Consider the following 72,089-nt stretch of genomic DNA (forward strand, 5'->3'; position numbering starts at 1 on the left):
AATTGCTCCAGAGTAATACCAATTTTATCACTTGTTTAAACATTATTTGTGTACTTTTAAAAAAATAAATATTTGACAATAACCCCAGGTTCCCTCCAGATAACCTCTGGATAGAGGTCAAGTAATCTACATTCTCTTTGTTCTTAAAACAATAATAATGAAATTTATTTAAAAGTACTTCTCACTGTAGGAAATATGGTAAACATATAAATGTAAAAATAGGAGCAAATGATTATTATCCACCCTTTAGAATAATCACTTTAACATTTTAACATACTTTAGTTTTCTTTCAATTGTTATACACAAAAGATATTGTATATGATAAGTACACAATTTCATATCATGAGTAATATTATATAAGCATTCTCCATTAAAAACTTAAAAGCATAATTTGTTTTTTAATATTTTCAGCACAAAAATCATGATTTACTTAAAAATGTCCTTCTTATTGGATATTTTGGTGGTTTTCAAAAACATATCTGGGACTGGCAGTGTTGCTCAGTGGTACAGCACTTACCTGGTTTGTATGAGATCCTGAGTTTGATCCTCGGCACTCTGAAAAAACACACAAACACAAGTACTAGAAATATATTTGTGAAAAACACACTTAGGGTGATTTTCAAAAGACTTATTATGCTGAACTGGATTCCCAGCAGTTACAGACTAGGGTTCTTGCTAACATTGAATACTTTCGTTTATTTTAAGTACTGCTTAATTTGATTGTTAAAATGGTTGTCTTTATTTTGTCAATCAATTACAACCATAAATTGTTGGATCATCAATTGGGGTTTTAGTAGTTTTAGAATTTATTTTTAGTGAGTTTTCAATATGCTTATTAACCCTTTGTTTTTGTTGTTGTTTTTGTTTTGCTGATAATGTTTTAGTTCTCATTTTTATTTTGATAATTTTTTTGTTTATAATTTTTTTGCAAAATTAAATCTATTTTTTGTATGTGATACAGTTCACTGCTTTTAGACTTTCTTTCTGTTCTCTTATCATTTTATGCTGTGGATTTACCTAACTATTTGCAATATGGAGAGAATTTTAATTATTGATGTAGGGTTGGTGGTGCAGTTTAGTGGTAGAGTGCATACTTAGTATACAAGAAGCTCTGGATTCACTCCCCAGCACCATACACCAACAATTATTATTTTTTTTATCTCAACAAAGGTCTAACACCTGTAAAATTATATTCTCTGGTAATTTGGTATGCCAATGTTTAAAATTATACAATTCTTGCTAGGTGTGGTATAGTCCCAGTGACTTGAGAGGCTGAGGCAGGAGAATTGCAAGTTCAAAGCCAGCCTCAGCAACTTAGCAAGGCCCTAAGCAACCTAGTGAGACCCTATCTTAAAATAAAAAAATGAAAAGGGCTGGGCATGTGGTTCAGTAATTAAGCTCCCCTGGGTTCAATCTCTGGTACCAAAAACAAAACAAAACAATTCTTATGTGGAAGTTGGTCTTTTTCTGGAATAATTATTTTAATACATTGATCTGTTTGTTCATTAATCTGACTGATTTTTGTGCCTCAACCATACTTATTGTAGCTTTATAAAGTATTTTCAAATCTGATAGGGTGAATTGCTTTTTACCTGTTTGTTTTCAAATATTTATTTGAAATTTTAATGAATGTATTTTCATATATTCATTTCATAAATTTCACCTTGTTGAAATTTCTGGCTATTCACTTTAATCAGGCTTTTTAAATTGCCAGGAATAAAGATTCACCTGGAGTTGGGCATGGTGGTACATTCCTATTGTTCCAAACTGCTTAGGAAGCTGAAACAAGAGGATCCCAAGTTCAAGGCCAGCTGTGACAATTTAGCAAGACCCTGTATCAAAATAAAAAACAAAAAGGGCTGGGAGTGAAGCTCAGTGGTAGAACACCCCTGGGTTCAATTCTGAGTACTGGAAAAAAAAAATAGGGCTGGGGATGTAGCTTAGTGGTAGAGCTCTTGCCTCCTCAGTGCGAACCCCTGGGTTCCATCCCAGTACTGGGGGAAAAAAAAAGAAAAAAGATTCACTTGGGCAATCTCTAGTCCTGAGATGAATTATGAGATTAGATTGAGCTCCAAGATGGCTGCATAGCTGAGCCTTGTTGAAATTCACATGTCCTGGGACCTAGCAGGATCTACTTCCAGTTGTACAGACTTGACTTTTCTGATTTTCATCTTAAATGCAGAGGTTTCTCAATCCTCTGTCACACATCATCTCCCTATCTAGTTTAATTGCAGTTAGACCCCAGCTCACCTCTCACCAGCGACAAGTGCTGACAAGATAACTGGGTTCAAGAGAGCTGGCTGAAACATTAAGCTAAGAAAACAGCGAAAAAGCACAGGACACAGAAGTAATTTTCATATGGAAGGCGGGACTGCTCTGTGACCTCAAGGGTCCTCTTCCACTCAGGGAGGCAAGAGAGCGTGCACCAGAGTCTCTATTTTATAGGGGGACACCCAAAGGAGTTTCAATAGAATGTTCTTCACCAAATAAGGTAGGGGATAAGATTTCAAGGGGGTTGTCCAATCCCATTGGGTAACACCCAAGTCCAGGGCTAAAACAAACTTCTTTGCCAGTGAAGGTGGAGGCCACCTGTATTGCACAGCATAAGGCGAGCAATGCCAGACCAACACCCCCTTATTCAAGGCTGAGAGAGGATGCTTAGCTTATGGCTGGGCGGCCTCCCACACTCACCCTCCATTCTGTTTAATCATCTCTCTACCTCTTGCTTTGGCTTACTCAAAAGAGACTGGCCTCCCCTTCACTTCATGGTCTATTTTAGCCTTGCGTGCCTTGTAGCCCCTGAAAACACCCGAAACAGAACACAAAAAGAAAAAGAAAATGGAGGCCGACCTCAATGGACCAGTCATGCTTTATTAAGCAACAGAAGGGCACATTTCAAGAAGGAAAAATGGCAACAAGCTACAATAAGGGTCTGAGTTTATAGGGTTTAGAGGGGCTGAGTCTTGGCAGGAAACGTGTTGGTTACAACTGAAGGGAGACCTTGGGCAGTCAGGGGAACAGCTGTAGATAAGGAAAATTGCAACAAGTTCAGAGCCCATTACTCTCCCTTTTTCCTTGGGGGTTGCTATTTCCCATGTCCTTCAAAGGGTGTGGATAGAGATCACGGGTGCTCAGTACTGGGGATAGCCAGTTCAGCGATAGGTGGGGGCCAGGTGTGATTTCCTACTGTGCTCTTCCCATTTTCCCTTCTGCCTACCCTCCAGCTGAGGCCTGGGCTTCCATTTTATCCTGCTGCAATGACCAAAGCACCAATTTACTACAGATATCTCCCCACACACATGGCAGGAGGGCAGGTAGGGGAACAGTTGTTGATAAGGGAAGTTCCCTGCGCCTGTTTTTCCATATCCTTCAGTTACTCTTGGATTATGAATTCAAATTTGGTTTCTTTTTTACAATTCTTTAGATCTGGGTGTGGTTAAGGATCCTGGTTACTGCTGGCCCAGTGTGCTACACCATCCTTTGTTAATATCCTTTCACTTTGCCAATGCCTTTACAAGTGGTTCAGTGCATTGCAAGGTGGTGCATGCCTGGGTTAGCCTCTGCCCCAGGCCTGGCCTACTCAGGTTGTAGCTTGGCTTCAGAATCCATATAATCTTGGAGGTGGGAGGTATAATTTCTTGACTGTTCTATCTTGTGGCCCTCTCTGAGAAACAGAAGTGGAGTTAGTTTAATAACATCAGAGAAAAATATACTCTTCATTTAAAATTATAAGCTTTTTATTTATTTATTTATTTTTGGTACCAGAGATTGAACCCAGGGGTGCTTAACCACTGAGCCACATCCCCAGCCCTATTTTATATTTTATTTAGAGACAGGATCTCATTGATTTGCTTAGCACCTCACTTTTGCTGAGACTGTTTTAAATTTACAATCCTCCTGCCTCAGTCTCCAGAGCTGCTGGGATTATAGGTGTGAGCCACCATGCCCTGCTAGCTTTTTACTTTTTTAAAAATTACAAAATGTTCCTAATAATAAAAGTACACAAAAATTTTTAAAGGTATACAATTTAAAGTTAATAAAAAGCATAAAATTAACAAGTGGTGAAAACAAACAACCATATGCTCATTATCTAGTTTCATTACCACATGTAGAAGTATAGAGAATGGTGCCCAGCCATCAGCTGAATGGCACATCCATGCACCAGATATCTGTGTTACATCTGCAAAAGTTCGCTCATTTTTATTTTTTCTAAGCAAGTTGAGGAACTGGACTCTCAAGATCAGGTTCTGTGATGTTTAGTTGGCTTAAGATGATCCAGACAGTGGATGTAAGGAACAATTAAAGAGCAAATATATTTGCTATGGTCTGAATGTTTGCGCCCTACTCCCATTCATATGTGGAAATCCTAAACCTTAAGGTGATGGGATTAGGAAATAGGTCCATTGGAAGAAGATTGAGGGTGGAGTCCTCATGAATGGAATTAGTGCCCTTATAAAATAGGCCCAAGGAAGCTCATTCATCCCTTCCACATTTGAAGACACAGCTAGAAGGCTATATCCTAATCCTATCACTTTAACCAGCATGTGGCCCTCACCAGACACTGAATCTGCTGGCTGCTTGGTATTGGACTCCCTAGCTTCCAGAATTGTGAGATATAAAGTTGTTCATAAGCTACTTAGACTATGGTATTTTGTTATAGTATCATGAATGGACTAGAACAATATTGAACTTTTATATGATTTGAATAGCTTCCCACTCTTGTTTAGGAAGGGAAGGAAGTGCCTATGGGGGAAGTGGCTACTTCCCTAACCCTAACCTTAACCCTAACCCTAAGTATGCCTAAGTACGGCTTGACCTAATCATAACTTCTTTTATATATGTTTTTAAATTACTCTGGGGTTCTGAATACTTCTGGGTTCTGTTGACAGCTTTTTCTTTGAACAACTCTTCACTTGTGCCTTGCTCTCAGTTCCTGAATGTCTTCCTATGTCTCACATTCAAGCTCTTGAGAAGCAAAGAATTCATGTGGCCCATTGGGGATGTTATCACTGTGAGGCAGAGGTATCAGCTAGGTGGCCTCCCCCAATGCCACCTCCTTGGTTCCTGAATGACTGGGGACTTGCTTGGTGGGCTCAGCCAAAGTCTAAGCTTGGGTGCAGTCAGCTGTGACAGGATATTGTAGTTTCATGATCAGTTTCCCAGAAGAGGCTATGAGTTTGGCAAGCCTTTGGAACATGATCAACTTCTCTTCAAGTTAGTGATCATGTCCCTGTTTTGTTTTCTGGTATGAATAAATGCCTTTCTCTTTGAGTTTTTTCACTTGGGCTCTGAATCTCCCTCTTTCACTTCCCTTCTTTCTTTTGCATTTTAGTTTTCCTTTATCAAACATATTGAATCCGTCCTCTTCTTGACAGGGATTATTGTCTCTTCTATTTATCCAAGTTGAGTGCTTTTCCATCTCGTTGAATCCTTACTTTATGAAGTAGGTGTTATTATCATCTACACTTTTCCTTAGAGGAGGCAATGAAGACTTTGAGAGGCAAAGCTGCTTCCCCAAGGTCATTCCAGAGCTGGAAGTAGCAAAGGAGGGATTTCTGACTGCTACATTGGCCTTTGAATGCTTGGTCAGTGTACTTTCCACAATAAATTCCAAGGTCAATGTGTAGTTCTTCTGTCTAGAAAGAAACCAGTGGTAAGTCAGCCCATGTGGCTTGGGAGACAGTTTAGGCTGTATGTAGCTCAGTTATTCTATTTCTAGCTCCAGGAGATCTTCTAGAAGGTCTTACATAGTCTTGTCCCTTGCTCAATGGGTTGGAATTTTCATAAGCCTTTAGGAACCTTTATTATTAGTTGGAGTTTTTAGGTTTTGGTTGCATATGTGATCAAAATTAAAATTTAGAGTATGAATCAATGTTTATGGAAGACTCTGTATCCTTAGGTGCTCTGCAAGCTGCTGGCTTTTGGTTAAGTTCAGCAATTGGCACACAATGCTCGTGGCCTCGAGTTTTCGAATGTGTGTCCAGATTCCTGTGTGTGATCTGGAGTCTCTGATTCTGTGACCCTTGAGAGGTGACATTGGACCTGAGATGATGCTGTTACTATAAAGTTGTGGCCCTAGAATGAGGGCATCACATGCTTGTTGCTCTGAAGTTCCTAGGTTTGGGGGCATCAGCCTACTATGGAGTCTTTTAAAGACTTGCAAAGGCTATGGTTCCTTCCTAGCACCTTTGCCTCCCAGCATATCTTTAATGGTAAACTTTCATAGAACTATGACACTTGGGCACCACTCTGTTCCTTGCAGCCCCAACCAGCCTGACTAGCCCACTCACAGATCATATTGGTAAAAAAAAAAAAAAAAAAACAACAACAACAAAAAAAAAACACTAAAGAGCAGAACATCCCATAAAGCCATCTGGTCTCCTGCAGAGATTTAGTTCAGATCCTCCTCTCTGGTAGGACCCACTCTCCCTGAGAGTGTCTTCCTTTCCCCTTTCCTATCCCTTCTAGCAAACTCATGTCTGTTATTCTGAAACAAACAAACAAAACAAAACAAAAACTTTCAGAAACTTAGTTCAGCAAAGAGGACACTCAGATTACAACTTCAGGAAATCAAATGTGTGAAATTATCACAAAGAAGATTAAGCCATCCTCAGTGATTACAGGTAGTTAATATTCTCAATATAATTATTGGTACTTTCTTCACTCTTGCAGCTAAGGATTGCTTTAGCTATTCTGGGTCTCTTATTTTTCCAGATGAATTTCATGATTGCTTTTTCTATTTCTATGAGGAAGGTCATTGGAATTTTGATTGGAATTGCATTAAATCTGTATAGTGCTTTTGGAAGTATGGTCATTTTGATAATATTAATTCTGCCTATCAATGAACAAGGTGATCTTTCCATCTTCTGGAATGTGATGATCATTATATCCAAAGTACATATATGAAGATATGAATTCATGTGAATATACTATTATACAACCAGATATGAAAAATTGTTCTCTATATATGTAATAAGAATTGTAATGCATTCTGATGTCATACATAAATAAAAAATTTACATAAAAAATAATTATTGGTACTTTCTCTCTTGTATCCCCTCCCCACAATAGAAAGATAGCCAAGTTCTTTAGACTGCTTTACCTTGAGAATTTTTGCAGGCAAGACAGAAAGAAGCCATCTGACATCAACAGCTTTTCTTGCCTTTTGCAAAATCCCTTATTGCACCACAAACACAGCAGGAAGGTGGTGAGTGAAGGCTTTTGGGGTCCAGGAGAAAGAGGAAAGAAGAGCTACTCTCCTAAACTGGGAAAGGGTCAGAAAGTTCTGTGGGTCTTGTTGGCAGTGAAGACATGTGCTTTGTTTGGTCTGTAGAACTTCGGGCTTGGTGACATAATAGAGAGGTCAATCCTGGGGGGCCTGGAGGAATCAGAGTTCCCAACTTTAGTCAAGACTCTACCATCTGCCAGTTCTACTGTTGTAAGACTAAGATGGAAGTTTTCACTAATCCAGGGAAAGGGAATTGAAATTGGAATTGGAAAAAAGAAAAAAAAATTAAACACAATAAAGAACATAAAACCTTCTCCAGAAATTTTGCTCCTAAGTATTCACACAAGAGAAATGAAAATAAATGTTCACAGAAATAAAAGACTTGTACAATAATGTTTATAGTTAATTTCTCTGTAATAGATCCAAATGTTCAAAAGTTGGAGAATAGATAAACAAATTGTGATGTATTCATACGCTGGAATATTTCAGAGAAATAGGCATAAACTACTAATAACAACAATATGGATAAATCTCAGAAATATACTACTCAATGAAATACACCAGATATGAAAGGACATACCGCATAATTTTTATGATGCTACTCTAGGAAAGAAAAATGTTGTCTATAATGACAGCGAGTACATTAGTGGTTGCCTTGCAGTGTGGGTTGGGAAAGACCAGGGTGTAACTTTTCTGGGGTGTTGTAAATGTTGAACATTTTGATTGTGGGTGGTTGTCTGAGTCTATAATTTTATATAAACTCATTAACTGTACCTTCAGTCTGAGTACATTTTGTTTTATGTAAATCATAATAAGATTGATTTAAAAATGAATGAACTATAGATACATGTAGCAAGATGGAGGAATCTCAAAGAGAAACCTCAGAACATTAGGCAGACAGAAAAAAAAAAAAAAAAGCAGCTAGAACCAAAGGATACAAATCAAATGATTACATTTAGTGAAGTTCAAAAACATGGAGAATCTGTTCTCTGCTGAAGACTGGGGAGGGGACATTGTGGGGTGATGGCAATATTCTCTACCTTGCGTGGGGAGGAGTCTTCACATGGGTATGTGCATGTGTTGGTATTGAAACTCCTTAAATTGTACACTTGCTAAGATATGCTTTTCACCATCCTTAAACTGTCCATTTATGTGACTTTATGAAAAAGAGCGCATATAAAAAAATAAGAACATCAAGGTGGCATATTCTTGTATATGGGAGATTGTTGACTCAGTAATTTCTATGCACTATTTCCTTCATAATGAGTGTGTAACAGCCCTTCCGAGGGGAAAGGCCAAGTTGATTCACACTAATACTGAGAAACCACACCCTGCTGGACAGTTCTATGGTTTCCATTTTTTGTTTGTTTGTTTGTTTTGGTAGTTGGAATTGAACTTAGGGGCGCTTAACCACTGAGCCACATCCCTGTCTCTTTGTTATGTTTTTTTTAGAGGCAGGGTCTTGCTTTGTTGCTTAGGGCCTCACTAAGTTGCCAAAGCCGACTTTGAACTCACAACCCTCCTGCCTCAGCCTCCCAAACTCCTGGGATTACAGGCTTGTGCCACTGCACCTGGCTATGCGTGCCACTTGAATGCAGTCTTAGCCTGATGTTTTAGACATGTATTTAGTGAACAGAAAATAGCGGGGTACAGTGGCTCACACCTGTATTCTCAGCATGGGAAGCTGAAGCAGGAGGATCACAAGTTCAATGTAAGCCTCAGCAACTTAGTGAAACCCTGTCTCAAAATAAAAAATAAAAAGAGCCTGGCATGGTGGTACATGCCTGTAACCCCAGGGGCCTGGGAGGCTGAGGCAGGAGGATCATGAATTCAAATCCAGCCTCAGCAATTTAATGAAGTCCTACGCAACTCAGTGAGATCCTGTCTTTGAATAAAATACAAAAAAGGGCTGGAGATGTGGCTCAGTGTTTAAGCACCCCTGGATTTACTCCCCATTACCAAAAAATAAAGAAAGAAAAAAAAAGAACGACAGAGATTGTCAGTTCAGCACACACTGAAAGCAAATGAGAGTCATATATCATATTCTATTATACTCTGGAGGGATTAAGGCTACCTTTCCCAAGACCTTCTCTGAGCATATAGCATGAGGGTCATGAACCCTTAAGAAAACTCTAATCTCTATGAATACGGAAGAGTGGGGTGGATTTAGGGACAACTCATACTTTCTGTTATCCATCCCATTCTTGCCAGCTTCTTAGCTTTTCTTTACAAGGCTTAGTCATAGGCACATAATCTACATCCATAAGCCACCCACAAACATTCCTAATCCAGACAGTTTCTTCCCCAAATACGTAAACCTCTTTTGGAAGAGTAGGAATTGCTGGTCATAATTTTTTTTGTGTGCTCAGAGTTCTTTCCTCTTGGAAATGCCTTATTCAAGGCAAGGGTTCAGATCCTCCCAAAGCACTGTGGGCTCTTCATAATATTTATAACTGGGATGACTTGTAGCCTTCTACTTCTGTGGGAGTCCTGAGTTGATTGAAGGTCATTCAACCAGCATGGGGCTTTCCAGCATGGGGCTTTCCTTTTTATGTTACCACCTGTCTTTAAGTATCCTATGCCCCACTATCAACTGGCAGCCCTTAACTGATACCTACAGGGCGCCAAGGGAAACCAAAAGAAAAAATTGATCTGAGCTTCCAAGTGACTCCCTGGAATCTGGCAAAGTAGTGCTTGTTCCCCTAGAGGCTGGAGATGTTTTAAACTCACATTCTCCTAACTACTTAGTACTTCCCTTCCCCTTTCTTCAATGCTGGCTTTCTTTATCTAGTCTGGGGGGCTGGAACATTTCTCAGGTGTATATTTGAACTTTCTTTGGTCTTTTCTTAGACTAGATGCTTTGCTTGGGGCTTTATTACTCAGGTCTCCAGGGCCTGATTTGTGTTTAGGTGTCCAAGTTGGGGGCATGGTCAGTAAGAGCTGTGGAGATAAACTGCTAGAATGACAATTTAAACAAAGGAATTTGAGGGAAGGAAGGGAAAAAGAGAGAAGAAAGAAGGTAAGGGAAGGGGCTGGGGTTGTGGCTCAGAGGTAAAGCACTCGCCTAGCATGCATGAGGCACTGGGTTAGATCCTCAGCACATAAAAATAAAATAAAGATACGGTGTCCACCTAGAGCTAAAAAGTAAATATTAAAAAAAGAAGGCAAGGGAAAAGGAGTATATAAGATCAATCTTTTTTTTTTTTTTTTTTTTGCAATATCATTTAACCCTATCCATATATACTGGTAGAAGCAGGATTGTAAAAGTACTCCCACAGACTGAAAGAATTAATGCAAATTCCAAAGAATTCTGGGACTTGGCCGGGTGTGGTGGCACATGCCTATAATCCCAGTAAATTGGGAGGCTGAGACAGGAGGATTACAAATTCAAGGCTAGCCTCAGCAACTTAGTGAGACCCTCACCAACACAGTGAGACCATGTCTCAAAATAAAAAATAAAAAAGGGCTGAGGGTACTTCAGTGGTAAAGTGCCCCTGGGTTAGATCCCTGGTATACACACACACACACACACACACTCACACACACTCACACACACTCCTTTCTCTCACCATAAATTTAATTAATCAAGTCCTGCTGAGCTTGTCTCTCAAATACTATCAAATATGTTCACTCATTTTTGGGCTTAGCTTCCACTGTTTTTAGTTCAGATTCACAGCAACTTTTGCTTGGACAATTGCTGTGAGCCCACTTCTGATGGACCATTACTCAGGGTCACCATGTACAACCAAACAATTTGCTATCAAACTGTATCCTGCACACAGGTGTCTGGCCAAGGAAGTTAGTGGGGTTGAAGCATAGCCTACATTTCTCTTCTCTGGTTTGGACCTCTATCTATCTGGAGAAAGTACCTTTACAATTTGCACAAAGATTCCATTTAATCCTGGTGGTATAGACGTACCCTGTCCAGTACAATAGACACTAGCTGGATGTGGCTTTCAAATCTTTTTTTTTTTTTTTTGAATTTTTAATATTTATTTTTTAGTTATCGGCGGACACAACATCTTTGTATGTGGTGCTGAGGATCGAACCTGGGCCGCACGCATGCCAGGCGAGCGCGCTACCGCTTGAGCCACATCCCCAGCCCCCGTCAAATCTTTAATTAAATTAAATAATGTAAAATTTAAAATTTCAATTTTACTGACTACTGATTGGACAGGACTGGTATAGCAAATTTTCAACACTGCAGAAAATTCTATTATTGGACAATACAGGGTAGACCCATCTTCTAAACCATTCTATACAGTTTATTATGTGAGCAATATTTAATGCAAATCTAAACATGCCGGTCTCTTGCCTGTCAAGGTCTTCCACTTCCATTACTAGCAATCAGTGGATGGTGAATCAATATTATGGGTTACCACCAAAATTAAAAACAAAATAGAAAAAAAGGAAGTACTTATAGGCTCTTTAGTACTGTTTTGTGAAATTTTTGTTTTGGTTCTGTTTATATTTATTTGTCTCTATACCAAGATGTCCATCTCTCTGAAATGTGATGTGTTTATGATGTCACTAGGTTGCAATGAAAGAAATCTTTCTAATTGTGTGTGATGAACAAAAAATGTTTCAAAAACTTGGGCTTAGGGAATATGAATCTTAGCTTCCTAGCCAGTTATTTACCATTCTCTATAAACTGATCTTCGATTAACTCTTTTCTAACTCTTAACTCTCTATCTTGCAATAATGTTGACTAATACAGAAATGCTTCTGGTTTCACCTAAAACACCTAACTTTTGTTCTTCCTTTTCTTTTTTTTAATCTCTGTGTCTTTGCTCATTGGGAACTTTTTCCTTGCCTTGCCAATTCTACCATCTCTTTGCTTGAATGACGACTACTCATCGTGTAAGTCTGGGATTAGGAAATACTTTTAACCTAAAAGCTCCACGGTGGGCTGGGAGCCCTTCTTAGACCTTTGGTAGCATCCCACAGAGATCTCTTTACGGTTTTCAATACAATCATTATTTATTTAGTTGTTCATTTCCGGTACTAAACTGAGTTCTTTCGATACAAGTAGTATCTTATTCATTTTTGTATCTCAAGGATAAACACAGTACAAATCAGCAAACTAGACACTCATTCAATAAAGATTTATTAAAAAACACATTGGAGAATGAAGGACAAATCAATCAACTGTGTGGACGACCCAGGTGCGACGCAGACTCCGGCCATCAGAGGGCGCAGGCGCGACTGGAAAGGTGCGCAGGCGCGCTGGGAAGGCGGGCGCCGCGGTAGCGGCGGCGGTCGTGGCTGCGGCCGGGGGAAGTGAATGGTTTTACCCAGAGGGCCCTGCGCCGCCTTTCTCCGCTGGCACCGGCGCCGCTGCCAGCTCCTCCTTCCCGGCCATGGCGTTCACGTTCGCGGCCTTCTGCTACATGCTGGCGCTGCTGCTCACCGCCGCGCTCATCTTCTTCGCCATCTGGCACGTGAGTAGCTGGGGTCGGGGGAAAGAAGGCGAGGCGGTGGCGCAGCTTCCTGTAGCTTCGGGCCCGCGGTCCCGGCAGTGCCGGTTCCCCGAGGTCCGCGCACCGGGGATGGGGCAGGGCGGCTAGGGCCCCGAGTGCGGGGTTTGCGCGCGCTCTCCTGCGGGCGGGGGCTGCGGCTTCAGGAGAGCCCCGGCATGCGGCCGGGAGTGGATGTGCCGGCGGTATTAGGGGCGCAGGCCGCGCCCCGCTACTCCTCTCAGGCTGGGTGGGGCAACCTCGGTGCCTAGGGGCCCTCGGGACAGCGCCGGGCTCGCAGGACCCCCTGCCGGCCCGCTTTCCCGCATCCCGGGAGGATGTCAGGTGCGCACAGAGTACTTAACGTCAAGTTTTCTGAATTTTTATTCTTGTGTAGATTGTCTTTCTAGGGTTTCCGCAGGAGCATTGGCCAAATGATGGGATAGTTTATAACCTATTTTTAGATGAATTTCCAACTCTACTTTTCAGCACTTGGTGGGTGCCTTTCAAGCAGAAATCATCATTTTTCGGAACCCTATTTCCTGGTGAACTTTGGTGCCGGTTGGATCGATTGCTTTGTTAATTGCATCTCCTTGAGCTTTCCCACTAAATAGTACTTGATCCGCGAGAGTTTCTGAAGAGACAGTCTTCCAAACCACCCCTGTATTCAGGGGAGCTTGATTTAGTAGAGGGAATTTTAATTAGATTTTGAAAATGCTCAGAAACCTTAAGCTTCTCAAGAACAGTTTTATTTCTGTTACTTGCATCATGTTGCACATCTTTACTGGGCCCTATAAGGAACAAGTCTTAAGTTCACTGTGACATAGTTCTACAAGAAGACTTTTTAAAACGATTTCTGTTTTTCTAGCATAAAATTAGCATTGAGAACTTTCTGGAAATCAGCATGCGTAAAAAATTGTTTCATGTTTGCTTTTGTCTTCCCCCATGTTCTAGTACCTTCTGGGATATTCGTATTAATTTGAATGATTGAGCATGTTCACTCAGGTTTCATGACAACCATGCTTGTGAGACTTGGACAGAATGATTAAATTGCTTCAGTATCATATGCAAAAAAAAAAAAAAAAAAAGCCTCAAAAGTAGAGGGCTATCACATCCATCACCTTTTGCTAAAAGTGTGTTTCTACTTATTTAAAACCTCCTGCTTATGTACCACATGCATAGGTTGTTCACGTGTCAGAAGTAACTGCTATCTAAAAATCTTGTCATTAGAAACCAAAAGCTTAAAGAGCATCTTAAGTTTCACTGAGAGGCTGAGGCAGGAGTATCTCAAGGTAGAAGCCAGCCTCAGCAATTTAGGAAGGCCCTCAGCAACTTATTAACAACCTGTCTCAAAATATAGAAAGGGCTGGGGATGTAGCTCAGTGGTAAAGCGCCTGTGGGTTCAGTCCTCAGGACCAAAAACAATATAAAGTGAGATGCCAACTAGCCCTGCCTTAGCCTCTGATGAAACTAAGATGTGTGGTTCTCTTCCATCTACAGACATGGCTTTAAATCACTTTCTGCTTGATGGGTGTTCTTTTTTTCTAGGATGATGGAGAGTCATAGAAGAGAGCTATGGATAACCTTTTTCATGTTTTCACATTTTTAAACCAGGTTGTATTTGACTTATGGAAAACCTGACCTGCACTTTTTAAAAAAATGGGTGATTTACTTTCAACTTTGAAAGGAATGTGTGTCTGGATGAAGTTGATAATTTTAAGTCCTATTAATAGAATTTTTAAAATTTGTATCACAGAATAGTGGAGAACTTTTATGCTTAGGAATTTCTTAGTTCAGAGAATTATTTCATCCTTTTGAAAACAATTTAAAATAAATACTTAAAATTTTTCTATTTCCCATATAACCTTATTTTTTAAGATAGTTTAAATATCCGTCGGTGTAGTACAGAGTTGGAGGTCTAGGTGGTTCAAAAGCCCAAAATGCAGAAGTCATTCCTTCAGGGCTTTTATCAAATTTGAAGATACCTTGAATTGTGTGCTTTGGCATCTTTAAAGGTTTATCTGTTTTATTGCTTTTACACTTCTGTGAAATATTTTGTGAATGTTTTTGTTCAGTTGCACAGCTGCAAAAGGTTTAAAAGTTGCTAGTTTTAAAAATATTTTCAGAAGAATTTTGAAAACTCTTTTAGCATACAGCACTCAAATAGGAATCTATTCAGCAACGTACTCAAAAGACCTTAAAATCACCAGAAGAAAGTGTCCAATCAGAAAAGTTAATTTTAAAAATAAGTTTTGTATTCATTTTGCTATTAAGTTGAATATTGTTTTAAGCAAGTAATTGCATTTGTTGCAATTATAGTCTTCATTTTGAACTTTTATTAGTAAAGTACATTGGGGATATATCATAGCTAATAGCATGTAGCTGACCAATATTCATAACTAATCAGAAATTGTTTTCTTCTAATTACACATTTATACATTTAACTTTTATCTGTGTTAGTAGTCATTAGCAAAGGAAAATTCCACTGAGAGAGGTGGCATGTACCTGTAATCCCTCGGACTCAGGAGATTGAGGCAGGAAGATTGCAAGTTCAAGGCCAGCCTCAACAACTTAGTGAGGCCCTAAACAACTTAGTGAAACCCTGTCTCAAAATAAAATGTGTTGGGGGTATACCTCAGTGGCAATCTCCAGTACCTTAAAAAAAAAAGAAAGAAAGAAAAGAAAAAAAATCCCTTTTGGTGAGTTCTGTACTTTTTCATATAATTATCCTAGTTTTTTTTTTCCTTCACTTTTTTATCCCCTGCCATTCAACAAATGAACATTTAACACTTAAATGTGTGTGAATGAATGAATTTTTTGAACACTTAAATATGTGCACTATAAAACAGGCCTATAAAATATAGGTATTATATTATATTTTAGGTCATGGGACATAGTAGTAGAGAGTCTTTGCTCTCCTGGAGATTACTTTTTTTTAAAAATTTTTTTTGAGGGGCTCGGGATGTGGCTCAAGCGGTAGCGCGCTTGCCTGGCATGCGTGTGGCCCGGGTTCTATCCTCAGCACCACATACAAAAACAAAGATGTTGTGTCCGCCAAGAGCTAAAAAATAAATATTAAAATTCTCTCTCTCTCTCTTTAAAAAAAAATTTTTTTTGTAGTTGTATATGGACAAAATGCCTTTATTTTATTTGTTATGTGTACTAAGGGTTGAACCCAGTGCCTCATATGTGCTAGGCAAGCACTCTGCCACTGAGCCACATTCTCAACCCCTGAAGATTACATTTTAATGTTTAATTGTTTTCCTTCTATTCTTATTTGGTTGGATTTTTTTTTTAAGTTGTAGATGGACGTAATCTTTATTTACTTATTTTTTGTCGTGCTGAGGATCGAACCCAGTGCCTCACATATGTGGCACTGGGTTCCAACCACTGAGCTACTACTGTCCCAGCCCCTGGTTGGAGTTTTTATTACAGCAGATTGATGAATTTTATAAAATTCTACTAGAGATTTAAAAAATCTTTTTTTTTAAAACAAAACTAAGAACTTTAGGGAAATAAACATATTAAAAGCTAGAAATGTTATAACTCTTCATCACTGATAATGTTGAGTAATACTATATAACATCTATAGATACTATTCCTAAACCACCAGGGGGAAGTAGGTTAAGTAGGTTAGGTTCCGTGTCCTGTGGGTGACCTGTGGCAGCAACTTAAAACAGCTCCCTCATACACCTGCTGCTTTGGTTTCTTTAACACCTGAATTAAGGCGACAGAGTGGTATAAAGCCTCTATTGGTACATTTTGACTTTGAAGTTCTGTGTTTTAGTAACCCTTAATGTTAAAGCCATATTATTCCATAGTATGGACGAACGTATTCTTAGAAATTTATGTGTTTGGACACAAATGGGAATACACTGAAGTGTTTGTGTCCATCTCAAGTGTTTCTCTAAACACTGTGATTGGGGGGGACAGGGTCATGTACAGATATTTTTAAATGATACTCCTTTTTGTTAAGTGGGATGAACAAACCTATACTATTCTTTATTGTGAGAAATGCCATATTGATAGCCTTATCAACATGGAGTTGTAGTCAGGGATGCAGTTATTTCTATGCAAGGGAGTTAGGAAAACTTTCAGAGAGGGGGTCCATACAGGAAGAGGGGTTTTTAGGATAAAGAGGAGTTTGTATTAATAGTTGTGTAGGAGAGGGAAAGTTCATTTTAAATTAAAAAACAAACAAAAAAAACCTTGAACAGAGACATTGAAGAAATTGAAAATTAAAGAATGATCACAGTGATATCAGATCTTTATATTAATATTATTATCTTTTTTTTTGTGTGTGGGGGGGAGTGCTGGGTATTTAACCCAGGGTGCTCTACCACTGAGCTACATCCCAGTCCTTTAAAAAAAATTAATTTTTTTTTTTTTTTTTTTTTTTAGGTAGGGTCTTACTAAGTTGCAGAGGTTGAGATCCTCCTGCTCTGCCTCCTGAATAGCATACATATGTCACCGTGCTCAGCTACTTATCAGATCATTTCAATAGTCATGACATAAAAGTATTACAAGTTCTTTAAATCCAATTCTGATACATCTGACTATTATTTAGCATATATTGAAGTTACTGTAAATTTGGTACCTGTAAATGCACCTTTGCTTTATTTATTCAGTAATTATTTGATGATGGGGCAGGTTTGTTCCTGCTTTTATTGAAATGAGTGGTTCTAACTTTTTAAATTTTATTTTAGATTATAGCATTTGATGAGCTGAAGACTGATTACAAGAATCCTATAGACCAGTGTAATACCCTGAATCCTGTAAGTTGTAATATAGGATGTATCTTTAGATTATTAAAATGTATTTGCTTTTTACTTGATATATTTTGAAAATGGCCAATATTCTCAGTAGCATGATATATTTGTATGTTTTGAAGTAGGCAGAATTTGAAAAATATTCTTTTCCTGTCATGCTTGACTGTTCTGACAATTATTAATCTACTGATGATCTTATCAGCTGTCATACTAACATTCTTCCAATCTGCTTTTTACATTGTCGGCCAAAGACAGTTGAAAAGGTCAAAAAGATTAAAAGAGTCAAAATTGCACTAAAGGTGTGTACTGCTTTTTAGTTTAATGTTTTAATGCTGCATTCATTTCATGGGGAGGGTTAGGGCATTTGTATTTGTACTGTTCTGTTCAGTGTGCTCATTCATATGCCTGTTGAGGTTTATTATTTCATGAAACTTTATGTTTTATGCAAATGTTTGCTTGCTGGCCCAGTCAAGTAGGGAAAGCTGTTAAATGCTTATGCATTTTTTTTTTGTTTTGTTATGGCCATAGGCACATCTATATTAAATTATTTGGTGCTGTATTTGGAAGTTGGTTAACATAAAATGACTAAATAGATTGTGAGTTTATTCTTGGTTTGTGACTTATGAAGTAGTATGCAAATGTAGTATAGATTCACCGGCCATATCTAGTTTTATCTGTAATTATGTATGTTTTTGAATAAACTAGTTTGGTCTTTCAACTGATGTTTATTTAGAGACTTTTAGGTAGATAGCTCTGTTCTGGAATCTTGTAATGCTATCCTTTGGACTCTATAGATGCCTGAATTTTAAAGATAACAATTCATATTCTAAATGTTTACATAGTTATTTCTAGTGTATTCTATCTACTCTAAATTTTTTATCCTAAGTTCTGAGCTATGGATTTAGTAATATTGTGGCTGTTATTGTTAGGGGCTTTATATACATATATTTTGCTTCATTTAGGAGGAGTTGTCTTTAATTTCTAGGTTTGATTTTGCTTGATTGGTCAGAAACTGAAAAGTTTTTAGTGGGTATATCTTCAAGTAATAGAAAACAGTAATTCATCTTTAAAAATTTCTTACTGAAGGTTAGAATTTGTGTAGACTGTAGTTGTGTCAAACTCTAATGCTCTAGCATAGTAGAGGGTCTTATTTGGAAAAGCACCTATAAACTCAGTTGGCTACTTTCTTATAAATGTGAATGATGGAATAGATTTCTACTTTGTTCTTACGGCCCTGTTATAGTATACAGTTTTGATGTAGGAACAGTTAAAAGTTTTAACTTACTAGCTGCTTCTCTGCTCTTAGGAAGCAAAACATGAGATGATGACTCTCCTGATTGGAAAGTACTGTGTATTGTAAAACATTTTTACTTTAGTAATTGAAACTAATTGCTACCAAGAAATTAAGAAACTGAAATTTCTCCTTTTGCTTAATAGCATTGTATGACCTTTGACTTTGCATTACTTGAAATAACCAATTGATGATGAGCATATTAAATAGCTGAAATCAGCCTGCTGGGTGCCAGGCTCTGTGCTCATATGCACGTTCTCTGGATTTCTTTTCTCATTCAGTTTTCATGACAATCTTAATAGGTAGGTGTATTGTTATTTTCATGATTAGGACCCTTAACTGAGGTGTTTTGTGAGATTGAAGCATGTTGCTGAAGGTTACACAGCTAAGGTAGACACCAGAATTTGAATCCAGACAGCCTGACTTTTTGAAGCTGATGTTCTTGTGTTTTCCTAATTTACTGTAAGTTTAAGAGGGACTAATTTCATTATAATATATAATGTGTGATTTCTGGCTTTTCTTAATGGAAAGAAATTCTCACTCAGAAAAGACATGTGCTTGGGGACATCATGATCCTGCAGGAGGTCTGAAGGGCGGTATAATAGCAGCACAAGTTGCATTTTGGATAGGGTGCCGATAATTGGCTGAACAGCAGTGCATCTGACAGTTTTCCCTATTTAATTTGTTTTGACAGTTCTGCCAAAGTATGGGGGAAGACAAATATTATTTTTTAAAATGTGAACTTTATAACAGGAGAATATTATGTTTTTGCATGTTTTAAGTTCTGTCATTTCAGCCATATTTGCATGAGGTATTTTTTTTATCTGGATACTAGTTTTTGTGTACACTTTGGTTCCTGAGTAGAAAAATGTTTGTTGTACTTGTGGTGAAATTTTATCATTGAAGAAGGACTGGTTTTTGTGAGAAATGTGTAATATGTTTCTGGACTGTTTTTGAGGAGTAGGGAGGGAGTGAAATTTGTTTCCTGTTTCATGTTTGACTGGTAGAGTCACAATTACCTTTTTAATACTCTTTTTAAAATTGGTTAAGTGCAATGGGAGTCATCCTGATTTCAAAATCATTCTTTCTCCATACCTCAGTCTGCAAGTGTAGGGCAAAACCTTACAAGATAATTTGTATTGTTAGGTATTAGTTGATCTTAGAGGACTGAAATAGACTTTGTTATATTTTATCCTGTAATTTAAATTAGTATTATAAAAGCAACTTTAATGGTGCTCCTAATATGTATTTTTCTTGGTATGTTCTAGCTGTAGTTATTTAATTTCAAAGATGTCCTGTGGACACTTGTTTAGAGAACTTTGATCTTAAATAGATGCTGGCTTAAAGGTTCTTTTATTTATGAGTTTATATGCAGAATTTACCTTTGTTATTTATTCTGTTGCTTAAGTTTGAAGAAAACTTCTGGTTAGTGGCATAGATTAGTTGATTTTTACCAAGATTTCATTTAAGATAGTATTCATTAAAAAGTGCATTCTAGGACTATAGGTGGCAGAGCACTTTCCCAGCATGCACAGGCACTGTTTCATCTCCAGCACCATCCAAAAAAAAAAAAAAGTTCACTGTAACTTTCAACTGGAAAATTTGGGAGTGAGTGTTAGAAAATGGACTTCAATGTGTGGTGTAATTATATTATTTCTATAGCCACAGTTTCCCTTCAGGAAAGATCTGATTATGTGGAGAATTCATATGATTTTAATTTGGTATGAAATGAACATTTGTGAAACTGGCTTTGTAGCTGTGATTTTTGGGAGATTTTTTTGGCTGAAACTTGCAGTGAAAGGTTTTGGTCTTTTTATTTAACAAAATCATTAGTCTGAAATCTTTGGGATGAGAGAGATGATTTAAAATAAAGCAGTAAGTCTTGGTCATTTATAAAAAGCATTTTTCTTGAATTAATTTTTCTCACTCAATACTACTTACTTTCAAAAGATTTATGCTTTTTTTGAGTTCTGAATTTCTCCTTGTCTTCTGCCGTGTAGCATTTTGCTGGCAAGCAGGAGTAAAGGAACTGAAAGGCAATGTAAGGATGAGAATTCAGGAACCTGGAAAATTCTAATTTTATGTTTAAAAATTCAGTCTTTTCCCTCCTACATTGCAGAAAGCACATCATTTGCATTTGTGCATATTAGTGTTCCTCCCCCCTGTGCTGAGATTATTGGCTGGTTGGCTTTCCATTAAAAAATTACTTTTGTGGTAATGTGATGTGATTTGCTAGACATTGTATTTGTAGCATTCCTGATTTTTGTTAAAGGCTGAAAAACACTAATGTATAAACTTCTAAAGGGGAGTTTTGTTTTTGTGGATTTTTAAAAAATCATGTTGCATGTGATCAGATAACTCATTTTTGTATTTTTGTCATTTTTTAAGTTGTGGAAATAAAAAGTATTCCAACTGACTAGCAAGTAACTGAACAACCCTGATGGTTACTTTCTATAATTTAATGTGCTGCTGTAAGAATTTGGGTTTTAAATTTTAAGTCATATCTTACTCTTTTAGTACAAACTATATATCCTCTGGTCAGTTTGCTTGCAATTCTGCTTTTGACAAAAAGCCAAATATGGAGATAAAGCTCAGTAGCATCTTTCATTTTTGATTCTAAGGAAACAGTGCTTTTTTTTTTTTTTAATTACTGGAAATTTGGTTTCCTCCTGCTTTTCAGATTATCAGTTGATCTACTGCCAAAACATTTTCATAACGGACTTGTATTTTTCTTCCAGCTTGTACTTCCAGAGTACCTCATCCATGCTTTCTTCTGTGTCATGTTTCTTTGTGCAGCAGAGTGGCTTACACTGGGTCTCAATATGCCCCTCTTGGCATATCATATTTGGAGGTAATATTTAGATATACTTTTAATATTTTTCCTAATTAAAATTTAATTATACTGTGGTATTCTATTCACCTAAATGACAGTTGAAAATTAGCACTTATTTTTAAAAATATCAAATGGATTAACAAATAACTTTAATACTTCTTACGAGCTTACGTCATTACCTTTTAAAGGATTTTTTAAATAGGTGAGGTATGATTTGTATAGTAATGAGCACAAGCCCAAAGTGTACAACTTAATGAATTTTTATGTATTCATACATCTGTGAAACACCACACAGATCAAGACATACAGCAGTTTCAGCCTCCAGAAGACTCCCTTGTGCCAGGTAGTAACTCCCAAACCTGCCAAGACCATTGACTTCTGTCTACTTAGATTAGTTGTGCCTGTCTTTAAACTTCATATAAATAAAAATATATGGTGCATTTCTTCTTTCGTCACATTTACTTTGACTTTACAACCATTTATGTACTTACGGAAGATAACCATATTTTATAACTTCAAATGCTTATATCTACCCTGTATGGAATTATTATTATTATTATTTTTTGGTACTGGGGATTGAACTCAGGGCCACTCAACCACTGAGCCATATCCCCAGCCCTATTTTGTATTTTATTTAGAGACAGAGTTTCACTGAGTTACTTAGCCCCTTTGCCATTGCTGAGGCTGGCTTTGAACTCTTGATCCTCCTGTCTCAGCCTCCTGAGGCGCTGGGATTACAGGCATGTGCCACTTTTCCCGGCTGGAATTATTGTTTTTTGCTTTAAATAGACAAGCCAAAATCTCTTTGCCTTTGATTTTAGGAAGTATACACTAAAGAAATATTTAGGAGCAAGGTGGTATAATGTGTGTACCTGATTCTGAAGTGGTTCAAAGAAAAAGGCACTCATGGTTAGAAGTAAAATGAGAGAGAGAAGGATAATGCAGGTGAGGTAAATGGGAATGTTTGGGTGAAGGATTCTTATACACTTTTGTCTAAAATTATAGCAAGATATAAAAGTTAGAAGGACCTGGTTTCTTCTTTACAATTCTATTTTTCTTGAATTTCTGAAAATACAGATACTAGATGATTTGTTTAGCTATCCTGTTCGGCTTATTAGGGGCTCTAGTTTTAAAATTAAGATGATAAAGGAAAGAATTGCTCCTATAAGTAAATTTGATTCCCTATCTGACCTCTCATTGTAACAAAATGTTTGAGCAGAGAAATCCTTCTTCCTGTCCAGAAGGTTTGCTGCCCTTTCTGAGTAGCTAATGGACTGTGTTTATTCCAGGTACATGAGTAGACCAGTGATGAGTGGACCGGGACTCTATGACCCTACAACCATCATGAATGCAGATATTTTAGCATACTGTCAGAAAGAAGGATGGTGCAAGTTAGCTTTTTACCTTCTAGCATTTTTTTACTACCTGTATGGGTAAGTATAAATATGAAAATGAAAATGATTTTACTATGCCGCCTAAGAAATTTGTAGACATTATATGGGTTTTACTTGAAGAATAACTCAATGTCTTGGATAGTGATAACTGTTAATAACACAGTGCACACCAGCAAATTTCCACACATTCAAAGAGAAATACACAGGTACATGTTAAAGCAGCAAATTGGCATGCAGAGATACTGCTTCCTAAATTTGCAGACACATTTAACTGGTAAACAACAGTCCTTGTTCTCCATGGCAAAGTGATTGTATTGAGAAGATAAGACTGTGCAAATTTGCAAAATAAGTATTTCTCCCTGGTTTCAGTATCTCTCCAGGTATAATGTTTAATTTTTTTTGCCTTACCATTCTTTATAAATAGTATGTTCTACTCTTTATTTTCTGGTTTGCTTGATCTGAATGGGACCAGCAAAATAAAAATAGTTGTACACTATAGTTGCAGTAACATTTTTTTCTACTTTATACAGTGATGGACTTATCTCCTTGTTCCTCAAGGTTGGGAATTCTTATCTTTGGTACTATTGATATTCCGTACTGGATCATTCTTAACTGTGGGAGGCTGCCTTGTAGGTCATAGGATGTTCAGCAGCACCCCTGACCTTTACCTGCTAGAGGCTACTGATACTTATTCCCCCAGTTGTGAAAACCAAAAATGTCTTTGGACATTGCCAAATGCCCCATGGTGCAAAAGTGTGTTGGTTGAGAACTATTGTTCGAGGGGTACTGTAAGTACAGTTAAATGAATGCTTGTTAATACTAGAAAAGGACACTGTTAGGTGTGGAATTAGAATTTTTCTTTAAGCTATATAAATAAACCGGTGAGGGCTTTTCCACTTGTTTTCAAAATATTTTTAAAAAATATCAATGTAAGGTGAAATTGTTGAAATAATTCAGTTTCTATTCCTTCTCCTTTTTGTGAAGTATTATCCTATAGGTTTTTCCATGTTTTTCTTTACATCATTTAATGTTTAATCATAGGAAAGCATGAATGAAGTATTAGATTGAAATTTACAATAAAGTTGTTTCAGAGGTTATGATGGAGAAAATGAATATCCTTAGTACATCTGTAGATGTTGCCTATATGTGAAACAAAGATAGTGAAAGGTTCTAAACAGTGAAATTTCATGTGGTCTAATTTCCTGTTAATTTTCACTTTGTAAGTTTCTATAACAATGTCTGGAACACTGCTGGCATGTACTAGGTATTTAAAATGTATTTGTTGAAAGAAAGAAAAAATGAATTACTGAATAATAAAGTTGGAGATGTGCAGTTGTGGGGAAATGTTCACCAGGATGTGGTAGCACTAGAACATCTGTTTTCTTTTAAAACTCATTTACCAAGTTTTCTCAATTCCTTGCTTTATATTTCCATTTAGAGATACGAATGTGCTTTCTAAACCATGCGTCTCTTTCCCACATAATTCTTTATGTAGAATTGCTCTTGGACCTTGTAGGCCTCAATCAAATGCTTATTACTGCCTTTATTTTGTTGGTTTGTACTCTTTTAAAACCCTGTTTCTCCTGCTTAGACCCTTTCCCATTAGAGAAAGGCTATAAGCAATAGGCTTTACTGGGAATATTCCTCAATTGACCATTTCCTTCTGAAAATAGGAATAATGACAGTATCTGCCTCCTAGGACTGCTTGGAGGATTAAGTGAGATAATGCATATGAGGGACCTAATGAGCCCAGCATACAGTGAGCTCTCCAGAGATGCTCATTCCTATTATTAGACTCAACTCCAGAGAGTGCGTTTTAGATTGCTCCTCTAAGCTTGGATCCCTATTAAGCTTTCAGCTGTGCTGTTCTGCATGCTAAAATTGGAAAGGAAATAGGGGACAACTATAGCACATGCACTGAGCCAAGTCGTGTTAGGCAAAAGTCCATAAATGTAAATTAAAATCACACTGAACTTGTCATTAGTCTTTTCATTTTCTCTGATGGAATGGTACCACATATTAGTTTGCTGTATAAGGCATGCTTAACTTTTTTGTGCACTAAATTTTTATAATTAGGAATGTTTGAATTAATAGCTTCTTTCTTCTTTTCAGCATGATCTATGTTTTGGTGAGCTCTTAGAACAACACACAGAAGAATTGGTGCAGTTAAGTGCATGCAACAGCCACCAAATGAGGGGATTCTATCCAGCAAGATCCTGTTTCCAAGAGTAGCCTATGGAATCTGATCAGTTACTTTAAAAAATGACTCCTTATTTTTTAAATGTTTCCACATTTTTTGCTTGTGGAAAGACTGTTTTCATATGTTATACTTGGATAAAGAATTTAAATGGAATTATGTATAAATTAATATAAAATGATTACCTTTGGTGTTGACAGGTTTGAACTTGCACTCCTTAAGGAACAGCCATAATCCTCAAATGATTGCATTAATTACTGACTGTCCTTAGTCCATTGGAAACTTTTGTTTATAGGAACTTGTAGGGCCCATTTTGGTTTTATTGAAATACCATTTAATTATAAATTAGCTGTAGCTATCAGGTGCTTCTGATGAATTGAAAATATGTATCTGACTTGTGGGAAACTTTATAGGTTTCCTCATTTATCATGTAGATGATTATATATGGATACATTTACAAAAATAAGAAGAGTGGGAATTTTTCCCTTCAACTTGAATATTATCCCTGTATATTGCATGAATGAAAGATTTCCCATATTTCCATCAGAGTAATATACTTGCTTTAATTCTTAAGCATAAGTGAACGTGATATAAAAATATATACTGAATTACTTGTGAAGAATGCATTTAAAGCTATTTTAAATGTGTTTTTATTTGTAAGACATTACTTATTAAGAAATTGGTTATATTATGCTTACAGTTTTAATCTGGTGGTAAAGGTATTCTTAAGAATTTGCAAGTACTTTAGATTTTCAAAACGACGAGAGAGAATTGTATAACCATCCTGCTGTTCCTTTAGTGCAATACAATAAAACTCTGAAATTGACTCATTTTCAGTGCATTGTTTTAAAGATTACAAATAGCTATTCCTCACATTTGCTTGATCCATATTAGAGACATGAATATCATTGAAAAAAATAGAGTATTATTACATTATAGTTTTTCTAAAAATTCCCAGATCTTTAAATGGCCAAGCACGTTATCTCTGTTGTCATTTGAGAAGATTCCTAACTATTGATGGTGCAGCATTATCCTTTCTCTTGCCAATTAAAAAAGAAAAATTATTGTGGCAGTTAAAATATTTTAAATTTTTTCTTTTTGAAATGGCTCATTTTAAGGTAAAATGACACATAAATTTTGAGTTTTTGCTGCTTTTCATGAAGAAAGTAAATTATGGCTAGTATGCTTTTGTGAGCATTCTTCTGATTTATTTGGGATGAGAAAGTTAAAGCAATGGGAAATAATGTAAGTGGTTCAGAAGTTTCTTGAGCATAGCATTAAAGGAAGATAACCAATAAGTGGAAATTCCCAGAATGACCAAGGAGGTTGATGGATGTTGTGGAAGTCTGATTCTAAGAACTTCTTGTATTAGTTGCTATTTTATTCTCTACAAATGAAAAAATGCTTGGAAATAATCCTCCTTCACTTTTGTGAGAGTAACGTAACATTTTGGGATTGGGTAATTCGGGTGAGTACATTGAATAAGAAAATGTAGAACCAGAAGGGTGAGAAGAGTCAAACCATTTCATAACAAGGAAAACTTTAATGGCCTTTTAATTTATAGTCTGGAGAACCACTAAAGGGAACTGACTTTTTCAGTTTGTGCAGTAAATTATTTACTGAGCACTTACTAGGCACTGAAGATTCATGCAGTCATTTAGTTTCTAATCCATTTAATTGTACCAGCATCCACTCCCCATTCCCCAATAAGTACTTTTGATTATGGAAGATCTGGCCAAGTCTACAATACAGATAGATTTCCTGAGACTGTAATTTTAGTATTCCTGTCATAAAGTATTTTTATGAACCCCTGCTCTCTTAGCAAATACTACTTTGTTTTATAAGTTTTAGCAAAATCCTTATAATAATCTATAATCTTCTCTGGGATTAATGAAAAGCTTCTTGTTTTCATGCTGTCAAAAATTCAATGTCCTCATCTGAATCCTCAAGGATCTCCACAGTGAGGTTCATCCATTTCACTGGTAGATTGTTAGTGCCTACGCAATAAGTGATTAAATGATTGAGTACCTGGATGCTCTAATAATATCTGCCCACTTTTGCCTTTTTTTGTGAAAGCAGAAACAATACTATACCTGACAATATTCTACTGGCTCATTTCCTTGCTCTGAATTGGGTTTGTTCTCTTCTTTGTTTGGGATGGCCCTAGTCTTACTTCTATTATTCCTGTAGGTTCAGCTGAAGCATAGTTAGCCTAGATTTATAATCTTTCCAGTTTATATCAAATGCCTACTCTTTTAATTTTTTCCTTATTACAATTACTTTTGATATTATATGCTTCATTTTATCTTTATGAACTCTGTAGCTCTCAGATGTTTTCCCTATTTGCACCTACTTTATTACGTCTAGTGTAACTACATTTATAGCTATGACCAACACTTCTTTGTTGCTATGGATACTACAGAGTCTCTGGAATTTAAAGTCTTATTAATGTAGTCTGTTTAGCAGTTATTCTGTTGAGTAATACTATATCATGGTAATAGGTCACTTTAGTACTGAGTAGACGTAGGGGTAGAAACTATTGAATACCTGTATCTAAATGTTATTAATGACATTTGATGGTTTTCACAATGTTTAACTGATCCCCTTCACTCCTCATTGTAGGGTAAAGGAGAGTTTCACTCCAGGCTATAGACAAATTGTTAATAAGAAGTTTGAGTTATTTTTAATGGGAAGGGAAAGTAATCGGAAATGAACAGATAAATCTCTTTCGAGTATTAGTAAAACATTTGTGATAATGATCTCTTCTCAGGCAACAAAGTACAGGGCAGTTTGCTGCATGATTCTCTTTGAAAGTCTGTTCAGTATTTTTCAACTTGAGGACCATTCATGCTAAGAGCTTATAGAGCTCTCCTCTGCTCCCTATATCAACATACTTTGAAGGTATGTCTTATATTTGCATAGAAAGGAAATAAAACTATGTGGCAAAATATTTTTCTTTATATAACACTTCTCTAATTATATATTTATGAATACTGCTCAGAATATTATTGTCATGGAGCAAAAAGTGACATCTGCATATCTTTTCTACTCTGCATGGGTGAGCTTTCATTTTAGGTGTGAAAATATCACAGCACTATGATATATTAAGCCCATTCAAATAATGATTTATATTAAAAAACAATTTCCCTCATTTTAGAGAGGAAAGAGAAATACTGGTACCTTGTCAAACATTGTTCATAAAGGTACTCATGTTCATCCTTTCTGAAAACTGTTAGTCTCAAATAATTTTAAGTTCTTTGCTCAAACCCATCATTGATCTTTAGTCAGACCAGTGGCTAGAAAGTCTCTGGTACTAGTTGTAAAACTTAGAGGAGATGGTTCTGAACTAATACCCCAGAGTGATGCCAAGAGAAAAAGCGTGGCTCTATTTCTGGATATACTGACTATATTTCTTAGAACAATTTTACTTTGATTAAGATTCAGAAAGATAAATGTCTAAAAAAGAAGTAAATAACTTTTTGTTTTGGAAAATAGTATTAACCACGTACGAATACCAGTCAGCAGTGTTGGAGTGAGGCTTTTGTTCTGCATTAATGTTCTTAGTGCACATTGTACAAATATAGAAGACATCTTGACCTGTAAAGGAATAAATTGCATCTCTCATGTTAATTATATTTTATAATGCTTTTTCTAAATATTACAGTTTCTTTGGATTATGTTTATGTATTCTGGAGAAGAAAAATTTCTTAAATAGATTGATAATTAGATAGACCCTAAAACTACCAAGAGAAACATAAAATGTGGTTAGCTCTGTATGCTCACAATTTGTTAAAATCTTAAGCTTGGTGGTGCTGTATCACTGTCCAAAGAAAATGCTCTTAAGTAGCCCTACTATCCTTAGAGCTGGTTATTTTGCTTTTGTACATTTAATAAAAACAGTCTCAAATATTTCTTTGTGTAATTCATGGGTAATGGTTGAGTCTGTGTGTTAATATCATCAAATACAGCTAGTTTGTGTTCACCTTTCCCACCCCGTTGTTTTGAAGGCTGTCACACAGTTTGGGCAGAGAAAATACTTTTCCTAGAATATCGGAATCACAGGTTAGTAAACTTAACTGGACAATTTTATTTCAGAATAGTGTCATGCCTTGTTTCCTTGCTGTGGAATAATTGATGTTTTCTTATATACTTGGCATGAAAACAATTTAGTCAAGCATTTTGAATACAGAAGGTTTAATATGCAGTTATGGAAATTAAGATGCATGCACTTTGAAAATTCAATTGATTATTAAAGGATTTGATTAATCCATGCCAATTTTTTCCCTAGTATTCATGAGTAAGCTCTGTATTTATATGAGGAGATTGGTAATGTTAGATTTGTAAATGTCAGTTTTAGTCTAAAGTTTTACAGGTATCGTGATTTTAAATTGTACTTCGTTGTAATACAAAAATAATGAAGGCCAATCTGTTGTTGCAACCTATACTCTTAAGCAAACAAACAAGTAAATAAACAAAAACTGCGTTAGCTATAACTTTTGGCATTTATGATCTGATAAGAAATCTAGGTTAAAGATTAAATACTGGTGGAATATCTGGAACACCCATCTTGTTTAATATTAATAAAATATTAAGTTCTAGCAACAGGGCATATATAAAAGTATTAAAATATTGATTTTGTATTATAGAACATACTGGTGCTCTTGTCTGAAGTTCACAAATAGCACTGGTAATTGTTGAGGAGTTTTTCTTAATGAAATTCAAGTATTTCATCAGCAAGAAGAGTGTGAGACAAAGGAAAACTTTGGGGCACCTTATGATTATTTAAATTTTGATGTGATGAAACTGTCTTCTGTAGAACTGCCTATGAGTTTGCAGCCTGTTGGTAATAGCCAATGAGCACTGATTCACTTTTGTGATCTCCAGTAGCCAAGAAAGCCATGGACCTATGTATGGGTGTGGTACTGAAACCATCAATATCTGTGGAAAGAGGTGGCTTTGACCCAAATGATCCTTGTTTATGGCCCAAATGATTGTATCGGGTAGCTCATTTAAAGAAAATATTTCAGTAGTATGCGGTGAGGTGAAGGAATGGGAGAAAGAGATTATTAATCTGTAGCCAAATATTCTGTGAAAGTGAAAGGAGGACTAAAATTCATTCTGTGTAGTTTTTAGGGTGGAAAAATGAATGCTGTAAAAATGGAGCAACTGTCTGAACTAATGAATTCCTTATCTCTGAAAAAAAATCCCAACAGATGTTGGTAAATACCTGTTTTGATTGATCCAGTGCTGGGAGATCTCTTACAATGCTAGAAGTCTATGAAGTAGAAAAACTAATGGAAGAATTTCAGGAGGAATAGAGAGTGAAAGTTACTTAAAAGTTCAGCGTGGGTACTCATACAAAAACTTCATACTTCCAATGCCAAATGCCAACTCATAGTAACCGGCAGAAAAATGAGACAGACATATAAATAATACAAATTTGCATGTATTTTTTTCCCAGCATAGGTAAAATATACCAGAGCAGCCAGTATATTTCTAAAAGGAAAACTATACCAAATTTTCTGTCTGTGTGTTATGAGTGAAAGAGACAATTTTGTCAATAAAGGCTTTAGGGATATCTGCATATATACATTTACATTGAAGTGGATAACACTGGTAGTTTGGTTTCAACACAAATGATGCTAGAGAACTCAAATTTCAGACATGGTCACATATACATATATGCTATTTGAAACTCTTTATCTTGACACAGATCTTGATAGTGAATCTCTTGATGATAGATATGCAGCTAGTTTATCCCGGAAGTCATGAAGATAATTATATTGCTGCAAAAAGTAAAAATATACTGAAATACATTGTAGAAAACTAGTTACCAAAGTATACACAATACTAGCAGGAATGAGGAATGAATCAAAAAACAACTGCTAAGAGCAATTCTACATCTTTTTGGCTAAGAAAACATTTGTAACTTGGGGAAGTTTATCTCAAAATCTGAAAGCATGAAATTTGGATGAATGTTTTATAAGTTTATAGAATCCTTTCTCTCTATATTGGCAGAACTAAGTAAAATTAAAAGCAGTAAATATTTGCTAATGCTTTTTCCCTGTGAAATAAGGAAGGAGAAGGCACTTTCTATAGCAATTAATAATGGCATATTCAGGAATGGGGTTGTGGCTCAGACGTAGAGTGCTTGCCTACTACACATGAGGCACTGGATTCCATCCTCAACATCACATTAAAATAAAGATATTTTTACCACCTATAACTAAAAAATAAAAAATAATAATGGCATATTCAAGAAAATCTTGAGTTATTGAAGCCTCTGTCTCTTGCTTTTTGTGATGATACATTCTACCTGAAACAATTCTTAGAGAATATTTTTTAAAACCAAACATCACTAATCACACAGATAAGCAAAATAAAAGATTTTTAAAATTTATTTGATATTTAAATAGTTTCCCAAAGGGTATTTTCACTCTGCCAAGCTGCCAATCATTTCATATTATTCCTTTTGTGTGTGTGTGTCTGTGTGTGTACTGGGAATTGAGGGTGCACTACCACTGAGCTACATCTCCAGCCCTTTCTGTTTTTTAATTTTGAGACAGGGTCTCACAAAGTTGCCTAGGCTGTTATCCTCCTGCTTCAGTCTTAAGTCGATGGTATGCATTCCTGAGACACTGAAACCATGTGCTGCCAACTTACATTGGCACAAAGATGGTTAAAACTAGTTTGCCACAGAATGCCCAGGTAATGAATTGACAGCTCATAATAGTGTGGGCTTCATTCTTTCCAGTATTAAATATGGAAGACAGGCATATTCATTCATATATCAGCCCATATATTTTGTTTCAAAGAGAGTTGAACTTCCTGAATTTGAAACACTTGATTTTAAAATAAGGGGAATTCTCTTTTCAGAATGTATACTGTGAAGCAGACCTTGTATAGATTGTTTTGTGAATGACCTTATTTAATCCTTGAGAATCAAGTTGCTTGGTGAGTTTATCAATAATTACAGTAATTCACCATATATGATACTAGGTTATATACCCATCCCAGCCCTGGGGTGGAAGATGGACTTTCAAGCCCAGGAAGCTGCTTTAATGGCCAGGATTCTTTCGCACCCCCCTTCTAGTCCTAGAGCTGAGACAGGGTACTTGGGAAAAGAAGGCAAAATTAGCATCATAGTTCTACAAATAAAGTGAAATCACAGACTCTTTTTGGTATCATGATTAATATATAATATCCTTAGCATTGCTACTGCAATGTTTTTGAAGTATTAAGGGCAGGGTAAATGTAGAAGAGGTCCATGGCTAAAGACAATTAGTACTGATTTACATTTTTTAAACTATTAATCTTTGTTCAATGTTTTGATGATATAATAGGATCTTTAGTTTTTAATCAAATTTATAGTAACTATCATTATTCCAAGTGAGATGATCCATTCCTAGAACTGAATGGGGGAAAAAAACTGCAATGATAGATCTTGAAAGAGTAAAGTAGAAAGTTTAAAAATCTCTTTATTTTTTTAAATACTGAGCTTTTGTAGATATCTTGGTTATATTTAAACATAAATTTAAAAAATAAGTGTGTTTGACCAGTAGCATGCTTTGGATTTTCATCTGGTGCCCTTTGGTTGTATATTACACTGTCCTTATAACAGACTGCCCCTAACTGCAACCAAACAGTAAGAGTCAAGTGTCTCACCTTTATGGTCTGTATTGCCCCAGATCCTCTTACATCTCTCAGGCTGTCTATGGCTTGCTGAGGTGACACAGTGTCAGATAGGTATAGAAGGAGACAAGCAGCTACTAAGAGAACATGCCAGAAAAATAATATATTATTAAAAAACTAGAGATAGGGTAAAACATTTGATATCTAACTAGATTTATGTTGGTATATGTGGGGAGCCACAACGAATGACATTCTTCCAGTCCTTATGTCTCAGATTCTGAATGCAACTACTACATTCGTTCTGGTTAGGGTGGATTCTAGCTAGGATAGTAAGATGGTCTTCTTTGTGGGATGTGCCCCCGGGGTTGAGTTACACTCATCTTTCCCTCTTATCCCTGCCTCTCCTGGCCTTTTTTGGATAGAACTTTCTAAAGAACAAGAGTCCCCTCAGTGAAAGCTCACTTCTGAAGGTGATCTCTCTCTCCCTCCTTCCTTCCCCTTCCCTCCCTTACACCGCCCCCCCCCCCACCTTCTTTCTCTCTCTCCTTTCTCTTGCTCTCCCTCTTGGGGAGCCTGAGGCCGAAAGTGGAGAAGCCATCCTGAAGCTTGTGTAAAGGTAATTTGTGTCTGTATTTGGTGTCCTTGCAAATTTGCACTAGCAATCTTAGGTTCAGCTGCACACAGGTTGGGGGTAGCAAGTATAGAAGACTCAATTTAAAGTATACAATTCAATAAATTTTAGTCTATTTACATGTGGCAACCATCATTACAGTCAATCTTGGGACATTTTTGTCACTTTAGACACAAGTCGTGTGCCTTTTCACTATCACACCTTTCTATTACCCCATTAATCTCTGTTTTAAGCAACCAGTGATCTGTTTCTATAGATATGCTTATTTTGGACATTTCACATAAATGGTCATATGATATGTAGTCTTTTATGACTTCTTTTGCTTGTAATGTGGATCAAACAGAAGTCTACCTACTTTGAGGTTAAAAATATTATCATGAAAATATGTTTCTTACCAAGACAAGATCTCCCAAGTCCTCCATAACAGCTGAAAGGGAAATACAGTTTTGAAATTTATATATTGTCATTGCATCCAATGTTTTGACTAAAAGCTTGCTTTTCCTGCCTACTATCTAACTCCAATGCCTAGCACAGCACTTTGCACAGACATTAATATTGTTTAATTAACAAATCAAAAGTTGAGTGTGCTTATTTATTTGTGGAGAAGTATTCTGAATACCTCCAAGGGTCAGGATAAACAGGCCCCTTAATATTGACCCCTTTAAACCCCAAGATCCACATCTGAGAAATGGAGTGTGTTACTAGATTGGTAGAAATTGATCTATTTTTACTAACTGCTACTTTGATTATTCTCTTTTCGACAAAACCTGAGTGGTTACAGGACAAATGCTATCTGCACAGAAATAATTTATCTAGTGTCTTTAGAAAAGGAAAACACGACATGAAGTCAGAGACACACAAGGAGAATCCTGTGGTGACAGAAGCCGAGACCTGAGTGATAATTACTAGCCAAGGAACACTGAGGAATGACAGCTACCACCAGAAGCCAGGAAGAGGCAAGAAAGTCTTCTACCCAGTCTCAGAGAGTGTGGCTCTGTTGACACCTTGGTTTTGGACTTCTAGTCTCCAGAACTGGGAGAAAATAAATTTCTGTATTATAAGCCATCCAATCCTTGGTACTTTGTTACAAATAGCCCAAGGGAACAATGTAAACAGTAGCAATAGTGTTCACCAAGTTCATAAAGGACTAAAAATGTCCAAGCAGAACAAGCCAGAGAGCACTGGCAGAGAATGGGACCGTGAAAAAAATTTAGCAGACCCTCTTACTGTCTAGTAATATGAGCATTCAAAATAACAGAATGATAGAACATTATCTTTGTCCAAACAAACTTGTCATTGTAAGACCTTTGAAAGTTCTAGAATAAGGCAAAATTCTAGCCATCAGATGCAGTATTTTATGGGAGCCTGAAACATTCAATATATGCAAGCTCACCCATCCCCCTGTCCATCTCATCTGTATTTTGTTCAAACATTAGGGCATTTAGTTTGCTGAAACCTGCAATGGTAAAAATTGTTAAGCTTCAAAAAACCCAACTAGTTGGTGTTCAACTACTTTGGTCTTCAGAAACTTTTCAGTAGAAGTTTCTTTCAAAAAATGTTTTTGGCGGTGCGTGGTGGTGCATGGCTGTAATCCCAGCAGCTCGGGTGGCTGAGGCAGGAGGATCACAAGTTCAAAGCTAGTCTCAGCAACTTAATGAGAGCCTGTCTCAAATAACAAGAGTTAGGGATGTGGCTCAGTGGTTACATCCCCAGTACCAAATAAAATAACATATATTATTTAATTATATATATTATATTATTTACTATATATTAAAATATCTATATATCATAGCTATTAAAAAAGGTTTCAGAATAAGTTTTTTAAAAAATGGGTCTAAAAATTGGAAACATACTTTTCACTAGCTATATTTAACTAATTACTATTTTGCTTATAGTTACCAGAAAATTAAGCAGAGATAATTGAGTCTATTCTGAAAATTTGCTTTTATAATTAGAACTAGATGAGAGACTATGCTTAAGAAAGTTTGGAAACCATAGAATGTTGGATGGCTTCTAGTTCTTTATTGCCCATCTGTAAGCTTTAGTTCTCTTTATATCAGACTTTAGATTGGCCACAAAAAGGTGTTATGTCACCAAAGACTCTGTACTGGTGGGCTTGCCTTTGGAACTGGTGCAATTAGATGAGGTTCAAGGAGAGAAGTTCGCTGGATTTTTCCTTTCACAGGGGCCCTGAACCTATGCAGCTGATGGTAGAATCTGTACACCTTGGGCTCAAAGCAATGACTTGAAGTACCTTAAGAGTTTTTGAGGTAATCACACTTTAATGCTCTAATTTGTTCAGTAAAAATGAGGTGGCTTATTAAGTTACAAGAATGAGCAAAAAACAAAGTGAAGGACTAGCTTTAGCTCTCCTTTGCTCTGTGTCTCACTTCTGGAAAGTCATCTGTGGTTTATCATCCACAGTACCATTTCTAATGCTACAACCTACTATCCATTGCCACTCTCTTGTACCCTTATCCAAAGCTACTTCTTTCTTTCTTTTTTTTTTTTGGTACTGGGGATTGAATCCAGGGGGGCTTACTCACTAAGCCACGTCCCCATTCCTTTTTTCGTATTTTATTTAGGGACAGGGTTTTGCTGAGTTGCTTAGGACCTTCTAAGTTGCTGAGGCTAGCTTTGAATTCGCGATCCTTCTGCCCAGCCTCTCCATTCATTTTTAACCCATTTCGCTCCCTTTCCTTAACCCATTTTATTTTGTTTTAAACATTTATAACAGCAGCTTGTATTTTTTTTATAGCCACTGACTCAGTCCCATTTCATTCTGGTAACAAATGCATATCAAACAATTTTCAAGTCATATTCTTTAAGTTGCTCATTGCTTAGAGATGACTTATTTGCTGTAAATTTTGAAAAAAAATTTTTTTTTTTTTTGCTACTGAAAATAACTAAGCAACTAACTGATAGCCTAAATGACAAGTGAATAGTATATAACAATAATGCTCCACTTTTTGTGGTGGTGGTCCCCAAATTGCAACTTAAGGTCTAAGACAAAAATAAGGGCAGGGGGCAGGGAGCCTGTGACCTTATTCTAAAAATTTCCAATTAAACTTATTTCTTATCCTTACTCTTGAAAAGCAGTAACAATAAATATCTGAGTGCTTACTTTGTACCAGGCATTGTGGTAGCACTTTCAATGCATTATGTCCTTTAATTCTTTACAATAAAAATATGAGGTGGGCAATAACTGAACAGTTTAAGAAACCATTTTGACTGGGACATTTCTCATGTAATGTATGCAGAAAAGGAGAACATACTGTATTAAGGTTTTTCGGTTATTCTTGAGACAGATTGCAAGCTCCTCCATTATATCACAGCAGCTGGCTATGTCAGGAGTCCCTCCATCTGGGATTGGATGGTGATGAGTTGTAATTCCATACTGCTGGTAGAGGTCCAGGAGGTTTGGGACTCTATATTTTGACAGTTCCCCTCTGGTGCAGAAAACAAATATGTCTTGTATACCATAGCTCTTTAGTTCTTCTGCCAACAGACCAAGATACACACAGACACACACATATGAAACATTACAAATTTAAATATGGTCAAGAGAGAGAATATGGAGTTAAGTTTCTTAAGCCAAACTAGTAACAAGTGATAATTTATAAATTTGAAATGCTGAATAATTAAATCTAATCATATAAGTCAAAATACTATGTACTGAATTCCAAGATGAGACAATTATATTGTGTATTGCTTTTCTTGCAAAAAAAGTTTATAATACTGCTTTAATATGAATCTGAAAATATCTAATACTATTAAACTCTTGAGAAGGAATGGATAGCACATTTGTTTTCCTCCCCACATCAACCATACTTGCTACTTAATCACTCTGCTGTTTATTTTATCGCAAACATTGTATATAAAACCTCTAGCCAGAGTTCTTGCATTACTCCTCATATCTGCTCTGTACCACACCATTGTGTATTTAATTTTATGGACCAGGTCTCTAGAAAATAAAGCATTAACTGTATTAATTACATTATTTAGTTATTTTCACTATAAGAACCAAGAAATATTACTATACGAATTCTATGCATGGGAACTTCTTTAGGGCAATTCACTCCAGAGCATTTAGTTCAGAATAAATAATCTTGGCTAATTTAAGTTTGCCCCTGCCCCCAAATCCAAGGACATTTAGCCACTGAGGTACAAAGTACCTTTTCTCTTGACCCTCTAGATCTGCAGTTGAAAGGTGGCTAGTCTAAACTGAGATGTACTGTAAAAGACATACCTAATTTCAAAGACTAAGCACACAAAAATAACTATCTCATTAATTATTTGCTTTATACTTAAAAGCTGGTGAAATGATAATTTAGGATATACTAAACTAAATAAAAGGTATTGTTAAAATTATTTTTACTTTTTTAATGTGGCAACTAGAAAATGTAGTTATAGATATGGCTTCCATTATATTTTATTAGACAGTGCTGCTCCTGATAAAACTATTATATTTTTTAATTGGTAAACAAGTATTTATTAATATATCTAAGCATTTTTAAATGGGTAAGTAATTCTGTTTGCTTTTTGTACACATCAGAAAATTTCTACAGACTGTCCTAGAAAGGACTCTGAGGAGATGCCATGGTAACTAATGCAAGGAGAGTCAAGCCTGTTTTTATGTGATGCTGACAGCTGAACCCATGGCTATATCCACAAACCACCAAAGTGGGGAAAAATTGAAAACCCTTTTAAGAAAGATACTAAATTAATAGGGCATTCCAAAATGTACAAGTTTGGTCTTGAACCAATGATTTAAATTATATTTTGCTTATAACTTAAATGTTCTCTAAAACAGAAATTTCCTATTACAGTAGGTTTGTCTAAAGCAGAAAATCTTTATAAATAACTGCAAGGGTCAACTCATCTATTAGCCTCATTAAGTCTTTTTGGGAGGTAAGGAGCAAATTAAAGTACATTAGCAAACTGATATTCTAGAACAACCAGAAAAAGATTTAAAATTTTTTTTTTTTTAGTTGTAGATGAACACAATACCTTTATGTGGTGTTGAGGTTTGAACCCAGTGCCCTTTTTCTACCACTGAGAAAAAGATTCTAAGGTTTAAAAAAGCTATACTGGTCAGGGTCAAGCAATACATACATTCTTTATTTTTTGGAGTATAAAGATGTTGGTGGCACTAATAGGATTGAGATATTCCAGGACAATCAGAATAAGATATTTTGAAAAGATTCATATTTATAAGTATTGTATTATATGAAAATTCCAAATGTGGATAGATTAGGTTTTGAAAATTATTATTAGACTTGAAGTTATAGTGTTTTGAATGTCCTTGGGCATGGAAAACCAGTTCCCACTCTGATTTCACCCTAGATGCTAGCTCTACATTTCCTATCCAGGATGGATGGTTTCATTGCTGCCTCTGGGTTCCCAGCTTGGGATTAATTCCTACTACCGCAGTCAAGTCTGCAAGGAAAAGAATGATCAAAGATCTAGATAGTACAAAAAGTCAGTTTCCTATTTATATAATTTCATCCTCTATCATATATACTAACCTCAAATACAGTTTTTATGTATAATATACAGCAGTTGGTGAAAAGCAAAGCCATGTTGAGATAAATGATGAGTTCTCTGTGTCTTTCACAAATACATTTTCACATATTAGAATAAGTTTATTTTTGAAACTTGAAGTATCAAACATTGATTGAGAAGAGACTATAGTTTGTTCCTTCTGATAAGGAGACTTTCAATGTTTTTTAAACTATTAGTATGGTTGTCTCATATTACACCTACCTGTATCTTTTTGAATATTTCTTCTAACATCTTTAAATTTACAACCTATAAGTAGTAATAATGCAAGTAAAAAAAAAAGTCAGTTTTTGGTAATATATAACAAGCACATTTAAACACATATATAGCTACTTTTAGAAAATCATTCCATGTGACCATTTACTTTCAATTTAATTTTGAATGTGAATTTTAATTTCTTAGATTCTTCGGAACATAATTACAAGAATTCATAGATTCCAGTTGAAGAAACTCCTAAGCCAGCACTCTTTATTCTGTGTTTCTGTGATGAGTGGCTGGCTGTGGTCCTCAGCCTCATTTGTACCCCAGGGATTAAGTTTTATTAAGATAGGTAAATCAGAAATATAAAGCTCTGAAGGCAGCTCTGGAAGGGTTGAAGAATGGATCTGTGTACCTTTATCTATAACCAACCATGAAGGCTTCCAAAGTGAGTTACCCAGTCTAGATCTATGAGATTCTTTCATTGCTCAGTATACAGAATAATGTGTTAACAGTCAAAAAGATCTCCAAAATATATGAATAGGAAGCCAACTGTAGTATAACCTACCTGGCAGAGCACATAAACCAAGAAACTGAGAACAATTCACTTGTGACAGAGGTAGCCTGAAAAGAAAAATTTAACAAGTTCATTTTTAAAAAAAGTTATAAATGGCTAAGGTGCTATGGTGCATACCTGTGATCTCTGCTACTTGGGGGGAGGCTCAGGCAAAGACGATTGTTAAGTTTGAGCCTATCCCAAGGAACTTAGCAAAACCCTCTCTTAAAATATAAAAAGGGCTGGGGATATAGCTCTGTGGTACAGCACTTACCTAGCATGCACAAGGCCCTCAGTTCAATCCCCAGGATCCACCCACCATTTCCCACAAGCTGTAACTGGAAACTCAACCAACATGAATGCTTGTCACCAAATAAGGGTGTTTTAAAACTTTACAGAAGTCACAAAGCAAAAATTAATAGTTATATCCATAGGTGGATCACAAAAAAGCTTAGAAAGACTGAAAGATTTAAAATGAGAAGTTTTAAAACTTTAGCATTTGCTTTCTTAGAATTTAAGTCTTAAATGGTATGTTAGTTTAAATTTACTTTAAAGATAATCCCCGGCAGTATACAGGGTACTTAAGTTATTCTATGGGATGTTATTTGAGATATTTTGTATTTCAGGTTTAATATCCCTTATCTAAATTGTTTGTTACCAGATGTATTTCAGATTTTGGAGTTTTTGAATTGTGTTAATTTGCATAGAATTTATTGGTTGAGCATCCCTAATCTGAATATCTGACATCTGAAATATTCCAAAATTCAAAACCTTTTGAGTATCATGTTGGCACTCAAAGGTTTTGGATTTTAGAGCACTTCAGACTTCAGATTAGGGGTGCTTGATCTGTTGTAACTTTAGATAAATGAACTGAAGTATGACCATCTGACAATTCCATCTTTAGCATTCATTTTACATTACTATTTTAAGATTTTTTTGTAGAACTATTTTAACAGATATGATTTCATATAATGACAACCATGGCTACCCATTCCTGTGGTAATGGATTTTGATTAAAATAAAATATTATCTGTTCCCAGTTTGCAGTACTTAGGGACAGAGGTTCATCCTGTTTTCAAGTCAGGAGATCAAGTTAGAGGAAAACAGGACGCATGATATAAATACTGTATGACATTAAAAAGGGCTGAAAAGGGGAACGAAAGGTAATGCTACTTGATGGCAGGACAACAGAACATCAGAGACCATTTAGTACTCCTTTCCTACTGTAGAGATGGTGCTTTCCTGAGGAGAGACAATTACATTCACAGGGATGAGAGGAAGCATTTTTTGGTTATAGAGAATCTGGTAAATCATAAATCACTTGCTAACACTTGGAAGTTGATTTTTTTATAGAAATTCTTTTTGGTTATTATATATATTTGGATTTTATCTTAAACAGAGTTTACTGACAGATGAATTACTATGACAAATGGTTGAAATATTATCTAAGATTTGACTTAATAATAAATGATTATCTTGCTGGGTGTGGTGGTGCACGACTCTAATCCCAGCTGCTCAGAAGGCTGAGCAGGAGGATTGCAAATTCAAAGCTAGCCTCAACAACTTAGCAAGGTCCTAAGCAACTCAGTGAGACTCTGTCTCTAAATAAAATACAATAGGGCTGGGGATGTGGCTCAGTGGTCGAGTGCCTGTGAGTTCAATCCCCGGTACCCGCCTGCCCCCCTTCCCCAAAATTATCTCATCCTACATTTGGTATACTATTCTTTGGCCTTAAAAGAATAAGTAGATTTTGGTGAGAGATCATTTAAAAAATCCTACCTCTACTCCTTATTTACTTGCTTCTATTAAGATTTTCTCAATTGTAAATAAAGAGAACAAAAGGGCCTTATAAATTGCAGAGTTCAAAGATTAGAATTACATAATCAGAAGATAATCACTGAATGTTTTCAACATATGAATTATGTTCTACAAAGAGTACAACACTGATTAGAAATGCTAACATACCATGATATCTGAATTGGAGTCTGTTCATCTTCAATAGGCTCTTCATCTGAGGAGTCAAACTCACTTGCTTGTATTGAAATAGGCTTCAAAAGAAATGTTATGTTAGAAATTATAAAAAAAAATTTATATATAGCTGTAGCATAGTTGACTCTGGCCTAAACACCCACCGAATTCATATTTTCTATTTATTTTGTCACCAATCTGGACTATCAGACATCAGCAATATCAATAATAAATGATTACTATTTTACCATCCTATTAATAATCTTAGCACTGCATAGTGGAAAGATCATTGTACACAAGACTCTTCAGTTTATCCTGGATGTGTCTTCCTTAAATATGAAGTGAAGAGATTTGTTTACTTATTCACAAGCATTTCTTGGACACCTTCAGTGGCCAAAACTCTAGAGATAGGAAGATCCATAAAGTAAATAGCTTGCCTTCAGTGTAGTTGTAGGGACAGATGTGTATAGATTACAAAAGAAACACTTTACTTTGAGACAGGGTCTTACTAAGTTGTTTAGGGCCTGCCTAAAGTGCTGAGGCTGGTTTTCAATTTTTGACCCTGCTTCAGCCTCCTGAGTCACTGGGATTACAGGCCTGTGCCACACCCAGCAGGAGGAGAACGGTTTTAGTGCTAAAATGGAAGAAGAAACCACATGCCAGAGCGGAAAAGGGAGTGACTGACAACTTAGGGAACTAGAGAAGTCTTTACAGAGATGCTTACTCTGAATTTTGAAGGAAGAACAAGAGGTTTCTAGGCAGATACAGAGGAAGTTTAGGAAATTAAGACAAAAGAGAAAGGGTTTGTGTATTCAGAAACTGTGATGTTGAAATAGAGATGAAACAGAGGAGATGAAGCTAGCGAAGTAGTTTCTTAAAAAATGACTCCTATATAGGGGGCAGCTTGGTGGTGGATGGGTGGAGTACAGACGAACTAGCCTGCCCCCAAATTTACGAATCACTAGACTAGAATTGTTGAGATGGCCCCAGTGTGCTGATCTAAGCAGGTGGAACTCAATCCTGAAGGCAGAATTTTTTACATGAAAGCTTTGATACTTTGTATGAATTTATAAGACCAATTAAAAAAAATACCCTTTTCCTGCTCCCTAGTTGGAACAAGCTGAGAAATAAGACATTGGATTGGTACATGGAAATCAAAATGTTATTGTCAAGCAAAAGATGTAGCTTAAAGCTATGGTTGAGTGAGCTTGCCACATCTCCACCCCATAATTAGACTAATCTTCCCAGTTACAGGCACTGATGGACAACCCAGGGCTCCTGTGTGACAAAGAGTAGTCCAGAAAGCACTTTCTGGAGACAGGCACATAGATCTAGAGAGAGAAGTGAAGAAAAGGTTGAGCTACTTGTGTTCAGTTCCTCCGAAACTCAAAGATCAGATAACTTACTCTTCCCTTCTGGGGACAAATGGAGAAAGAGGCCAGGAGTTAAGGACAGCTGATGTCTCCCCACATGGAAACAGGGATTAGCAAGTGTAAACACCTAATGCCCTGTCTTAGCTCTTAAGTTATGTTCTATGATGATCCTGTTTATTACTATAAGATCACATGACAGATTGATTTAAGATCTGAGTTGCTTTGGATCTATCTATAGTGTAATCAACTCAACCTCAAAGAAGGCCCTTCAATAGGATGTCAACCAAGGTGGGACTCCAGCTCCTTGCCAACGTCTGTTTTTCCTTTACTTTAAAGCAATTTTGATTAATAAAATTTTAAATTTGTGTGGGCCATTAGCTCTACTTCTCCTAATCAGGCTGGACATTTCTGCTTCCCTGGCCCCAGTGATTCTGAATCTCAGGGAAAGGAATGCAATGCCAAGTGTTCCTGGGGGATGGCGGCAGTTGTGATGTCGCCCCCAAGCCGGGGCAACACATTCGCATTCATGATTTTTCCTAGGGGTTTCATGGCAGCCTCCAGATACCTTTCGGGGGTGGGATATCACGCTTATTAATACGATGAAACACTTAACTCTTTATGCCTCATTTTTCTCCATAACCCTGGGCTTGGCCTTCTTTTGCAAGGCTGTCGAGAGGTTTATAAGAAACCCACAGGTAAAAAAAAAAAAAAGAAACCCACAGGTGACAGACCACAGCAGGCACACAGTGAGTGTCTGACTTTCCCTCGTCCACCTCGAACCCAGGTCTGTGGGATCTGGCTCCTTCACAGCGGTCACTGTTGCCGGTGCGGGGAAGCGACACCTCCCCGACCCACAGGACGGTTAATGCGCGAGTCGCGCCGCGACCAATCCCGGGCTGTACGCCCAGTCTCAGAAAGGCCTAGAGAACTGCTCCGGTCCCTGCAGCTTCGATCCTCCAAGTCCCATCCTACCCGACTCACCGGCTTCATCGCTGGCCGCCGCACGCCTTGACCAGTGCCACCTCCCGGTTCAGCACCCGCGTCTCAGTCGCTGCCCCGCGCGGACCCCGCCTCTCCCTTCACCTCATTGGTATGTCTTCTGGGAGGTGGGGCGCGGCGTCTTCTAGGAACCAATCAAATCCTGGCCCTGCTGTTTGCTCCGCCTCCAGGTGCCCGGGCTTAGCCTTTAACCGCTCATTGGTTCTTAGAAGGCCTTTGAAAGACGCGCGGGAGGAGGGTCCTGCGGAACGTTGATTGGCTGGGGGCGTCCTCCTCCCGCCAGTTGGGAGCGTGGAGAGTACAGGGGGCGGGGAGAGGGGCGGGGCGAGTCTTCTGATAGCTCCCGCGCTTTGAGTCAATGCAAAGCTGTGCTTTCTAATGGCTGGAGGTACTTGTGGTTCAGGGTAGGGAGATTTTGCTTGCTTTCTTAAAGCAGGAATATGTGTAATAGGGTGCAGATCAACATTCCTCTTCACAAATACTAAGTAATATTGTATGAAAGGAAGAGAAAATGATGCCAGGTGGGTTTACAGTGCCAGTGTTTTTACACGATCAGCTAGCTTTACAGAATGTGTTCGATTATTTTCTCCTTTCCCCAGTTCCTATTTAACTGGCCATAGCAAAGGAAGACACCCAGAGCTATATTACCTACGCATCTGAGAAAAACATGCAAAAATTTCAACTCCCTGGCTCATGTCTGAAAGCCAGTGGGCATAAAGCTATTAGTATTCCGTAGTAAAGAAAAGGGCACAGTTTGACTTAGGGGCGGCGTTAGTCAGGGTTCTCCAGAGAAACAAAATGAACAGGATGTGTTCATGAATACATAGAAAGAGATTTTGAAGAATTGGCTCTCCTGTGGAGTCTTGGTGAGTCCCAAATCTGAGGAGATAGGCCAGTGGGTTGGAGACTTGGGAGAGAGTTGTTCATATTCAAAGGTAGTCTGTTTGTAAGACCTGGAAGAGCCCAAGTTGGAGATAACTAACTCTGACGGCCATCTGCCAAAGAATTCCCCTTGTGCTGGGGAAGCCAGTTTTATTCTATTCAGGCCTTCAACTGATTGGATGAGGCTCACCCATGTTATGCCGGCAATCTGCTTTACCTAAAGTCCACCAATTTAAATGTAAATCTTATCCAAAGCTACCCTAACAGAAATATCCAGAATTATATTCCTCCAAATATCTTGGTATTTGGCTCAAAATTAACAAAACTTAACCATCATAAGACCCACTGGAATTTTCTATAGACAGGGAATTTTTTTAGATCTTTGCTATTCAATATGATACTGTATTGACCCATTATCTCCAAAATCAAACACACACACACACACACAGAGGAAATGCTTCCTCATACGTATCCTCTTTTAATATAATTTGCTTCCTTAGATGATATTGCAGTAGAGCTGGGGAACTGGTCACAATCCACCACAGATTTATGACTATTGGTTTGGTCTGTTAGTTCATGCCGCAGTCTGGCTGGGCACAAATAACCGAGCCGCCACACAGCCTTGTAGGTTCAAACAGAAACTCTTTATTTCCCAACTCTCACCGGCACTGCACACACACTCCTCGGGAACACATACCCTTCACCTGGCTCCACGTGCCCAATCTCTCCTCACCCCGCGAGAACTCCACGGGAACTCCAAAGTAGCAGGCGCCCAAGGCAGATTCCCGGAGCCACCCTATTCCCCCCCCCCCCCCCCAGCAGGGTCCATATACAACTCAATCAATCCAGCATCACAGCAATTATATACAGCTTAACTCAAATCATCATCTCAATGGTTCGATGGCGTCACCTTTCAACCATTCCCTCTGGCAATATGCCAGGCGTCATTCTGACTCGGCTGTGGCTCTCAACAAGTTCATATTTCAAATTGGTGGCCCTGGTACTATGTACAAGGGGATATCTAGACTTAGAGTCCTGCCTTACTTATGTCAAATAATCAACAAGCATTTGAGGTGCACCAACTTTCTGATGTATGACTATGGTCATGGGCACTTTAAGTACAATGGCTGTGCCCAGTTTGAAATACATTTACATTTGCATATATTTGAAAGTAAACCAGTCTGGCCTGGGTGACATTGTGAAAGAGGTAAAGGTTGGTTATTAGCATTTGAGGCACTCATAGTTTAGCTTTGACCCCACTCTCTCACAGGTTAAAGTGAAGAAGACTGGGAAGGTGTGTTGAAGGAAAAGAAAATGTCAGAAGCACCTGACCTATTTGCTTTGCTGCAAGGTCACTGAGAGAAAACAGGGACCAAAGAAAGGGATAGGAAGGAGAAAAACTGGTTGCTATGGTTTGGAAAGTGTCCTCCAAAGGCACTTGTATTAAAGTCCTGATTGACAGCCTGTGGTGCTCTTGGGAGATGGTGCAACTTTTCAGAGGTGGAGCCTTATGGGAGGAAGTTAGGTCACTGAGGGTTACACCCTTAAAGAGAATATTTGAACCCCAGGCCCTTTCTGTTTCTCTTTTACTTCTTAGTTGCCATGAGGTTAACAGCTTTCTACACCACACACCATTAAAAAGAAAATACAGACTTCTTGGCTATCTGATGGAATAAGAATCTATACCAGGGCTGGGGTTGTAGCTCAGTGGAAGAGCACTAATATGCTCACATATAAGATTACCTAGGTGGTCTGCATGTGTGAGGCACTGGTTTTGATCCTCAGCACCATATAAAAATAAATAAATAAAATAAAGATATTGAGTCCATCTACAACTAAAAATATATATATTGAAAAAAAGAATCTCTACCAGAGGCAGAATATTTAGTCATTGGGTAGAAGCATTTGGAACTATGTGATCTTTAACAATAACGAGTAACAACTGCCATTTTCCAAGAGCTTTTTTATGTATTGGGCACCGTTTTAAGATCTTTTACTGCATCTTTTTCTTTTAATTCATTTCACTTAGTTATCCAAAGAGGTGGGTCAGAAAGATGAGCAACTTGCTCAAGGTTAACTGCAAGTGAGAGCAGGGAATTGACCCAGGTGGGTGGATGCTACAGGCTGATGTTCTTGAGCACTATGTATGCTATTCTGCATCTCTAGAAAAATTTGTTGTCTGTATCTTTTAGATGTGTGCTCAATTGAGTGTCCCAGAACTTGGGCACAGGTGGCATACTAGGTGTTAAACTAGTAAAAATGCTCACATATTAGATTACCTAGGTGGTCTGCAGAAGTTAATTGAGATAAAATGGAACTCCAGACAGAGCTGTGCAAAAATAGGATCAGGGGAATCAGACTATAATATGAAGAAGGCAGAACTGAATGTGAAAGAGAACTCTAACTTGGTAACTATAGTGTTAAATCTGTATTAAGTATATCCCAACAAAATGGCAGCTGGCTGGAAGTCCAGCTAAGGAAGCACTCTAAAAAGGAAATGTCCATGTTTTTTCTTGCCCTTCCCAGGAGGGGTATAGCAGAGATTGGTGTTTCACCTAACAATTTCTTCCTCTACTCAGGCACACAGCTACTTTTTCCAGTTTTCTTTACAGCTCGATGTTCATGTACCTGAGTTCCTGCTAGTGAGTGGGAGGTGATATGTGCCACTTCTAGACCTTGCTAAGAGACTCTTGCACAAATTCATCTCCATACTTTGAGCATCAGCTGATGCAAAGGAGCAGTTCAACCTTGGGAAGCAAGAAGAAAAAGCGCAGCAATTTTAAGATGCTATTGGTGGCAAGATGTAGCTTAATTTAAAAAAAATATTTAATACTTAAAAATAAAATCTTAATTATAGATGTTCACAGGGATATTTTAATCACTGGAAAGGTCCATCTCCATTAAAAATGGTATGTTGGCATTTGGTTTATAGTTTGAGTTCTTGCTGGTTTGGTTAGAATGCCTTAGTTCTGAAGCGTTTGATCAATACCTTGTGCAGGATCACTGGAATGTAAACTCAGTTTTGTCCATTTTGTTCTCTGTTGTTTGCCTGGAAAACATGAGCAAACATTCATTACATGAATGAACACTGTTTTAGTCAACTTTTTCACTCCTGTGACTAAAAGAACTGACCAGAACAATTGTAGAGGAGGAAAAATTTATTTGGGGGCTCGTTTTTAAGAGGTCTCAGTCCACATACAGCTGGCTCCATTCCTCAAGACTTGAGGTCAGGTTGAACATCATGGCAGAAGAGTGTGGTGGAGGGAAGTAGCTCACATAATGATCAGAAAGCAGAGAGAGATTCTACTTGACAGATACAAATATATACCCCAAGGCACACCTCCAGGGACCCATCTCCTCTAGCTACATGTTATCTACCTTTATTTACCACCCAGTTAATCTCATTGGTGTGTTAATTTACAGATTGGGTTAAGACTATTACAACCCAATCATTTCTTGTCTAAACCTATTTGCATTGTCTCACATATGAGCTTTTGGGGACACCTCACATCCAAAACATAATAAACGCAAAACTGGAGATTAGCCATGGCTCCATGAGATCTTGCCTAGCACAACAGTCAATTCCCCTCAGACTTAGTCATAGAAGGCTTTCAAGATGGTGCCCAGAAACTCAGGGAATCTGATACTTTACTTAGAGGTTGATAGTATTGTTGGGGGATGTAATATTTTTGTAAGGAATTTGAAATAAAACTATGTAATCAAGGCTCAGTTCTATTGTATGGGTAAGTGACGTGTTGAAAAGGATCAGAGAGAGAAATCAAAATACACCAGAAAAATCTGGGAAAGCTTTGTGGAATAATGATTTATTAACCGTATCCAACATGTTAAAGACTGTTCTAATTTCTTTCCATATTTACAGAAGTCGTGATAGATAGCACTCATAGCCACAGTCCGTAACCCTCTTGATATCCATGGCCTTTGCCAAGAGATTTTGCAGATCCTTTCACTAATGAGGTAAAGTATGTTTTTGCACTCCTTGACTTCGGGTTTGTGACTTGCCTTGGCCAATGGAGTGTGAGTGGGTGTGGATGTTGGGAGGCTCCCAAGATCTACCCCCAGGTTCAAAAATTTGCCAGGAGGTCTCACATGACTCAGCATAGATTGTACTCAGAGCTGCATTTAAAAGCTTGTGAAAGATACCAACCAAAGTCAGCAAAGAGAAAGGTGCATGGGGCCAAGTCCAGGGAGAACCAGGTTCAAGATTCTCAGAGTCAGTTAAGACAAATCCCATTAACCATAAAGATCTATCTTAAAAAGCTAGGTATTTTCTCCTTAAGTTTTTGTATGAACCTTCTTGTTCTGGCCTGAGGCATCAATGCAGACACAGCACAACTCTGGCCAGTAAGCTGAAGCCTTTCAGGGTTGAGGCTGTGCCATGAGAGAGCACACACAGCAATGTACAATTCCAGAGGGCACATGTGGCCAGCACAAAAGTGAAGGTCGCTATTGCAAGTTAATAAGACCCCAATGTGGCCTCCCACCATGGGATTCTCACTCCAGTCCAAATAATTTAGGTCAGATCCTTGGTTTTAGAGGGACTTTCTGAGACAGTCAGATTTAAATAGTTTGCTTGTCTGGGACATCACTTTGTGTGCCTTAGAAATATGGATAACATTCGTGGAAAGTACAGGACCAAGGCCATCCAGCTGTCTCACCATCCCCTCTGTCCCTTGTAATTGCAGGCTCAGGAATGAGTTTGGATTCAAAGTGCCTGCAGCAGCTTGGGAAGATAGGAAAGTTTCCAATAACAGTTTTGAAAACAAAAGATGTCTGGGCTGGGGATGTGGCTCACAGTAGCGTGCTCACCTGGCATGCGTGCAGCCCAAGGTTCGATCCTCAGCACCACATATAAACAAAGATGTTGTGTCCGCTGAAAACTAAAAAAATAAATATTAAAAAAACTCTCTCTCTCTCTAAAAAAAAAAATGTTTAATAGGTGCCAGGGTGTTTTTTTTTTTTTTTTTAAATTTTCATTACAAAACCAGTGTAACCATTACATTTTTAGTAACCATTACATTTTTTTTTCTAATCACTTCCTCCCCTTACCCAACAAACCTTTTGTCCAAAAGGTCACATACAAGGGGACAAAAGCATTTTTGCATAGAACATTCTTATACCACTTAATTAAAAAGTTCAGCAATCAGGAGAGAATTCTGAATTTTCTGGAAGTTTCCAAATGAGTTTACATAACCTTCCACCTCTTTGTTCTGATCATTTTATCTAGTGAGCAGCCTAGAAAAATCAATCCCTCTCTGGGAATGGCTGAACTTAATAATCAAACTGCTTTCAATCTCCTGTGTATACAGGAGGAAAGGGAGAATAGTAGAGTCAGGCTGTCAATCCATTGCAGCAAACTGCCACTGATCCAGAAAGGCAAATGAGTCAACAGAAGTCAGACATTCCCCAGAGGGGGTTGAAAGTCTGATCTGTCATGAGTGGTGGAAGGGTCACAATCACTGGGATGTGCCTGCCTTCCTCAGTGTGTAGCTGTTGGCAATAATCACATGTTAGGATTGCAATCAATGTCTGTATCAGAAATACAGAGGCAAGCAGCAGCTTGATTTGAGGTTGTCTTATCAGAGAGTAAACCCTCTTCCATGAACATCTGAATGTGACCCCATGGTCCAGCTAACATCCATGATGTTTTCACAAATGTCTCCACTGAAGCATGTCCCAGTCTGCATTAGTCCCCAAGTTGAAGAATTATTAATTGAGTCTATGCCTGATTGTAGTTCAGTATAGTTTGTCCTGAAACTGAAACTGCCCATCACAGATAGTATCAGGTTTGACCTAAAGTCCAAGGAATAAGGGTCTGTGAGTTTAAAGATTTAAAAAAAAAAAGAAGAAGCCAAAAAGATTATGTTTAGGCAGCAGCAATGGGCTGGACAGATGTGTTCCTAGTACAAGTGACAAAAAAAGGTGTTACTAAGTCCTTTTAAATCATGTTAGTTTGGCCGGGTGCCATGGCGCATGCCTGTAATCCCAGAGGCTCAGGAGGCTGAGACAGGAGGATTGCAAGTTTAAAGCCAGCCTCAGCAATTTGGCGAGGACGTAAGTAACTCAGTGAGGCCCTAAGCAACTCAGTAAGACCCTGTCTCTAAATAAAATACAAAAAAGGGCTGGGGATGTGGCTCAGTGGTTGAGTGCCCCTGAGTTCAATCCCTGGTACCAAAATCAATCAATCAATCAATCAATCATGTCAGTCCAATCTGATCCTTTTCAAAATATGTACAGCAGGCTGGAAAGTCACCAGCCTCTCTGAGGTATAGACATCTGATTTTTGTGAGAGTTCATTAGCAAACTAAAACTACTGTTATAAATTCTAAAACTGGGGCTGGGGTTGTAGCTCAGTGGTAGAGTGCTTGCCTCACAAGCATGAGGTACTGGGTTCAATCCTCAGCACCATATAAAAAAATAAAAATAAAAGTATTAAAAGTAATTCTAAAACTGTATCCCCATCTGGAGATTGCTTCTCTTTTCATGTTATCTTCCTTTTCCCTGCAGCTCCAATAGGCAATATCATGGTAAAACTCATCAGTTATGAAGACTGATTATGTCTTCAGTACTCAAATAGTTTATATTCTGCCCATTGGAGCAAAACTAGAGAACAATGTGCTCAATTAACTTTTTTTATTTGCAGTTTCTCTGATTGAAATTGAAGTATATAACATTGTCTATCATTTTCTATATTACATCCAGATACAGTACTCACAAAAAATGTCCCCTCTTTTTTCCCCCTTTGCAAGTTTATTGATACACCCAGCAGTAAATTTAGCATTGCATGGTTAATACTACAGCTGCCAGGCAAGATTCTGGCTGGAAAGCAAGGAGCAGCTAGTTATGGTAGCAGCAGTCCACTGACTGGGATGCTCCCACCCTGGTTTATCTAAACCTTGGCTCTAGCCTTGGAAACTCATTTATATTCTTCCCACCTGGAGGAAAGAGCAATGTAAACTTTTAACATTTTTGACCTATCCAAAAACTCGCCTTTGGACATTTTTAGGCTCTTTCTTTTCTCAACTGAAGGAGAGAACAAAAAGCAAAGGCATCAGTTTTCCCCCTTTCACTTTAGTCTGCATGGCCAAAAGCAACCAGGTGATCCAACGAGCCTGCTCTCCTGGGGTAGAAGCTCTCATTTTCAAATTCCATAGGTAGACGCTTACCTCAAAACACACAGCAACTTAGCTCTTGTTTAATATCCATGGCCATCTAGGTCTTAAAAGTTTTCACCTTCTACTTCTTCATTCTTCCTTTCCCCAAAGAATGTCTTTGTCATGTTCCAGCAAGTCAGGATTATTCTAGCACATCCCACTTCTGACACCAATGGAGTCAGTGGGATCAATATGTCTTCTTCCAGATTGGATGATTCAGTAGGATCATTTGAACTCAGTATATGGTTCCTTTCATGGTTATGACTTATTAGATATTAAAAGGATATCAAGCAAAATCAGGAAGCATAAATGTGCATGAGACAAATTCTGGAGGAAACTAGGCTCAAGCTAATGTAGGACAGAGAAGGTGGGACACTGAGGAGTTGCAGGAAGCAGTTTTATTGGCTGCACCCGGTTCAGAGGCGGCTTTCACCTAATCAGTCCTTTCCTCTGAAACCCAAGTCCAAGCCTACATAAAAGTAGGTGTTTTTCTTTGAGTTCACAGAAATTGCTTTCTAATTTTTTTTATTATTCAGAGATTTTTACACATTTTATCACAAAAGCAGAAATAACATTATGAAGCCTGCAGCCAAATTTAGTTATTGCAAGACACAGCAACAGGAAATAGGAAGCCTAACCACATTTGAACTCTTTTGCAGAAATTCTTCCTAATAGTCTAAGAACAATTATGTGAGGGTCTCTGGAGAAGCTTAATTAAGATTTTTGGTGGAGAAGGGGCCACCACTAAAAAGTCTCCAAGAATCTTAGTTCCCCTATTAATGGGTTGTGACAACATGTGTGGTACATTTTTTTTTTAATCGGACAAACCCACGTCACGACCTGAGTTTCGTTTACTCAATTTCCCCAGATTCAGATTGCTAAGGGGATTAGAAATAAGAAATAAAGACAATGACCCAATAGTGGGGCTTAGTGGGGGAATCAGCCCTGGTGGGGTCTGATCTCAAAGAGGGAGAGCCCATGCTTTATTATATAGGCAAAAAACATCAAAAGGATTTATTGTGAGAAAAACTTCTTCAAGGTAAACAAAAGCAAAGTGGGGCAGGAATGGGGTAATTGGAGCTTATCTACTTACCTCATATCTTCTCTAGCTTCAATAGCTGGAGCCTCAAGGCTATTGAGTGTGCCTGCCTATATTTCTTCCACCCCAGGGCAGCAGGCATTTGAATTTAAAGCTGTCAAACCCATAAATTCCACACCAGGTATGGAATCTGCCCCCTTAACAGTGGCCACCTGTAAATGGGCGTTTCTCCCAACATCCTCACACCAAAAGATTCCCAGAAGTGGCAGTCTCAGCAGTCTTGTTGTCCAAGGCTATAGTTCAATGCAATGATTCCTTTGCTGTTGCTGACAAATTCAGACACAATGAGCAGTAGTTTCACTGGGGACTAGTTGGTACCCAAATTTCAGACTCCCACAAGGAAAACAGATGTTCAGCATGAACACACTGTTTGTACAAAAAAGTTTAGGCATGATGATCCCTTCTCATCAGAGAATGGTGGGAACTCTCCCCAAATCTAAATTTCCAGATGCCAGTCAAGGACCAAGCTTGCAAGCAGGCCTTTTTAAGGTTAGCAAATTAATTTGTTGTGTTAACTTTTTGCTGCACCATATAATATGGCAAATGCTTAAAAAATTCTAGTTCAATCAGGGTTATCCTCTTTCTCTTCTTCTGTTATGATTAGAAAAACACTTCTGGTATAGCACACTTATCTTAGGAGGAGGATGAGAGATTTGTGGAATAACGCTGAGTTCCCCAGCAGAGCCATGTCAAAATCAGCCAACAACCCTATCAACCTTCATACATACAGAGCCCAGTTGAGATAAGCAGGGCTGTTCAGCTAAGCTCAGCCTGGATAATCTGAGCTTCAGCCAATCTTTAGCTCAGCTTTACATCCGTGAGAAGAAATCACTCTATTAAGTAAGCCATAGAGATTTGGGGTTGTAGCAGTGCATTTCTTTTTCTTATTTTTTTTTTTTTGTGGCAGTAGATCAGTGATACATTAACTTAATATTTCTTCTAGCACTATGAGATAAACATTATCAAAATCTTTTTACAATGAAGCATAAGAACACTGAGGGAATTAACGTCTCATTATCCAAGTTCCTTTATTTTTTAAGTAGACTTAGGCTTGAAGCAAAAATTCTGTTTCTAGGACTTGCATGTTCTTGCTTGATTCTGCTTCAGTGGGAACTTGAAGAATGGTCAAGTCTCCAACAAGGATAGGCAATCTGGGATAAAAACAGGTGGGAGCAATGTAGAAGAAAAAAAAACTTGTTAGAGAATAATGAAGAATAATATTAAAAACATTTCTCTTCTACTTTTGCTCTAAGTGACATGCTGCGATGACAAGTTCTGTGATCCCATGGGAAAAATAGAAAAAAAACTCAGAAACATGTTCAGAAAATCTGAATGATGATGATTATGTTGATGATGAAGAATTAATAGAGATTAAGCATCTTATAAGTGATGGGCACTGCTTAGCACTTGTAGTTGTCATTGGTGATGCCAAAAATACTTTCAGTTTTCTTCCAGGGTCCATGATAGGATTTTGCTTTCTTGCTTCTTTAGAGATGAGATGGCCAATTGAATTGCTTTGTTCCAGGGTCAGCAAACTACATTCTGTAGCCTGTAAGCTAAGAATGGTATTTACGTTGTTTAAAGGGTTGTCAAAAAAAAAAAAGTTCATGGTGCAGACCATATGTGGATCACAAAGCTGAAAATGTTCACTTTGCCCTTTTACAGAGGAAGTTGATCAGTCCCTATTTTAGTCAATACAAGTGATAGTGGAAATGACATATGCCATATTTGGGTGATAGCCTTAAGAACAGCATATGATTTTTACACCCTTTTCTTCTGCACTAGTTCCAAAGAGAGGGTCTCTGTTCTGGGGTGAGGATGATACAGAGTGGAACATTTCCCTGACTTGCATGGACATGTGAAGTGGGCCAGAAGAGATCTTTGTCATTTTAAGCCGTGGAGAGTTTTCTTTTTTGTTATGGAGGCATCACCTAGGCTGTCTTGACTCATGTAGTACTTCACATGTATTTAGCCCTCACTATGTTCCTAGAAGGTAGACACGGTCATTACCCCAAATCATGTAATTTAACCACATGACCCCACTGAATTTCATGTCATCATGTCCCTCTTAGACTACTGTCATAGCTCCTGATTTCTTCCTGATTTTATTGTTGCCCCTTATAGCTTATATTCCTTAGTCTAACATGTGTTTTAAGAATTAGGTCATTCCAGGATTCCATTTCTGACAATGACTGGGTAGATGGTTTGGACCAGTATTCCCACTTAATACAACTGAAGAAGCAGGTAAAAATATTTCTTAAAATGTTCGAAGGCATCAGAGAGCTACTAAGGAGATGAGGAACTGTAGGACTGAGAACTAGGAGGGGAGAGAACTCAGAGGGGTGGGGTTGGCATTTGAGGTTGTTTACTCCCAAGGGTTCTTGTTAGTTTTGAAAGAGGAACTGGAAATCGGAGAGACTGAGCAGAATTTTCCACAGACTCATAAAGCCAGTGGATAAAAATTGAGTTTGGGGGCTGTCAAAGATGAGGGGCTTGCTAAGGACCCCAGGCTTTCAACAATTACTTAAAAGGGTCACACTCTAGGAGTAAGAATGAACTGATCATAGAGCAGTTTCCAGAGAGTATAACGCCAACTTTGAATAATCTCAGTCCTTGTTTGGTTGAAGATGACCTGGAATTGCTAAAGCACTACCAATCAAGCCTTGATGTATCATTAGTCTGTAAGTGTCCCGCCAAACGTCGGAGAAAGAGACCACCAAGTGACCACTCATGCAATTGGCAGAAGGGGATTTATTGAACCAGCATGCTGGGGCTCCGTGCCCACTCAAGAAGGGAAAGCAGCCCAGAGCCCCGAGCAGGGGCTGAGCACTGCTTAAGTACACTTTTTGGGGAGGGCGGAGGGCCTTGTATACATCAGAACAAATCATCATGAGGCACGGGAAAATTGAACAACAACTCCTAAACATGATTAGTTCATTCATTGGTGGGAACAGGTCAGGCTGGAGTGATAGGTCATTTCTAAACGGGGTACACATTCAAACTGATTGGTTCAGGCCCTGCAAGGCCTACGTGCAACCACACAGAGCCCTTCAGTTATTAAACAACCAAACAGTCAGGGGAAATGTTTACTGGGCGGTTCTAAGCATTGTCTTAACAGCTGCAGAAATTTCAGGTTTTGCAGGTAACATAGAAACCTAACAATACCTAATCCTTTACATTTTAACTCAGACCTTGCAGCTTAGAAACTTTACAACACCTGGTCTTTTACCCTTTAACGTTTACGCTTTAACTTCAATTTCTTTTACCCTTACAGTCTAGGCAGGGTTTCTGATCCCCAACACTATCAAGATTCTGGACCAGATAATTCTTTGTTTGAGAGGCTGACCTGTGCACTGTGGAAGGTTTAGCAGCAACCCTGGCCTCCACGCACCAGACACCCATAACTCTTTCTCAGTCATAACAATGTCCATTGCCAAATGTCCCCAGGAGGGCAAAGTGCAAATTCAGTTTAAGTATGTTATACCTATGACTGTTACATTGTGAATAGCTCAAAAATGTTGAGAAAGTGTTCTCTGGTATTTGAAAACTGCTATCTGATTCAGCAGACTTTGCTCACGTGATTGATGGATGATTCGGCTGATTCACTTCTCTCTTTCTCATTAACATAAATGAAAATGTCAACATTCAGACCTCAGCCAAACTCATTCATCACTTGCAACCTTATAGGAGCTAGCAAAAGTCAGCAAAATATTTCATGAGACTCAACTAGCTATGCAGAACTTAAAGAGTGTTGTACCGTTTATTATTACTTGAAAGTTGATTTTATTCTTCTTCTCAAATAACTTTTGGATTGTTGAAACTCTGTTGTGTGTTTGTTTACTTTTAAAATTCCTGTTATCATCATTAAGATCTCATTTTATTCCATGTTGTTTGGTTTTAATATCCTAATCTTGAAACCTGTGTTGTGGCTGTTATCCATTACTATGAAACAGATCACCCCCAAATGTAGCGTTTTAATAAACACACACTTCTGTTCATTTCCTTTTATATTAATCTTGTTCTTTTTCTCTCCTTTCTGCTTCCTTTTCTAATTTCTTGTTCTTTTTTTCTGTCACCTTGCTTCTCTTCTCAACTTTCCCTCCTCTGTTTAATTGCTACAGATATGGGATTTACATTAAAGATCAAAGAGAGGGTGCAAATCGATGGCCAACAAGCTGAGTCTGGTCTTCAGATATGTTGCATTTACCCTACATACTGTTCTAATGGATGAAAAATTCTACATTAAAAAGGAGAGGGGCTGGGGCTGTGACTCAGTGGTAATGCACTTGCCTCTCATGTGTGAGGCACTGGGTTTGGTTCTCAGGACTGCATATAAATAAATAAATAAATAAAATAAAGTCTATCAACAACTAAAAAAGAGCCAGGTGTGTGATGCACATTTGTAATTCCAGCAACTTGGGAAGCTGAGGCAGGAGAATCACAAGTTCAAGGCCAGCCTCAGCATCTTCCCAAGGCCCTAAGCAACTTAGCAAGACCCTGTCTCAAAATAATAAAAGAAAAAAGAACTGGATATGTGGTTCAGTGGTTAAGCGCCTCTGGGTTCAATCCCTGGTACCAAAATAAACAAACAAAAACCAAAAAAAAAAAAAAAAAAAAAAAAAGTAAAAAGAAAAAGAAAGAAAGAAGGAAAAAAAGCAAAAAAAGATACAGAGGTAGAGATGGTGGGGGTTATTTCTTTAAAAAATCAGATGTGGCAATACAGAATCTGTATTCCTGCATGGAGACCATAGCTGGAACTGCTTTCTTTCCTTCTCTCGTTTCAGTTTCTTGAAAAGCCATTTAGACATTTTGTAGGCCAAATATTTGTCCATATACCTCAGCACTTCCCACTGCTGGGTTCCATCATGCCTTGCTTGGCTATGTTCTCAAAGTTCAACAGCCACCGACATTGGAGGTTTCTGAAATAAAGCTGTACTGTATGATCTTCATGTTTAATTAATAAGGCAAGTCCTTCCCTTTAAGAACAACCACCCTCTAACAAAAACTGATACAAGAAAATAAAACAAATATTGAAGACAATTCCTTAGCTAATCAAATGTCCCCTCTTTATGTCCCATAGCACATCTCCAGTTGTTCTTGAGAGTAGGAGAATGGGGAAGGAGGCAGGGATTGGCTTAATGCACTATAAACTGACTGGTTCTCTTAATATTCCACAACAGATTGTGTGTGTGTGTGTGTGTGTGTGTGTGTGTACACTCATTATTTTAAGGACTTGGTTCACATGATTTAAGGAGGCTTTTAAGTCCAAAATCTGCAGGGAAGGCTGAGACCCAGATGAGCTGGTGCTATTAGTCTTTTGTTTGATTCAGGCCTTCAACTGATTGGATGAGACCCATCAACATTATGGAGGAAAATTGGTTTTACTCAAAATACACCAATTTAAATGTTAATTTCATACAAAAACACCCTCCCAGAAACATCCAGATTTGTTTGACAAATATTTGGATCCCATGACTCAGCCAAATTGGTACCTAAAATTAGCCATCGTATGCATGTTGGACTTTGATTCATCCATTAGGTCTGTAAATATTGATCGAGAACCATCTGTATACCAGGTGCTATTTGAGGTGCTGAGAATACTGGAGTGAACCAAACAAACAAAATCACAGCCTTTATGAAGTTTGTGTGCTCTTGGGAGAGAGTCAAATATGTGCTATGAAGGAAAATTAAAACAAGGTGGAGCCTGAGCAGCATGCCAATCTGGAAAGAAAGCTGGAGAGACACCTTTCGGATGTCATATGAAGAGGGAATGAACTGCTTGGATATTTAGGGAAAGAGTTTTCCATTTGAGAGTAAGGAAGTGCCAAGGCCACGAGGTGGGAATGTTCTTGATGGGTTCAAGGAAGGGCCAGAAAGCCAGAGGGCAGGAGCTGATTTGGTGAGGCAGAGGGGGTAAGGAAATGAAGCAGGGCATGGTGAGGAGGCTTCCCAGTCCTGGTTGGTCAACTTCTCGACTAGACACCCCACCCCCAAACAAAATCCTTCTTTTGCTGAAGGATTCAAGGGAGGGTCCAGGTAAACTAAGTCCCAGGTCCATGTGACAAAGGGGAGCAAGTCCTCTCTGAGTGTTCTTCAGGATGTCTGATACTCCCCCATTCTAGAGCTCTCATCTTCTCCCGATTCCTCCCAGGGTTATCTCCACAGACCTCCTTTTTATTCTTTAGCATTAAGTGTCCCATCCATTTTTCTCAGAACATACTCCCCAGGGATGAGTAAAGCCCTGGTCTTTTTGAGTATCAGGCAGAACCTGCCATCTCTGCCTCAGTGGGTGTGCTAGCTCCTGCTGACTCTGCAGAGACAGTCTGGTCCTGTGGCAGGAAGGGATGGAGGGCCAGGGTAGACTAGGGGTGTTTTAGCTTCTCTTTGTTCTCTCAATAAGCAGGGCTTTGCCCATGTTTTCTCTTTAATTGCCCAATGACAAAAAATTCACCTCTGTGATATAACCTTTTTTTGGGGTCTGGCCCAGAGAATGATCAATTATGGCCCATGGGCCATTACCACGGGACTGTTCATTGGAACACAGTCACATGCATTCAGTAGGTATTGTTTATGGCCATTTTTGCACTATAACAAGTTGAGCTGAGTAATTGTAATCAACACTGTCTAGTCTACATGGTAGTTTGAATCCTGAATGTGCCCCAACGGCCCATATGTTAAAAGCTTGGTCCCCAGTCTATGGTACTATTGGGAGGTGGTGGCACTTTGAGGAGGTGGAGCCTAGGGGGAGGAAGTTACATGCCTTGGGGGCATGTCTTTGAATTGGATTGGGGACCTTGGCTCTTCTTCTTCTTCTCTTTTTGCTTCTGGGGAGCCACAAGACAAGCAGCATTCTGCAGCACATGCTCCCACCATGACACCCTACCTTACCACAGGCCCCAAAGCAATGGGACCCAATGACCATGGAATGAAGCCTTTGAAATCTTTTAAGTTGATTATCTTAGGTATTTGTAACAGTAGCAGAAACCAGACGAATCCTGAAAAGTCTGACATATTTAGTATAAACCTTTTGCAGAAAAGTTTGTCCATCCCTGAACTAGTCTATGAGAGAAATACAAATTTCTTCTAGTAACACGATTGCGAGTCTGCCTCTTGCAAAGCACCAATGCTGGCCTTCTTAGGCTAAGGTGTTCTCCTTTGCTTGGCTTGGTCCCTTCATTTTGAAGGGTCTTACACAAACTGACAACGTCTCTGGCTGAACCATCTAGTTAAGTCACATCTGTTTTTGTCAACTTTTTGTTACTGTGATCAGAAGACCTGACAAGAACAATTAGAGGATAAAGCTTATAGTTTCAGAGGTCTCAGTCCATAGATGGCCAGCTCCATTCTCTGGGGCATTAGGTGAGGTGGAAAATCATGGTGGAAGGGTGTGGCAGAGGAAAGTGTCTCAGGACATCACATGAGGAAAGAGAGGAGAGGAGAGAAGGTGGGAGAGAGAGAGAGAGAGAGAGAGAGAGAGAGAGAGAGAGAGAGAGAGGGGAGAGGAGGGGGGAGAGAGAGAGAGAAGAGGAAAGGAAGGGAGAGAGAGAGAGAGAGAGAGAGAGAGAGAGAGAGAGACTCACAGACAAAAATAAAAACTCCAAGAGCATGCCCCCAATGACCTACTTCTTCCAGCTGCATTCTAATAGCCTGCAGTCACGACCCAGTTAATCAGGGGATCAGCCAATAGGGGATCAAAGCACTGATCAGGTTAAGACTCCCACAACCCAATCATTTCTAAACCCTCTTGCATTGGCTCACACATGAGCTTTTGGGGGGTCACCTCATATCCAGACCATAACAGCACATAGTGACCCAATTTCTCTTTAATCCCCAAGATCCTCCTGAGGGAAGAAGCCATGCTTAAGTTCAGCCAGCCACACCTGTAGTCTTCAGTTAATTTCTCAGTGTGTGACTCACAGCTGTTAACAGATATATGTGTGATCAAAACAACGTGGAAGATTTTTCAAACTACCAGAGGAAAAACTGTTAACACATGTTTGTGGCCCATGAGAATTTTGAGATGCACTCAAAGAGAAAGTACACACGAATGCTCTCAGTAGTTGCACTTGGATGTGTGTTTTGTAAGTAAATCCATATTTAAAAAATATTTTAATATTAATACTAATGGATTTGACATGTGTGTTAGGGAGAAAACACTGGAATCTTAGGGTTGAAGGTGATATGAAGAGAACACACTTCCTCATTCTTGACAGTTCAGGTGTAAGAATTTCTCCAGCCATGACCATCAGATACAGTAAATGATGTCTGCAGTAGACATCTGTTGTTTTCCCAATTGCCTCTTCATGGGTGAACTGCCCCTCTCCCATTTCATGTGGTCTAGGTTATGGGATCCTCACTGATCCATCAGTGTGCTCATCACAGTTTCTAGATCCAGGGAAGGTGTGTGACCCAACTGGAGCATTCGTCTTTCCTAGTGTGCATCGGTTGTGGGCACTCTCCTTTTTTTCTTCACCTTCTTAAGTTTTCAGCTTAACTCCAGAATGATGCTTAGTTCTGATTTGCATTGAATAATTGGAGTAGATTATGAGGTTTACTTAAAATGCTACTTAAAAATGAAGAAGGTATGTATTTTATGATTAGAAGAGACTGCATTTTCTATAATAATATCACTCATTCTGCATGGTCTCTTGCAAGGTGACTTTGCCACTCCTCATAAAGAGGTGGAGTCTAATGTTCCTTTCTTGAATATGGGCTTACCCTTGTGGCTAGCTTGAGTAAGTAGAATATGGCAGAAGGGACAGATAATAAGCTCAACTAATTTTCATCCCCATGTAACCAGCACCCAGATTAAAAAAAAAGAGAGAGAGAAAAGAAAAAAGAAAGAAGGAAAGAAAGAAGGAAAGAAAGAGGCTCTCTTGGGTCCTCACTTCCAAGATGACCAAAAAAAAGAGGGAACAACGGTCATGTCAAAAAGGGCTGAAGCCAGGTGCAGCCCACTTGTTGCATGAACTTGCCCAAGGATAAGGCCATTAAGAAGTTCACCATTTGAAGCATCATAGAGGCTGCAGCCATCAGGGACATTTCTAAAGCAAGTGTTTTGATGCTTACGTGCTTCCCAATCTGTATGTGAAGTTGCAATACTTTGTGAGTTGTGCCATTTACAGCAAGGTGGTAAGGAATCGATCTCATGAAGCCTGGAAGGACCAAACACCTCCACCCGGTTTTAGACTTGCTGGTGCTGCCCCATGACCTCCACCAAAGCCCATGTAAGAAGCTGGGTCCTTAATGAGTGAAGAAAAGTGGTCTAATGAAAAAAAAAATGGGAATTATAGTTAAAAAAAAAAAAAAGCCAGGCCTGGTGGCACATGCCTGTAATCCCAGTGGCTCAGGAGGTTGAGACAGGAAGATTGTAAGTTCAAAGCCAGCCTTAGGAAAAGTGAGGCACTAAGCAACTCAGTGAGAACCTGTCTCTAAATAAAATACAAACTAGGTCTGGGGATGTGGCTCAGTGGTTGAGTGTCTCCGGAGTTCAATCCTCGGTACAACAAAACAAAACAAAACAAACAAAGTTCTTAGCCTCTTTTCATTAGCTCATGCCCAATTTTACTTCTGACACTATAGCTTCAGTTTTCTTGTTTATAAATTTTATGTAAATGGAATCTTCTGTGTCTGGCTTCTTTTGCTCAACTTGGTGTTTGTGAGATTCTTTTGAGGTGTTGTGTGTGGTTGAACTTATTTGTTCTTATGGCCGTATTCCATCGTGTAAGTATACCATAATTTTTCATCCAGTCTATTGTTGGGTAGTTTCCGGTTTGGGGCTATTATGGATAGGGCTGATATTAAACACTCTGGTCGCTGTCTTTTACTGAAAATATTGTATACACTGCTGATAGGTCTGTAGCAGTAGCAGAAGTGCTTATGCGTACCTTTAGTCAATACTGCCAAACAGCTTTCCAAAGAAGTTACACCAATTCATTTTCCCACGGGGACTGTGTTAGAGCTCTATGCCAGGCTCTTTGCAACACTTGATAGTGCCTGTATTTTCATTTTAATCCTTTGGTGAGTCTTTTTATTTCAGAGAAGCTTTTAATTTCAGATTGTGAAAAGACTGATAATACTAATCACTTGACCATCAGAATCAGGAGATGCCTTTCTCTAAAAGGTAGTGAAAGTTTATAGTTTTTAGGACTTTTAAAGAAAATATTTCTGTCTGATATGCCAATTACGAAGTGTAAATATTTTTTGGTGCTATTTTAGAAATACACATATCATTGCAATGTGTATATTTAGAGAGATCACATGCATTACCAACTTATGAACTATAAAGCTACTTAAGGTTATCAAGTTTAGACATAACATCAGTGATGGAAGAATTATATTTTTTCTAGGCATCACCAACTCGGGGGTGAAATTAAAGTCACGATAGCTGTCTCTTTTTTTTTTATTGGTTGTTCAAAACATTACAAAGCTCATGACATCATCTTTCATACATTCGATAGCTGTCTCTTATAGAATATTTCTCTGGTTGTCGCTCTGTCTAATATGTGAAAATGCAGTCCTCTCCATTTCTTGTCGTAGTTCAACAAATCCTCAAGGAGTTGTGTACTCTGAGATACAAAAGCAAGACACCTCTGTCTTCCAGCTCGCCTGCTCTGCCTTGCTGGGGTGATGATGCTGCCTACACCTGCAGTCAAGTTGAAGCACACCTTACAGACTAGCGCTAGGACTTCCCATTGATGTCCCACCCAGGGTGCAGCCAACTGTTCCTTCTCTGCTGCTGCTGAAAGCTGGCATGGGATTTTGCTAACCCTTGCATTTTCAAGGTCCTATGGAAATGTTAATGAAAGAGCTCTTTTTAATTTCGTTGGCCTTTTAAATCCAGAGAACATGGTCCAAGGGACATGTTGGGCACAGCCAACACGGGGTGGCATGAGAAGCTATCTTCCCTTCTGGCCCTGACACAATGTCACTGAAATCAATTTGTGTACTTAGACTTTCCTATCCCTTGGGGGTGAGTTACTTCCCAGGAGTCCCTGTTCTGTCCTGTAAACAATCCTACAAGATTACCTCATCCTCTGCCAACTGTGCCCAGGCATGCCTGAGTTCCCAGTGCTTGGTCTCTAGCTAGAGGTGACCATATATCTGGCTCAGGCTGGGTTGGACCTGGTTTATGACTGTTGTACTGGCATAATTATTCAGAAAAAAACCCATTCACTCTCAAGGGGGTCATGGTTTGGATGGTGAATTTAATATGGTCATCCTCTCTCAAGCCATCTTTAGGAAAGTGTCTGGGGGCAAAACAGAATCAATACCCTTTAGAGTGGTTAAGAAATACACTGTTGAGAATTACGGACTCAGGACCTGCCCAGCACACAGCCCTTGCCTTCTATCAGCCCTGCAGCTAGCAGCTTCTTGACTCCACCTACAGGCCCAGCTCTGCTCTGTTCCAACACAGTTTCTCCTTTCCTCAGGAGAGATGGAAAGAACTAAAGTACGGTGCTGCCCCCTAGAGGTTAATGACTGTGGTGGTGGGCTTATCCAACAGGCCCTTCTGCCCAGTTTTCCTTCCTGGGCTTCTGCTGTGTTCCTGAGATAGTTCTTTGTTTCGTTTGTATTCTAGTCCTTAACGACACCTTGATGATCTCTTTTCTTGTTCCCAGTCTCTGGCCTGCCCTGCAATTTGTGCTTTGGAAGTTATGTTTTAACTTTTTCTCCTTCTCCTTCTCTGTACCAGGGACTGAACCCAGGGGCACTTAATCACTGAGCCACATCCCAGCCCTTTTTATTTTTTTTGAGACAGGTGTCGCTAGGTTGCTTACAGCCTTGTTAAATTGCTGAGGCTGGTTTTGAACCTGCAATCCTCCTGCCCCAGCTTCCTGAGCCACTGGGATTACAGGCATGGGAGTGTTGCATGTTTTAAATTCTTGTTGCACTTGCATGCTGAGGTTCCACTGGGAAAGTAGGGTGCTCTAGCAGAAAGAGAGGGGGATTTGAAGTCAGAAATCTTGGGTTCAAGTCCTACCTTCATAGTTAGCTGTGTGACCTTGGACATATCTGAATTACCACCCCCCTCATCTATAGTACGTGGAATGAAATTGCTCATGAAATGCATAAATTGACTTCTTTGCTGAGAGAATTTCCTAGTTTGTTCAGTAGCAATCAGTATCCGAGGCTGGGAAAATCGGATTTATGAACTGGAGGAACCAAAGTTGTCTGTGAAAGAAGCTGGGAGAAAGAAAAGAAGTTGTTAAAACATGACTTCCAAAGCACAAACTGTACCGGCAGTGGGGCAGACAACAGGGTGGGCAGTCCATGCAGGGAAAGCCACAGTGAAGGGCAGAACAGCCTGGAGCAGCAGCATTGATTTCCTATCTTCGTTTCAGAGGAAGTCTGGGCAGCTCTTGGAGTGGGGCTATGCACCACTGCCCCTACAGTGTTCCAAGCCTAGAGGTCTTGCATCTTCTCACAGAGGAAAGTTACTGACATCTTCCCCACCCCATCTCATTGGTTTCAGGGAAAGAGGTAAAGCAATTTGCTAGGGATGGAGAAGAGTTTGACACTCAAAACTCTATCTGTGATATTGAGTTCACTTTAAATATAATCTAAAATAAGGAGGAAAAGTATTATTTTCATCACTTCATACTGAGGTGAATTCAGAACGAGTCGGGGGCATGTATGTTATACACATCCATACTAATGACCAAAAATACGAAACAGAAATTGGCGAGGCCATCCAGATGATAGTTGTGTTCTTCCTGGAATGGCAGATGGCAGCGGAGAAAAGTGAGATTTCAGTAAACACCTCCCTCTCGTGCAGAAATTCCCAGGCTGGGACTCAGATCTGATTAAATGAGTCAGGCTTACATTTATTACGGTATATTACAAACATTTTTCAGCATTCAGAAGTGACTGGTGTCTCTGTGGATTTGGCCAGTTCCTGGCAATTATGCACTTGGCTGCTAGTATAAGCTGGCTTGCCAAAATGCCTGGAATGACAATCCATGTCTGAGCAGCTTTCAGTCTGGGAAGGATGTTGTTTGACACCACGTTCCTTCCCAAGGTAGCCAAATCCTGGTTACAGTTCTGTCCTTTAAATCTATTTATCCTGAAACTTGACCAGAAAGGATATGGCCTTGTCCCTGTGCCCCTTTCAGCTTCCGTAGCAAACACCTGGGGGACCTTGCATTGATTTTACAGTGTCCGTCTGCTGCTCAGTCCAGAAGTAGTTTTGTGCCTTAATCAGAAAAATCACATTCAAACATAACCTGTCAGATGGATTATTAAAAAAACACTAATTCGTTCAGAGATTATTAAGTCTGGAGGCCTGGCCAGATTCCAAACTGATTAATGACATTCTTTGCCTGAGATGTCCTTGCAAGTGTATCTGAAGGGGTACTGGCCAATCTGTCAGAATTGTAGCTGGTTTACACTTGTTTGTGCTTTCGCCCTTTATCAGGAAGAGAGTCTGTCAGATTGTACATTCTGTATAGCAGTGGATTCTGGTAAAAGAAGAGGGGGGATAAAAAAAAAGGAAAAAGAAACAGAAAAGGGCTTTAGGAACTTTTGCAAAGATAGTTTTGGTATAAATGAAGAGGATTAGAATGTGTGCTTCATGAGGCAGGAATTCTGTCTGATTTTTAACTACTAATAGTTGCTGAATGAATGAATAAGTGGATGAGTATAACTTATCCTTATTTGCACATCTTGTCCATTCCTTATTCCCTTTATTTTTTCTCACTTTCTTTTTATTCAATTTATTCAGAGGACAGTTAAAGGCATTTCTTGACTAAATAGGGCAAATGTGGCCACCTTGACTGGAGTCTTGTGTACACTTAATCTTTTCTCTAATCCCTTTGCCACCTTTCTTCCCATGAACTTCACTGCTCCCTCCGAAAGAAGCACCCCTTCCCCTGCTTTCCAGTGAGTGGCCTGGTCTTCTCTGGGCACCTCTGATTTGATGTGGCCAAAACAAAGTTGACCTCTTTCCTTCAGTCTGAATGAAGCATCTCTTCTGTAAGGCAGACTCCTTCTCTTCTGTGGAATTGTGTTCCCCTCTCTCTGGCTTTTTCTTCACTATTGGCTTCTTCAGAGTCCACAGGAGAACGCATCGCTACAATATTCAAACAAACACAAAAATGAAGCAAAAAAGGGTCCTTCAAACCAAAAAAATCTAGCCCCGTATTATATTTTCCATCACAACCAAGTTTTTCAATAGGAAGCTCCGAACTCAGAGACTCTTTCTCACTTCTTTTTATTTTATTTTTTTAAAATTAAGCAAGTAAAAGTTCTTTTAGAAGTAAAATACAAAATCATAACATCAGAAATACATCTCTTCCTTAAGATGAAAACCAGATTTTTTTTTCTTTCTTGCCAGCTGAATTTCTTAGGGATAAGAACATAAGCCCCAAATCAGATTGCGTTTTGTTTTTACTGAATTTTCTTTTGATGAAATCTCTTGACAACATAGGAGAAAAAATAGGGACAATTGTTCATAATCCAAGAGGAAATGTAAGCTTGGGCCTCTTTAAGTCTCCTTATATTGGAATTTGCTTTAAGGTTGATGGACTTAGATGTGGGGGAAAAAAATGATGGTTCTCAAGCTGAACAGCTGATGGGAATGAAGTTTTGAAGGTGAATTATTTATTGACAAAGGCATAAACAGTGCAGTATAAATTGGTTAAAGGAAACAATTCTAAACATGCTCTTCCTCTGGGAGTAGAATCTTCTGTAATTTCTGATCATCCCCTCCCTGAATCCTAAACTCAACACAGGTCTTATTTGACTAAGCATTTTTTTCCATGCCAGCTGCACTCAGGACTCGAGCTGCTTCTCTGTCATCTTTGTGACATGCTGGGGGAAGGTCACCCTGATGGCACCCTCCTTCACATCCAGTTAACATTTCTCTGTGTTATTTTCTTCTTGAAATGTTTTCCTCCCTCGGTTTTCAAGAAGCAATCTGTCCTGGCTCTGCTTCTCAGATTCCTGCTCTGACGGTCTCTAAACCTGATGCTCCTGAGGGTCCCTTCCTGGCTGTCCTCGAACTCTGCACCCATCCCCTTGGTGTCTTGTTGCTGTGGTTTTAACACCAATAGCTGAAGAGTCATCCTAGCTCTTCTCTCCCCTTCACTGTCCATATTTAATTGGTGATTGAATATTGCTTTTTCAGTACCTTAATATCTCCTGCTCTGGCCCCCTCCCCTCCATCCCCATGGCCATTGCTCAAGTTCAGACTTTTCACTTTCTGGGTTTTCTACCTCTCTGCCTGCTTCTGGTCATACATTTCTTCAGGGCACTCTCCATGAATATTTTGATAATGCCAGAGGGATCCTTTGAAGAGGCAAATCTGCTCATGTCCACTTCCCTGTTGAGTACCTTTTACTAGCTCCCCACTCCCGAAAGGATAAAGTTCAAACCTTCTGCATAGCATAAAAAAGAATGTTAATCGTCCTTCCTAAATTATGCATCTTAGCTGTCTTAGGGGTCTCAGACTTAAAGGCCTACAGTGGAGGGGGTAGTTGGGAGCAGGTAAGACTATAGTGAACTGGAGGGTTCATAACTCCACGGAGAGGGACAGCCACTGCTATTGTCACCTCCCAATTAATATGTTGAAATCCTGAACCCGAATTGATGACATTAGCAGGCAGAGCCTTTGGTAGGTGAATCAGTCCCAAAGCTGGGGCCCTCATGAGTGGAATTAGTGCCCTTATAAAAGAAACTAGAGGGGCTGGGGAGTGGCTCAAGCGGTAGCGCGCTCGCCAGTCATGCGTGCGGCCAGGGTTCGATCCTCAGCACCACATACAAACAAAAATGTTGTGTCCGCCGAGAACTAAAAATAAATAAATAATACTCCATTGTGTATAAATGCCACATTTTTTTTTATCCATTCGTCTATTGAAGGGCATCTAGGTTGGTTCCACAGTCTTGCTATTGTGAATTGTGCTGCTATGAACATCGATGTAGCAGTGTCCCTGTAGCATGCTCTTTTTAGGTCTTTAGGGAATAGACCTAGAAGGGGAATAGCTGGGTCAAATGGTGGTTCCATTCCCAGCTTTCCAAGAAATCTCCATACTGCTTTCCAAATTGGCTGCACCAATTTGCAGTCCCACCAGCAATGTACAAGTGTACCCTTTTCCCCACATCCTCGCCAGCACTTGTTGTTGTTTGACTTCATAATGGCTGCCAATCTTACTGGAGTGAGATGGTATCGTAGGGTGGTTTTGATTTGCATTTCTCTGACTGCTAGAGATGGTGAGCATTTTTTCATGTACTTGTTGATTGATTGTATGTCCTCCTCTGAGAAGTGTCTGTTCAGGTCCTTGGCCCGACAAAATCATAGAATTTGCAGGGAAATGGATGGCATTAGAGCAGATTACGCTAAGTGAAGCTAGCCAATCCCTAAAAAACAAATGCCAAATGTCTTCTTTGATATAAGGAGAGTAACTAAGAACAGAGTAGGGACGAAGAGCATGAGAAGAAGATTAACATTAAACTGGGATGAGAGATGGGAGGGAAAGGGAGAGAGAAGGGAAATTGCATGGAAATGGAAGGAGACCCTCAGGGTTATACAAAATTTCATACAAGAGGAAGTGAGGGGAAAGGGGAAAATAATACAAGGGGGAGAAAGGAAGGACAGTAGAGGGGGTAGAGAGAGAAGAGGGGAGGGGAGGGGAGGGGGGATAGTAGAGGATAGGAAAGGCAGCAGAATACAACAGACACTAGTATGGCAATATGTAAATCAATGGATGTGTAACTGATGTGATTCTGCAATTTGTATACGGGGTAAAAATGGGAGTTCATAACCCACTTGAATCAAAGTGTGAAATATGATATTTCAAGAATTATGTAATGTTTTGAACAACCAACAATAAAAAAAAATTTAAAAAAATAAATAAATATTAAAAATTAAAAAAAAAAAAAAGAAAAAGAAAGAAAGAAACTAGAAAGTCCCCTTGTCCCTTTCATTATGTGAGGCACAGTAAGAACCTTTATAGATCAGAAAGCAGGACCTTACCAGGCGTGGAATCTGCTGGTGCTACCAGCATAGACTTCCCAACCTCCAGAACTGTGAGAAAGAAATGTTCGTGTTTAGGTCATCCAGCCTTGGGTGTTTTTGTTTCAGAAGATTAAATGGGCCAAGACAACTGCTCTATGGCTCCAGCCAATTGTTGCTGGGTGGAAATCTGGGCCCAGTGTGGCCAAATTAACCTTTCTTTTTTTCCTTCTTTTCTGAGAAGCTAAGTTTTTATGTCAAACTTTCTATTTCTTAAATGTTGTAACTAGTTAAAAAACTTTAAAAACATTGTATGATAGTTCAAATTTTAAGTAAAAAAGAAAAAAACGCTGGATCTGTGTACCGCACTAAGCATGTCTGTGTAAGAGCATAGGATGTGATGAATTCTCATCTTCTGACACGGAATTGCTTCCAGTGCTCTAAGTGTGTGGCATGCCTCTTTGCTTTCATTTCTTGTTGGGTTGCTCTGTTCAGAATGCCCTTTCTCCCCCTTCCCCAATTCCTTCCACTTCATATCCACTTTTCTCCCAAATATGTGGTAAGGTGTTGCAAATTTTTCTCATTTGCTAAGACTTCCTCTGAAGTCCTTTTCTCTGGGCACTTCTTCGACATTCCCTCATTCCACTTTAGAGAGAATGTTTCCTTTACACTCCAACAGATTCTGTGGAGCTTTTTTTGTTATTATGTGTGATGCAATCTCTAGACTCTAAGCTCCCAGGGGGTAGGTTCTGTGATTTATTTGTTCATTCATCCCACACATGGCAAGGGGAGCATGGTAGGTACTCAATAAATATCTGTTGAATGAATAAACCAGACAGGAATGAGTTGCTTTCTAAAATTGAGAGTCACTTTAGTTTTTATAAAAAATTGTCAAAATCATATTTGATATTTGAAAACTCAATATCATTTCAAGATCCTCATAAATATTGATGCCTCTTTTGGAAGCTATCTAAGGATGGCCCCTGGTGAACATATGCCTCCCAATATTCACACTTTTGTGTGCTTTCCTTTCTTTGAATCTGGGTTGGCTCAGTGACTTGTTTTTTGACCAATAAAATGAAGTGGAAATGACACTATGATTTCCAAGACAAGAGTCCTAAGAGGTCTCAAAAGCTTCTGCCCAAGTGTCATGGAATGTTTGCTCTTGGGAAACTCCCTCTGTGCTGTGCGGAGCTCAGGTCTCAGAAAGAGGCCACATGTAGGCCACATACAGATCCCTGCTGGGTTGGCTCTCATCCAACAGCTAGCATCAACTGCCATCCTGGGAGTGGGGCATACTGAGCATTCAGCTGAACTGGATCATGTAACCTGATCCACTATCTCCCTGCAATTGCAAGACATGACATCCCCAAGTGAGAACTGTCTCACTGAACTCATCCAACCCACGGAACAGTGGGGGATAATAATAAAATTATGTTTAAAGCCAGTTAAGTTTTGGAGTGCTTGTCAAGAAGCAGTGGATAGCCAGAACACCTTTGAAGTGAATAAAATATTATGCCTGAAATTATTAAGTCAAGAATAGTTTAATCCCTTTTGCTACAGTTGGCCTTAGAAATATATGCCACATTATTTCACAAATAACCTGCTTGACTTCATGCTTCAATGACTTTTTATTTTTTATTTTTTTGTACTGGGAATTAAACACAGAGGCAATTTACCTACACCCTCAGTTCATTAAATTAATTAATTAATTTTATTTTGAGACAGGATCTTGCTAAGTTGCTTAAGGCCTCACTAAGTTTTTTTGCTGAAGCTGGCCTCGAATTTGCAGTCCTCCTGCTCTCAGCCTTCCAAACCACTGAATTACAGGCATGTATGGTCACGGTGCCTGGCATCAATGACTACTTTTAAATGTACAGTTCCTTTCATTTAGTTAT

The 72,089-nt window shown here is 38.6% G+C and overlaps 2 protein-coding genes and 1 long non-coding RNA gene across 3 annotated transcripts; 1 reads left to right on the forward strand and 2 right to left on the reverse strand.

The window, feature by feature from the left end:
- The first annotated feature begins 12,521 nt into the window (after positions 1-12,521).
- On the forward strand, positions 12,522-29,077 carry Cnih1 (cornichon family member 1). Its single transcript, XM_027929459.2, has 5 exons — positions 12,522-12,669; positions 17,391-17,459; positions 21,483-21,595; positions 22,867-23,010; positions 25,084-29,077. The coding sequence occupies exons 1-5, from the start codon at positions 12,589-12,591 to the stop codon at positions 25,109-25,111; spliced, it is 435 nt and encodes a 144-aa protein (XP_027785260.1). The 5' UTR covers positions 12,522-12,588; the 3' UTR covers positions 25,112-29,077.
- Positions 29,078-30,592: 1,515 nt separating this feature from the next.
- Cdkn3 (cyclin dependent kinase inhibitor 3) lies at positions 30,593-44,154 on the reverse strand. The gene is made up of 8 exons (XM_027929457.2): positions 44,070-44,154; positions 41,713-41,795; positions 39,760-39,815; positions 39,198-39,242; positions 36,707-36,929; positions 33,827-33,858; positions 32,834-32,937; positions 30,593-30,954 (listed from the first exon to the last, which is right to left on the reverse strand). The coding sequence occupies exons 1-8, from the start codon at positions 44,076-44,078 to the stop codon at positions 30,868-30,870; spliced, it is 639 nt and encodes a 212-aa protein (XP_027785258.1). The 5' UTR covers positions 44,079-44,154; the 3' UTR covers positions 30,593-30,867.
- Positions 44,155-47,853: 3,699 nt separating this feature from the next.
- Positions 47,854-52,365, reverse strand: LOC139704468 (uncharacterized). Its single transcript, XR_011706359.1, has 3 exons — positions 52,154-52,365; positions 49,797-49,867; positions 47,854-48,018 (listed from the first exon to the last, which is right to left on the reverse strand). It is a non-coding gene; the product is annotated as an uncharacterized lncRNA (long non-coding RNA).
- Between the last annotated feature and the right edge of the window lie 19,724 nt (positions 52,366-72,089).

This window comes from Marmota flaviventris, chromosome 2, assembly GCF_047511675.1.
Source record: "Marmota flaviventris isolate mMarFla1 chromosome 2, mMarFla1.hap1, whole genome shotgun sequence".
NCBI lineage: Eukaryota > Metazoa > Chordata > Mammalia > Rodentia > Sciuridae > Marmota > Marmota flaviventris.

Coding starts and splice junctions, on each gene's coding strand:
- Cdkn3 (XM_027929457.2), bottom strand. Junction 36,930..39,197: donor AAATATTCAAAAAGATACAG/GTAGGTGTAATA, acceptor GTCTGTTGGCAG/AAGAACTAAAGAGCTATGGT. Junction 33,859..36,706: donor AACCGAAAAACCTTAATACA/GTATGTTCTCCT, acceptor TTTCCCTTTCAG/CTGTTATGGAGGACTTGGGA.
- Cnih1 (XM_027929459.2), top strand. CDS start 12,589: ATGGCGTTCACGTTCGCGGCCTTCTGCTACATGCTGGCGCTGCTGCTC. Junction 17,460..21,482: donor AGTGTAATACCCTGAATCCT/GTAAGTTGTAAT, acceptor TTTTTCTTCCAG/CTTGTACTTCCAGAGTACCT. Junction 23,011..25,083: donor TTTTTTTACTACCTGTATGG/GTAAGTATAAAT, acceptor TCTTCTTTTCAG/CATGATCTATGTTTTGGTGA.